The sequence below is a fragment of the Melospiza melodia genome, chromosome 1, assembly GCF_035770615.1.
Source record: "Melospiza melodia melodia isolate bMelMel2 chromosome 1, bMelMel2.pri, whole genome shotgun sequence".
In the NCBI taxonomy this organism is placed as follows: domain Eukaryota; kingdom Metazoa; phylum Chordata; class Aves; order Passeriformes; family Passerellidae; genus Melospiza; species Melospiza melodia.
The window spans coordinates 148325119-148397207 of NC_086194.1; positions in this window are offsets into that span (position 1 = coordinate 148325119).

Below are 72089 nucleotides of genomic sequence, written 5' to 3' on the forward strand. Positions count from 1 at the left end.
TCTGCTGCACATGTGCAGAAGGAACATTCTTCTTACACTGAATCGTAGGATAGAAAATCACAACAATTTTCATGCTAATATGGTTGTAGGAGTGGTCTGATATATTTTTATTAAAGCAATTCCTCTTTTTACCATAAATCATAAGCAGAGAAAATTATTTATCATAATTTTTTCAGTACCTTTATTTAAAAGATTAGTTAAAATATTTTAGTTACTTGTATTAAACCCTAATAAGAGCCTATAGAAATTAAAAACAGGGGTTGTAAGTGAGATATCAATTAACATAAGAATCAATTTAATGGTAATTTAAATAGCTAACTTATAATTTTTGCATAATGAAGTGGCCTGTGGGCTTGAAGTTCAAATCACGACTAATTAATTTAAAGGATGTTACTTTTTATTATCATTGAAATGTCTGACAGGTGATAAAACATTTAGGGTTTCAGCCACAAACTTTTTACATCAGCTATAATAAAAGGTGACAGGTTATATAAACCCTTCCCCCTGAAAAGTGAATATTTAAGGAAAATAGCATTAAGCAATTTGGATCAAATTCAGCTGTGGTAGAAATAGGTGAGAGTTCCATAAAGAAATTATGTTTGCCTGTGTGAAAGTTCAGTTTTATCTGTGTTTCAGCAGGACCAAGATGGTGAAATTCTGGGTTTCTTTACTTTGTGTACAGATTCTTGTCGAAATGATTGTACGTATGATGCAAAGAAGTCTTCACTGGGTGACATTTTAAGTCAAATATTTATTTCATTTTGCCTTTCATGAATCAGAACGAAATTAAGAGGTGACCTAATCAGATGTTAATATGTAATATGTGGCATCTTCTTCTAAAGGAAATAATGGGTCAGAGGGAAGACAACCCTAGTTCTCTCTCCCTGAGACACAGCAGCTGCGACCCGCAGTGTTTTGCATCCTCGCCAGTCACACAAGGGTCTGTTCGTGCCCTGTGGAGGCAGCACCATGGCGCTCTGCCTGAGGGCTCTGCTGGAGCCTGCTCTCTCCTCCACCTCACACGGCCCTCCTGCCCTGATGGCCCTGGGGTTAAAAAGGATCTTCACATCCTTCAGTTCCTTCACTTGTAGGTAATCCAGGCTGTGGGAATCTCCAATAGCAGGGAAAGAGGGCAGGCCACAGAGTCAGTGAGGATAACACAACTCAGAGGCCTGTAGTCAGTGTCGGATGGGAAATGGAGTGAGCCTTCAAAGGGCTGCCTAAGATGTGCCACCAGAGGTGAATCCAGAGCCCTCCCTGTGGTCAGGAGCTTGTTCTTGTGGCCTTTTGAACAGTCTGTGAAGGCAGCTTTCCCAAAGCAGGTATCAAGTCTCAATGCCTGGAGCAATGGAAAAATGCTGTATGGAAATTGAGACCAGGCTATCTCCAGAAGCTGCAGGAGCAGGGCTGCACTGGGCTGTAAGGACCACCTGTAATCTGAGCAACTCATGTAACCAGATAAGCTGTCAGAAAATTTTCAAGATTTGTCAGCTGTCACCCATCTCACAGACCATGGAAGCAGCTTTCAGGAGTTACAGTAATGCTTCCCTCCATTCTGTGAGTGACACCCTAGGGGGAAACCTCCCAGGAACTCACATGCAATATTTTTGTAGGCTAAAGAAGGAAAATTATTACTTTAATGAAATCCAATATTAGACCCCTGCACATAGACAAAGGAGTTAGTGTGTTGCCATGTTTCACCAGGACTAGGAAAATTAACCTAGATTTTTACCAATATCTTCCAGGGAACTGAATAAATGATTGGTTTTTCTGCCCTCCGAGAATAAATTCTTGGTGGCTAGACTGTCACTCAACAAATAATTGAAAATGCATAATTTTCATACTGATAGGAAGATAAATGTAATTAGAAATTCGATTTTTAAGATTTACTACTCACCTTTCTGTAGAACACCTTAAATTGAGCAATCCATATTAAAGTTTTTAAAAAGTTCAACAAGATGAGACACTCTTTCATTAAGAAATTATTTCATACCACAGGATCCAATAACAATAATAAAGAAGAAGTTCTTTAAATCTGTGAAAATCTGAGAAAAAAAAAAGGAAAAAAACCAGACAACAGTAAAGGTAGGATCAGTAATGAAGTGTATTATGAAATTATCAGGACTGCACAGATGAGGAGAGGAAACTTGAATAGGAACCATGTGCACAAAACTGACTATTGGTTAAGAGTGGACATATGGGTCATTGGTACATCAGAAAAAGCACAAAGAAACTGCTACACAGATGATAATGTATGGATGAGTAGGAGGCAAGATCTATATGAAAATCTTTACATCATGCCACATGATGTTACATGAAGTTACATTATATGCTGGTTTTGGCTGGGGTAAAATTGGTTTTTTTCATGGTGGCTGGTATAGGGCCGTGCTTTCTATTTGTGCTGAACATGGGGTTAATATAGAGATTTTTTTTATAGATGTTAAGCAGAGCCTACACAGAGCCAAGGCCTTTTCTGCTTTTCGTACTGCCCCACTGGTGAGAAGACTAAGTGTGCATGACAAATTGGGAGGACACCAGAAATCTGGGACAGCTGAGCCCAACTGACCAAAGGGATATTCCAGGCCACATGATGTCATGTTCAGTGCATAAAGTGGGGGTAAGAAGTAGGAAGGGTGGGGGGGAATTTTTGAAGTGATGGCATTTTTCTACTCTTGTAACACTGCATGTGATGGGGCCCTACTCTCCTGGAGGTGGCTGAACACCTGCCTGCCCATGGGAAGAGGTGAATCAACTCTTTGTTTTACTTTGCTTGTCTGCATGTTTTTTGCTTTCTCTGTTTAACAGTCTTTATCTCAATCCACAAGTTTTCTAGCTTTTATCCTTTGATTCTCTCTCCAGTCTTGCTGGAGTGAGTGAGCAGCTGTGAGATACTTGGTGGCTGGCTGGGGTTAAATCATGACAATGTAAATAAACACTTTTAGCTTAGTAGATTCCAAAATATAAAATGCCATACAACCCCCACAGTAAAGAGGGAGCATTGCCAGGCACTTTTCATTGCCCTAAATGAAACTAATACATAGGAAGATTCCAAATGAAAACCACATTTTGTTTATACAAAGATATTCAGCTAATTGTGTTCAGTTATTATCATAGAAATTACATGTTTTCTGCTTTAGCTACATTCTGCCACTGTTAATAATTAAAACATAAACACGTGAAACACTAATTTAATGGCAGACTTTGTAATTACTCAAGTACTGTAAATGTTTGTTTTGTAAACATGTGAAATTCTTTTGTACATACTGTAATTAGTAGATCATAAAAATCAGAGACTATCTCAAAAGGAAAAACTGGCCTGTTTTTTCTTCTGAAACAACTGTAATTGTAAAGGAGCTGTCATCAAAACAGGTTTTTCAGAAAGCCCAAGTGCAGAAGTTAGTCAACATGTGTCTATTGACTATTCTACTGTTCTCTTCTTAGAAAATTATAGCTGTTGGTTCAACATGCTCATAGCTGTGAGAAGAAACCCTGCACAAGTGTGGCAGTGCTTGGGGGCTCCCTGAGGAAAAGGCAGGGCTGCCAAACCTGTTTTGAAGTCTGGAGAAAAGTGACAATGACTCTAAGGGCAAAGACCTTTATTTGAGCAATCACAGGGTTTGTCAGTAAAAAATGTCAGGGGTTGGAAACATTTGTTTGCAAAGAACTTGTCCAGATTGTGCTTTTTTGATGTTACCTGGCTCAGTGTCTCTTCTTCTGTGTTTATGTGATGGCAAAAAGTTGGGGGGAAAAGAAGGCAGAAGAGACATCAAAAAGGAAGTAACTTGGAGGAAGAAGTGAAGAAATAAATGGACTGTGCCGCAGGGGAGCAGGACCTAGACTAAGGAAAGCACTGAGGCCAGAATGGAGAATGATCCCCAAAGGCAGGTGGTAAGACAAAGGACAAGGCAGAAACCTCTGAAGATTTCAGATAAAAAGAAAAAGAGTGAAGGCCTTCAGTAAGACAGAAAGAAAATGAGACAGGCTTCCAGTTTCTTGCCAGTACCTCTTTGCCTTTGATGCTCTTGTCATCCTCCTCAGCTTTCTACAGAGAAGCTGGCAGCTTGGGTGACCAGACAAGCTCCCCTTCACACACCTCAGATACCTTCCTCCCAGGCAATTACTTTCATTTTCTTTTGCTGCTCAGTTGTTTGGTTTTTTGTTTGTTTGAATGTTTGTTTCTTTGTTTGTTTTTGAACCTTGGCATTCTTGCAGCTGGATTTCTTTATTTTATTTTACAATAGGGATGTTGTCTGACACCCATTTTTAAAAGGAAACACAAGATAAAAAAGCTGGAATTCCAGCCCCTGGAATTCCTATAGTCACTGGCTGTTGTCTACAACTTCTCTGTTTCTCATCATGCTCAGTATTTTCTTTTCATCTGAGAGCAAAATCTCTCTGAAGCACAGATGCTGTGCTGATTTTTCCCTCTCACCTATTACACACCTCCCCAGAGGATGTTACTGCTAACTCTTTTCTTGCTATCAGGACTCTCTGGACTCCAGAAACAGCCTTCTCTAGGTGAGGAAGCAGAATATCCACCCAGGCCTCCAGAGCTCAACCATCGCCCACCCTCTGGTTATTTTAAAACATTAACCTAGTTTGCTATTCAGAAGGGACAACTTTTGGACACTGTTCTAATACATAATTAGGCTTGAGTGAACAATTTTAGGTATTTTTCATGGGTTTTTTTTTTCTTTCAGGTCACCCTGCCTTCAACTAGAACCATCACCTCCCCTTCAAAGACTGTTTGAAAGCCAACTCTGTCAACACACTTCTCAAATCAGCATCCGAACAACCAGACAAGCTGCTGCTATTGACTTCTGCTGCTGTTTCAGCACATAAAACATCTTCTCATTTTGTGTCCCGTCTTCACCTGCCCTTGCAGTCATGTCGCCTCATTTCAATGTTTCCTTTGAAATCCACTCAATCATCAGCAGCTGAAATCTTTTCTGAAATCCATCCATGCACAGTTCATGTATCCTGGTGAGCCTGCTCATTGATGCTTATCTTCGCACCGCTTTCATTGAACCGGCTTTTACATTCACACCAAGGCTGCTCTGAAGGGTTACATATGTACATGCAAGCAGTCCTGCACAGTGAAAAAAATTCAAAAGGAAGTATTGCAAAAACACCCACTTGTGATTCTCTAAGGTCCAGACGCTGGAACAGAGGATATGTGTACAGATTTACCTAGATAAAAGGAGAACATCAAATGCATGCAAATTCCTCAATTCTTATTGAGATGAGCATCAAAACCATACAGAGGACACTTGGATTTACTATTTCATTTTGTTTGTGCTCTGGTCTTTTCCTAATAATTCCTTGCTTTCTGTTTTGGTTTTGTTAATTTGTTTGTTTTCAACAGCTACTGTGTGTTATGCTAATGTTTTCTTAGAATTACCTATTATGACTTTGGGATTTCTTTACTGTGTGGTAACAGCTCAGAGCCTAATATCATGTTTGTAAAATTAAGCTTGTTTTTCTCCAACTGCATTACTCTGCATTTATTAGCACTGAATTTCATCTCCCATTTTACTGCCCAATTACTCAACACTGTGAGATCCTTCCACAGCTCTTCAGAACCAGCTTTCATTTTTACTACACTGAATAATTTAACATCATCAAGCTTTATCAGTCTCTACCACCTTTTCTAGATCCTGTACAAATGTGCTGAATAGAACAAGCCTTAGCACAGGTCTCTGTAGGGTGCACTATTTTCCCTCTCTTAACCACCATTTACTCCTATCTTTCTTTTTCTATCTTTTAAGAAGACCTTTATCTATGCTAGATATTTATCTGTTCTTGCTGAACTGATCACAGGTAAGGTGAAGACTGGTGAAGCCTCTGAAATGTCAGAGCACTTTATCTGTAGTCTCATCCTTGTGCACATGCTCAATGAGTCTTTCAAATAGATTGCCTGAAACAACAGCTCCCTGTGCAAAACCCATATTAACACTTCTCTCCATTCTGGTCAAATTGTTTGTTGATTAATTTATTTTATGGTAATTTTCACAAAGCTTCCCAACCAGGACATCAGACTCACAGAGCATTCAGAAGACTGTTATAAAACCAGCATCTTATTTGCAACCTTTTATTTCAAAGACATGGATGAAGATCCATGTGATAAGTCATGGTCTGTAAACAGAAGATCAAAACTTCTGTGGTGCAGTTTCATTATAATATGTACCCATATACATACAATCCCCATCTGAACATTTATTATTATAGAATATATGTGTTAGAGAATATTAGAGAATTTAGAGAATATTAGAGAATATTAGAATTAGAGAATACCAATACATATATAATATCAACACATCAACTCATTTTCTGACATATTGGGTTCAAGCAGACTCTCTAAGGCATTCTCCACAAAGGTTCCAGTGTTGAAGCCTCTTTACAGTGAACATAAATGCAAAGAAATTCTTCAGCTTCCAGCTACAGACAGATTTCTTGTAAGTTTTTGCCACATATTCTGATCAACTATTGTTCCCTAAGATCCCTGAGAACATCAGAAAGCTTTTTGGTCCTGAAACACTAGTAAAAATTACTGGTGGTTAAAATTAATAGGTTTAGCAAATGTCCCATACATGATGTTTTACATTCCCGGCTCTTCCTTTATATCTCTGGTTGTTTTGTTATATATTATGTGCCCCAGACAGTGATAATCTGTGACACTTGTAACAATTACCTTTTGATTATCTTTGTGACTTTACCATTGGAACCAAAGGCATTGAAGCATCCAGAAGAGTTAAGAGCTAAGAATGGATCTAAGATCTCCTCTGGCAGGTTTCAGGATCTGCTGGATGACTAAGGCTGTCCTCTGGGTCAGTCTGCAGAAGGTTCCACATGCTTAGCTGATGATGTGCTTCCCTCTCATCCCCTTTTCTTTCCTAAGATGTGCCCCTGCTAATCCTTTACTGTTTTTTCAATGGGTGGTTTTAAGAGAGGAGCCAATAAAAATAAAGGGGTTCTCCCAACATAGAGAGGAAATAAAGCAGAAAGTTTTACCTTTACAAAAATAAGCTAAAGAGAGCTTATGGCTTAGGCCACCTCTGCCTCACCATGTCCTGCAGGCTGAGAGCACACAGGGCAGACCCCACATGTGCACATATACTCTGCTGACATCCTCTTTTTGTTTACACCATACACTATGGTCAGACCAAGTCCCACTTGCTGAACAGTCAAAACATTATGTCAAACCACCATGGGTTTAAATTCTTACCTTTGTTACAATATCCACTATTATATTTCTTTAAGTATGAACTTGAGGAACTCTCTAAAGTCTATTTGAGACACTGTGGGGAAACTGTTGCTAACCACTATTCCGGGTATTTGTCTTTCCAGTGTAAGGTAAAATAGCAACAATTGTATTAAAATTCTACTGATATTAGTAAGCTCCACACCACCATTTTGGTAAGTTTTTTTAATGCATTTATCAGAGAATCAGCAAAGGACAAAAAGAAAAAAACTCCTGGTGTGAATATTATTAGAAAGACCTGTTCCAATATGTTTTTCATTCTTATTTTTTGCCCCTAAGAACTTGGAAGTAAAAAAGGAAAATTTAATAAGGGTTAAAAAATATCTGCCTGCAGAAGAAGAAGGAAATGAAATAAAGAATAACAATTTGCCACCTACATTGTCTGCCTTTGATGAAAAGAAAAGGTCCTCCTGTGGATATCTGGTATAAGGTTAAAGAAGCCAGTAAAAATTCAACCAGAGTCAGTAAGGTTTGAGCTATTTGAAAAGAACACACAAAACTAGGAAGGATTGTTTGCTCTCTGCATATCACCTATTTTTTCACTGGGCCTGCTTGTATCCTTTCTGCATCTTTTACCCAGATACCTTTCCTTCTGCTGTATACTGTTTTTGCCTTTCCATCTTCTCAGAAACCGGGATCACTGTCCAAGTTTCAAGGCACCAGACATGAGTTTCTCTTTCACTGAATATTTTGTCTCACGTTCCTCACTCCATTTTTGTGCAAGGTGAGTTGGTTCAACGCTGTCCTATTTTCAGAAGCAATACTCTAGGAAATAAAAGTATTTTTTTTACTAACAGGTGACTTTTTAATCTGTACTATATTAATGGAAATCTTCATGGGAAAAAGCCTCACAGTAATGTTAATAGAATGCCTTTTAACTGAATATGCCAGGCTTCTCTGCTGGGGATTTGTTTAGCAATCAGAGCTGTCTATAGCCCTTCATGTCAGATGATACTCAGCTAAGGTGCACCACATGAAACAGGAGTTCACTTTTTCTCTCATCAGCAACATAGACAGGAATTGATAGCTGAGGCAGTTTGTGAACATAATAGAGCCCCAAGAGTGATTTTAAGCTTGTATTCACTACATGGCCATCTGCTGTTATTTCGAATACAAGTTCTATTAACTTTTCCATTTTAACCATAGTATTTCTACAAAGGTCACAATTAAATATTAACACTTCAACTTGCAAAAAAATTAATCATTCCTTTTCTACTAATAACACTTGGGTCTTTGCTTCTGAACATGTCATAAATGTGATAAAGAAAGTGCTAGAGTGCAAGGGAGGTTTCATCAGCAATCTGGTCAGTGAGGTTAGAAAATTTGTGTGTCATTTCTTTCTCTCAAGTGAAGAGTTATTAGGTTGTTTTGTGATGAGAAGAAAAATCATGCACATTTTAATCTTCATGTGCATATTCTATTTTGGAAATACAGAGCAGGTTTCTTTATGAGCCTATTGCAAACTAGAATTTAGAGGACGGGACTACTAAAGTTGACATATCCACAAATGGCTTGCTTTAAGCTAAAATGCTAAATAGGATAGTTTTTAATAAAACCTGATAGTTTTTGTTTGAATCCGTTTTGAAGCACTGATCACATCTGCAGCCTTTATTAGCTAATGTAATTTGAAGTATGCAATGTTTGGGAATGTAGGAGGATCCAGAAAGGAGCACTCAAAACTTCGAAGATACCAGTCTTGAATACCCAGTTTAAGTTTTCTTGTATATGATATAAATGTCTGAAATTACTAAAATGACTAGGATTTTTTTCTTTTTTTGGCCTTTTAGATAGAAACCATGAAACATAAAAAGTTACAATTCTGAAAAGGCTGAGATGAGGATATTATGAAACCATGGATTTTATTCCTTCTTGAACTATTCTTGAAATAACTTCTGATTCAAAAAACTAATTCAAACTTTGGATTTAAAGGTTAAGAGAGTCCATGATATAGAGAAGATATTTTTAAAAACTGAAGGCAATGAAACAGTGTTGGGCCACGGCAATGACTCTTTATATCAGAAGATAACTTAATCAGCATAAGTCATCTGCAAACACAAGCAAAAGGCAGAATTTACAGTAATCATGTCACCAGGAAGGCAACATCTCTGATGTCCTGCAGCACTAACGTATCTTTCAGCATTGAAGAGAACAACAAACTGGCAAGAACCCATAATCAGTTTCCCAAAGGCAAACTAAGTGTAAGGAGAAATAAAGTGCATAATATTGAGTGGAAACATGAGTATTGCAGTGCATCTTAGATTCACTACATAATACATGGAACTGTGAAAAATGTTTGGAACCCTTTCAGTATTATCCTTACCAAAGAGAGCTAAACCAGTAAAGAGTTTTTAGAAATCCATCTTCACATGCTTGCCTTACTTAAAAAAAAAAAAAAAAGGAAAAAAACCCAACAAACAAAACAAAAAACATTGTGGCCATCTTTGAGACATTTAGAAAATGTGGAGCTGGTAGTATGACAATTAAACAAAACCAAACACTACATTTACTATAGCATGATGCAAGAGATATGTCTTGGCATGGAAGTAATTTCCAGGAAAAATAATCCACTGAGGATTGTTTTGTATATTGTAACCACCTGGACTGTCAGATGTAATGATGCACCACAGAACCGTATACTGAGTTCAGATAAATCCTGGTAGGGACCTGGAAAACACAGGAAAACCCTGTGGTACCGTATGAAACCTCCTGTTTACCAGAGCAGATTATTTTACTACCAATGGAAAATCTATAAACTCCAGATATTGTCTGTGGAGTGTTTCCTTAATGGTAAAATCTTTTGCTTTCTGAAACAAAAATATCTTGTCAGGAAGATTTCGAACATCTAAAGTTTGAAAATGTAACCCACTACCTCTCATTATTTCATCATAACTTGGTCATACTTCCAAGATATTACTTTTCTGAAGAGGAATTGAATCATATCAATATGCCAGGGAAAAGAAAAAAGGGGATTGTACTGCTCTGCCGCTGTAAACGCTACATAGCTGTAGCTCTTGGCAAGCGAACACCAAAGCCAGGGCAATGAATGCACTAACTAAGCTTATTTCCTGTTAGCTGTCAGCAGCACACAAGTTTGTACAAACAAACACTGCCCTGAAGTACTGAGCTGGTGTCCCCACACAGGGCAGCCATGATCCCAACGTGGACCTGGCTGCATTGTGGCACGTGCCTTCCCACATTAATTGTCTCCTTGATTTGATGTTTTGAACAGACACAGCACTGCCAAAATGCTTTTGCTTCCAATTCTGTAGTTAATTCATCTGATGCTGTCTCAGATAAATATGAAGATAGGGAAGAGATCTCTCCTTTGCTCTTAAATTTCAAATTAAAATAACAGCAAAACGCAAAGGGTTTTCAGGCAACACCAAAATGTACAGAAAAGCACACCTTCATGGCGAATGCATTTTGAAATCTTTTGTCTCCTGCTGAGATGAATAGTAAAAAACCATTTTTTACGGAAAAGCGATACTAGGAAAATAATGAAACAGACTCCAAAATGAGGACTCTGACACAGGTTTTAACCATTATCATTGGATACTCTGTGAGATCTACAGAAAGGCAAATACGAGTGACATCCATCCTTATTACTATATTTTATAGCAACTCATGTAGAGTTTCACTAACACTGCAGAAACTAGAATCAATCTAATGTTTCTTTGCATTCACTGGAGAAATGCAGTCCTAGGTGATCCTCTGGAAATATCTGAACTTATTCTCTGACTTCACAAAAAGTAGAAGCCCTAATTTAGACAACAAAGTCAGGTACCTAACATCAGATAACTGAGTATGAGTCTGTGTTTGAAGTTAGGAAACCATAGATTAGGTGAACCATAAGTTTAATAAAAGTACTGGGAAAAACACATGGAGCATTTAAACATAAGAAGCCAGATTGATGAAAACATTATTTTGCTTTATAAAGAAAATATTCAACTAATGTAAAGACATTCTGCTCTACACATAACATCTTTGAGTCCCATATGCAAAACATCATTGTTTAACACACACACCCTCAAGCATGTGGGTGTATCACCATATCACTGCTTCTGCACCCTTCCTGCATGGGGGCCTGGTTTTGTTGTCCCAGTGTTCAATAGCATATGGTCCCTAAATCCAGGTTCTTCTGAATGATCACACTTGAAATTTTCATATATTGTAGTAAATTAAGCACATTTTTTCACATTTTAAAGAGACTTTGAAGAATTTTCTCTACAAGGCTTCTAACATATAAATGACCATGATAGAGGGACTTTTGTTGGCAGACTACTTTGCAGTTTTACACTTTTTCAATTCCCCAGGCTCTTCGATCAGCTTTGCACAGTGGTTCCATTGATCTTGACTACAGATTTTTCCTTGGGGACCACCAGTAATCTGCCTAAAAAGATAGGGCCTTCAGGCTACACTATTGCTATCATTGAAATCCTGAGTATACTGTAGCTTTGGGATTTGGGAGCATTTGGAAAAGTCTAAAAGGTCTGGTTTTGTCAGGTTTTTTTTTCTCTCTGACCATAACTTCATAGTTGTTATAGTCTGATCTAAATTTGTGTTGCCATAAATTCATGCTGTCCTTCATTCTATCCTCAGCCATTTCTTTCTGCCAGCTCCACAGCGCTGGCTACAGCCTTTACTCAGCTCTTCAGGGAGCTGGGTCCTGCTGAGAGCCCTTTCACAGAGGGCACACATTTATGGCAGATATAAGTAATATAACTACAACCTCTACAAACTTATACTTCAACTAAAATGCGCTTTAAAATATCATTGCACAAAGAGTTAGGGAATTGTGGTGGAGGAGGGAAAGGAGCCTTAACATCACCATTTAAATTCTTCCCTTCTCTAATCCTTTTGCATTCCATTTGGAAAACATCACCAGTGTTTAAATACAAATTACAAAAATTGGATAGGGTCTTATAGTTGTTGTCAGAACTATTATAGACACTAACCTGAACCACTAAATAAGCTTCACCTTTGGATTCACACACAATTGTTGACAGCATGTAAATACAAAGGCAAAAAAGACATAAAATGCAAGGGGTTTCCTTTTGTTTACTAATTCCTGCCTTCACAACACAGGCATGCATTTCCTTCACTGTTAGACATGCAGCATTCATTCTATTCCTGAATTGTGGATTTGAATGGTGCAGCCTTTTATAATTGGGATTTCCTTAAAAATATTGAACATTTTTACTATTAACTGCTATCTTCAAAATCCTAGGGCAACGTTCCAAGAGCTTTGATTTTCCCCCAAATGATTTGGTTCCCAGAATGTTTCAATTTCTGGATTTAGCAACTCTGAGCTGTGGTGCAGAAAAATATGTTTTAAAAAATCTTTGAAGCTAAGTGCAAGGAAGAGCCCAGTAGCTAGCTAGAAAATGCAGCACGCATTATTTTATTTTTTCCAGCATCAGGATTCCAGCCCAGCAGGCATACAAACATAGAGTGTGTGCCAGAAAACACAACGAATGAACTCGATATCAGGACTTAACTTTTTCTAATAATAAAAAGGCAGAAAAAATGTGGCTGCTGATGTTAGTTTGGTAATTATCTGACATTTTTTCTTTCACTGATGATGGACACAGCCTACAGAATTCTACTTTCAAGTTTATACTCCTAGCCATAGGTAAACCTGTGCTAGTACCAGAATGACTTAAATGAAAATAATTGTCTTTCTATCCCCATCTCCTCATCTTCAGCAAAGGAGGTAAGCCCTTAAACTAACAGTAGCTGTGTGCCAAGGATCTCAGTTTTCAAGCCTGCCTTTGCTAGTTTATGAGCTGGCAAGGAACTCAAGGCAACGAGAGAGATTATACTCAGTCCTGGAGGAATCTGGATGACTATCCAGATACTCCCACCAAGTAAGTAAAGAAGTGATGTCAATATTTTCTGAAAAGTCTTTCTGGGAAGATAGTGACCATATTCTAGAAATTGGAAACATTATCTGGTGGATTTCTAAGAAGGTACTTTAGGTCCAGTCTTATTTAACATTTTCATTAATGAGTTGGAAATGAAAGTAACTAGCCTGTAATTACATTTGCTGATAGAAAATGGAAAGGAGTTTCAAACTTCACTAGGGACAGAGAAATAATGCAGGGGGACTTATGTTATAGATATAGGCAGAAAGATCACAAAATGAATGGGAAGGATGGGAGTAAAGGAAACAGAATACCATTTTAATTATTTTTTAATTGATTTGTGTTTCTATCCATTAATTTGCTTTGTATCACATACAGACAAACACTAGTTCCAGGTATTGAGTAGTCACTCAAATACTATAATTAGGTATTTGGAAGACATCTAATAGGAATATGAAGCAGTTGCAGGGTGGGAATCAGGGGTCTGTGACTACGAGGACAGCTGTGGGATCACTGTATCTGGGAGGCAGCTTCACAAAGCAGCTGATGTGATTTGCTCTTGATATGGTTTGAGAAGCCCTTGCCTTCTGTCTCTATAGAAAGAGGTGCTTTCATAAAAGTGCATGAACCTGTGCTAGTAAATCTGGGGACTAAGAAATAACTGATTGTCTCTTACAGGGAAGTGAACCCATTTTATTCATTTGATTAATGCAGAAATTGAAGCAGGGTTTTTTACTGCTCCCTTAGTCTTTTCATAAAATGACTTTTGTTCAATGGTGAGATGATTTGTTTTCTTTTATTAATTAGGAATATTTGGTGGTGGTGTCACTTAAGTGACAGAAAAGTATACACTTGTGAATACACATTCATTCACACATAAAGAAGTGCACAGTTAAAAATAATGAAAACTAAAAAAAGGCTCTTTGGCAGAAAGCAAAAGCTGCAGAGAGCCTTCACCATGTTACTGATAAAGGCACAAGACGTCAGAAGGCAGAGCGAGTACTGTATGTTAAAATATTAATGTTAGTAAACATCGATTTGTTTAGATTTAATATAGAGGATTAAGGAACAAGGAATGAAGAAATGGGCATCAGGTTGTGCCCCAAGGTAAAATGCATCTTCGTAGTTATGAAAATTTAATTGGACTGCATTGGGAATAATTGCTCCTATTTGATAGCAGGCCTATGCCAGCAAGATAACAGCCACTCAAGTGGACATCACCCTGTGTACACTCCTAAGCAACTGCATAATATTCTCAATTGGAGAATGATGTGGCATCCCATTGTTACAGGAGAACCATGCACCTGAAAAAGACACTAAATCAGACTGAACAATACTCTAGTGAAATATTGTTTCTGTAATGAACCTTCCTTTTGTTGTCAAGTAGAAGCCTTCTTAAAAGCCCAAACCAACTTCTTCTGAAAGTGGAAAATCCATTGCAACATTAAAAACCCAAACACTTTCCAGTTAACTTTCAGTGAGGTTCTCCTTTTTCCTCTCCTCTCCTCTCCTCTCCTCTCCTCTCCTCTCCTCTCCTCTCCTCTCCTCTCCTCTCCTCTCCTCTCCTCTCCTCTCCTCTCCTCTCCTCTCCTCTCCTCTCCTCTCCTCTCCTCTCCTCTCCTCTCCTCTCCTCTCCTCTCCTCTCCTCTCCTCTCCTCTCCTCTCCTCTCCTCTTCTCTCCAATAAAGTAAAAGCTCTTTAAAAGTGTGCTGATTGTATCCACATATTAAACAAATAAATTCTATTTATGTTTAATGTAGAATATTTTGACATTTCCAGGACAGGATAGAAGTGCCTTGTAAAGTAAGCCCTTATGCTTCATCTGCCAGATTCTGTTTTTTAAATGTGCTGCTAGATGCCCAAAGAAGAAAGGGGGGGTGGGAAGAAAAGCACAATCTTGTATTTCTTTCAGACTACTCTGAGTAGAACAGAGAATAAGTGAGCAAGGAATCAGCACCCCAGCTGAGAATTTACAGTAGCAAATATACTCATTCCCTGTCTGAATTTCCTATAACACTTTTTCCATTCATCCTTTTCCTCTTCTGTTTTCCACAACACTTCATGAGTACTGAGAAAATGTCATTAATAACTGATACAAAGAATCACACATGAGCATATAGATAAACTGGGGATGACAAAATATCAACTTGCAGCTGCTCAATTGGAAGCCGTATCTACACAACGGGTAATTGCTTTTAATTTAATTAGGACTCCTGGTATTGTTTCTATCTCATAGATTACATTATAACATGCAATGTGTTAAAGCAGGAAGACGAACTGTGAGAAGACTCTGAAAATATTACCTATTTTGTCTAGAAGTACCATAATTCAATGCCTCTGAGCAATTCCTGCTCATGGCCAATGATCAGTTCTTTCTTGCTGCTCTGTTTTAGCACTTTGGGATATTCAAAATACTCAATTAATATGATTTGGAAATAGTTCAGCTTTGTAGAAGTAACACAAATTGACATATATATATATTTATGGCAAAATTTTCGCCAATTTTATCCTCTAAAAAATGCAAATTATTCAAAATAAACTTCAGCTAATCAGCTGTAAAGTATAATCATCAAGTGCAAAACCCAAAATCTATTACTTACAGAAATCAGTTCCGACATTAAAATCATGTTATGTAAAATCTGATGGGGCAAACTTCCTACTGGTGTAAATGGGAATAGCTCCTTTTTCTTCACTCATACCACCAGAAAATATATCAGCTCTTAGGAGGGCAGTAAAGTGAATGAAAAAAAAATAGCCCCTAAAACCCAATAAAATCTTGAATTATTCATGTAAATACACAAATTTCAGTGCTTTAACAAGCATTATGCAGTATGATGGTCCTTCAATCTATTAGGATGCACAATTTTTTGATAAAGCTGACTCTGTTCTCAGAATGCAGCCTTTCATTTTAGCATATACCAGAGTCCATAACTTTTATTGATGATTCCCCTTTATGTTGCCATTTTCTTTCTATTTATCAGCAAATCCCAATAAACATACTCAGCCAAAAGTGAAAATATTTTTGCTTTATTATTTTATTGAGTTGCTGAAACAAATCTATTGAAATAACTCCTGAAGGTTCAAGCTAGCATCTGGCCCATCTCTTTCTCCTCCTCGCCCCACTCCTATCCACCACCATTTAAAATCCTCCTGCATTGTCAGTGCAGGACAAACAGGGGAGGAGAAGATATGTACACGGTAGATTGTCATACCAGAGTAATGTCCACTTTGTGTTATATCTCATTTCCACTCTCCCTAAGAGCATGCAACAGAAAATCCTCTCTTTTTATATTGCTCAATATTGGTGGCATTGGCTTCCAAAGTCCCTTTGTCTTTATTGCTAATGCTAGAAATTACTTTGGGGCTGATTTTAGCAATATAACAACCTGAAATTTCCTCACTTTGTGCAATTAAATAAAAGTGAGCCTCAGGGCAGTGTTCTAGTTGCACAACAAGTAATAAACATATTTCCTATAATAAGGTCAAATTCTGACCTTGAAAAAATAGTTTTTGATATGACTTCGACTGAAAAAGAGGGTAACCTGCAATTTAGACATGAAGAACCAGAGCCAAACCACCAGGGTTTCACTGATGGCTCTTTCAGTAAATTGTTCTGTGTATTGAGCAAGTTCAGTTCTCCAAGGCTAGTGCATATGACTAATGCTAAATAAAAACCTTCGTAGCATATACAGCAAATATTACATGCAACCTGAATAATGAAAGTATGAAAACATCAGTTTTTCACACTGAAGTGAATAACACTCATAAATCCTCACTGCCCCTGACCAAAAAATAAAGAAAATTACATGGGAAACCAACTACACAAACCAAATACCCCAGCTGTCAACTGCTGCATTTTGTATACTTTCTACAAAAATGATTAATCCTCTGAGAATTCCTTTGTGAATTTTCTCTGAACTTAAGTGTATGATTCATGCACCTTGGCAATCCTATCCTGAATCTGACATTTTGTTCCTGGAGTCACTCATACTACTTGCAGCATAATACCTAATTATCTTCCTGGTAAAGGAGCAGTATTTTTTATACACTTGTAAAAATATAAGTGATTAATTCTTTCCATTTGGACACTTTAAAAATAACCAAATAGCAGGACACTGAGGGACATGGATTCCAGAAGAGCCTGATGAAGGATGCTATCCTTCCCTGAGATGAGTGTGTTGGAGGACTGATAAACTCCCTGCAAACAGGAGATAACTGACAAACTTAGACCTTTCAGAGCTGTGCTGGCATCACAAGACATCATAATTCTTCAGAGAATAAGACTAATTAACAGAAAGAGATGAAGACCCAGGGCCCAGGTTTAATAGAAAGTTCAGAGCCACTTCGCTGAGTCTGAACCCAAATGTCATCAGTGAAAGTCTTAAAAGCTGGTCTTGGCAAGAGTTATGGCATACAGTTTTGAAGATATTTTCCTTCCCTTATAGTTTAATTTCTGTTTAAATCCTGGCTAGCTAAGGTATTCTAGAAGGTGACAATAGGTCTGACTCTTTAGCCTGACTGTTTTTTGCCAAAACCAAGATTAACTTGAAGACAACATTGACATTTTATGAAAATCATTACTACTTTGCTTAAGAGAAGGAAAGCAGGCAAGATTTGAAAGGACTGATAAGGATACCTCTTGGTAATCCCCTTGATGGAAAACCTTCATTTCTGTCAAGGGAGAACATCACATATGTAATAACTGTAAAAAATTCATCTCAGTATGAGCAAACTGAAACAATTTGCATAGAATCACAGAATATCTTGAGTTGAAGGGATCTATAAGTACCACTGAGTCCAACTGCCTGCTCTTCAGAGGGCTACCTAAAACTAAACTATATATGTTCCATAGCCAGCAACATTTGCTATCTTGGTAGAAACTACATACTCTCCTCTTGGGGAGTCGTCTGATCTTCAGCAGAAGGTGGATCTGCTTCTCTCAACTCATCTGTTTCTCTCAGGTCCAAACTACGTGCACTCTGAACTGCTATTTGGCGCTTTCCTGATAATTATTTCCCTCTGGGGTGAAACTCAGATGTGACCTTGTGTGTTTTTGCTCTAAGATGAAAGGAAACTGTGTTGGAGTCCTGTGACTGTGAACGTCATACCTGCAAGTATATACACACCTTCATGTCTTGTCATTCCCCATAGCATGCATCACATTTGCAGCATGACACTATAAACCACCATGTCATAGGCCATGGCAGAACTGTCACATCTGAGTCACTTCAAACTGAAAATAAAATTATATTTTAAAGTGCATTTCAGAGGGTGCCCATGACCTGAAAATATCTGGAGCAAGCATTGCATATCACATCTGGGACAATGGACCTAGGTCAGTGGGGGATATATTTTTTTCCTTTTCTTCTGTAGGTCAGGGACTGTTTCTACAGCACTGTAGATACAGCCAGAAATTATGAAACACCAAAACAAATCCATCTTGTCTTTTATTTAAAATGGCTATGTTCTTTAGCTTTAATGCATGTAATCTTCAAGGAGGCCATTGGTATCGTCTACATTACCAGGGAACACTAGAGGACTGGAACTACATAGCCAGAAGGGCTTTTGTCAGGCTCAGTGTCCATGTTGTGTTTCAGGATGAGCCAGCTCCAGCCTCCCCTGGCCAGAATATCCCTTAGTGGCTGGGTCAGACCAAGAGCAGTCCTTTTAGAACTTTGCCTAGATGGTTTCGTCCAAAGGAAATCCAGCCTTTGTGTGTTGAGACCTCCCTGAAACGTCAACCCTGGGCCTGGTCAGGGGATTCTCTTAAAAACCACACTCAACAAATATGAATGGAAAAATACACCTATGGCAGGATCCTCAGTAAAAAGGAAAAGAAACCAGACTATGATGAAATGTGGTCACTTAACCTTGGCTAACAGTTAGGACACAGTGTGTCATGGGAAGAAAATAGCATGAAAAAGAGTGTGGGATGAGTAAAGACAAGAAGATCATTTACCACTTATTGTTATGAGCAAAATGGGACTGGACTTGGTGAAAGTAAATTTAGTTTACTGCCAATTAAAAATATTTGGCAAATAATCACTGCAGCTTTTACCTTTGCTACTTGGCCATGCTCATTTTGAAAGGTAATGGTGATCCCTTTCCTCTGACATATAATTTCTTCCCATCCATATTTAAAGTCTTTCCAAGCAGAGTATTGAAATGAATGAGGAAGAGATGTATCTAGTTGTAATGATAGCTAATCTTATAGATGTGATCCAGATGTCACAAACATTACTGATCAAAGCAGACATTAATACCATCTTTTTTGTCACTTCCTTTTTGCTACCAAGAATCACAAAGTTCTGAGGCTTCTCTCTCTGAATAAATGAACGCTATACTGTCTTTACCCCAGCTGTCTGAAAGACTCCAGAGATATCAATAAGTATTTGTTCTTCATATCTGAAGTTTTAATCCTTTAACCTTTCTTATTCAATTCCTGTGTAAAACGGGTGAGATGGCCAAACTTGCAGGCTGTGGATTACACCCAAGAGCACATCTTGTTCAACAAATGGAGTCCAGGAAATAGTATTTCTACACAATAGTATCTGAAGAAGAATGAAGAAACAAACAAACACCAAAATAAAATCACTCAGAGGTAAGTTTAGGTAAGACGAAGGAAATATCTGGAGAAAGAGGAAAACCACTAACAAAAAATTACACATTTCCAGTGAACAAGGTCAGTCACAGTTTCAGAAGCCATGCTATTTATAAATGCTCAAGTACATCAAAAAAATTCCCTGTATTAACTTGCTATACACAGTTTGTTATTAATATTTACCAATTGTCCAGCACTGAGCAAGTGAACCATGCCCTCCTCACCTGCAGACTAAAAGACACAAAAATATAAGTCATGTAGAATGAAAGACCTTTCAACTTAAAACAAAAAACTTTATTAGGAGGAATCTCTAGAAACTTTCCAAAGTCCATAATGTTGTGCAACAAAATTCCAACCAACCTTAATAAACAGAAAAGGAGGATCAGGTGGATTAAAGGTCCAGGAACAGAGATTTGACAAAAAATTAAACTAAAATCAGCAGCAGAAGCAGTCAAAAGATCCCTCAAGAAAAAATATGGCAGGACCAGGTATTGTCCATACTTTTGGCTTCAATATCTTGTATTTTTGCACCATGACCAACTCAAAATTCCAGTGAGTTGTCTCAGGAATAATCATTATACACATCAGAGTAGTGTTAATTATGGAAAACAAAAGCATTGGCCATCAAGGAGTTCCCAACTCCTAAATAATCACATCTCTCAACTATTTGCAAACTGTTAATATTCATCGTATCAGAAAAAAATCTACTCCAGTGTGGTCACCGATGCATATTTCACATGGGAATGAAAAGGATGCAAACAGAAATACTAGTACTTTTAGGGAGTGGCTTCTGATTGACATGTAGAGTATAAAGTCTGCCAAAACCAGAAAATCTCAGGACAACATACGAAGACTGTGAGGTCTTTGATTTTGCCCCTCATATATGAATAAAGAAAACATTAAGAATGTATAGCACTACAATAACATGATTCTTGAAAATTTGCATAAAACTCTCTTGCAGACAGAGATCTACCCCTCCAAGATTGCAGCTTATACCCAGTCCATAACCCCTTGGGAAGTTTCTGGGGGAACTTATTATCTCAATTTTCATAACTTACACCTTGTCATTATTCAGCCTTCAAAGGAAAACTTGAATGGAAATTCAATGCATCTTGCAAAACATTACTAATAACCACCCCACATATAAATAATCTTAGATGATTACTAAGTCAGGTAAAATTATCTTAACCTCATGAAGATCATTGAGTCTTTCCAGAAATGACAAAGCTCAGACAAGTTGCAACAAATTTTTTACTTTTAATTACAGAAGAAGCCATTGAACCATTATGCCTCAGAGAAAACTCCCTCCTTAAACACAAAATTAGCAGAAACAGCCTCTCTTCAAGGCAACTAGTGCCATGCCCTATTTTGAATATATGTTGAAGGTACTTACAGTAGAACTGAGGCTATTGGAACAATAACCAAAAAAATTACTTACTCCATAAAGAGTATTACATCTAAAACCAGACACCGAGACATCAAATATACCTAGAAGGAAAGCTGGAAGAAGTCTTAAAAACTTCTGTCTAGAGAGTTGTTTCTTAGACAAGCTTTAAAGTTATCAGCTAAGGGAGTAATTGTGGAAACACAGGGAAGAAATTCAATCGTGGAAAGAAAATCAGTTTTCGTGGAAAGAAAATCAGTTTTAGAGGCAGAAGGCCCTGATATAGGACATGTGTGAAGAGACATTAAAATGTCAATAAAGGCTCTTCTGGGTAAGATAGCTCAGCTAAAATCATTCACTGCAGTCCTGGCTGCAGTTGCACACTGCCTCTTGACACACAAAAGGAGGAGGGATAACACACGTGAAAGGCTATAAAACATAATGCCATAATACATTTGGCACAATGTGTAAACCACAGATAGCATCAACATTGCCCTTCACTATGATCTGTGTGGCCAATATTCCTCTCCTAGACATCACAAACAATGAAATCAGAAGCCTGATCTACTGGCAGATGAAAGAAAAAAAGGAAGAACCTTTGGGATCTTGTATCTGGATGGATCAGTAAAAGGCAGAAAAACAGATTCCAGAGACTTCAAGATCATCATCACTATTAACAACACTGCCTACCCATCAGCTTAACATATGACAGAAAGGGAAGTATAATTCCAATATTTCATCACTACCACTTTGAATATAAGCCTTCAGGAGAGCACTGAAAAGGACAGGAAGGAGAATGATCAGAGGAGTAATGATTTTTTACAACTTCTATGGCTCAGCCTAAAATCCCTGGGCAACCTCTTAACAACTTGAACAATATATAACAATATATGAACAATTTCCATCAGATACTAGAGTTCCTGGAAATGTGGCTGTTTCTTTCCCTGACATCTCTGACATTTTTCCCTAAAGATCTTGGGGTTTACCCGGAGGTGAAACTGATTGCCAATTTATAAACAATTACATCAGCACATTAGAATGTGATATGAAAAATAATAACAAAAAAAAAGTTGGCCATTTTATTTTTCCAGGAAGCTAGAGAATAAACAAAACAGTATTACAAGGATAAAGTAATCACATAATCCCAGAGCAGTAATTGCAAATTCTGCAGCATAGTGTTCAAAGGTAAGAACTTCTTCCTTACAAAAAAAAGCAAAAAAAGCAAAAATTGATATCTGTTCTCTGTTGGCAAAATCTACTGCCCTGAAACATGATCTGTGAGTCAAGAAGGGTGTGAAGCTGAATGCAACTTCATGCAGTACAAGAATAGCTACCATCATGTGATAGAAGAGGGTGGAGTAAGCCAGGACAAGGTGGAATGAGTTGCTCTGAATATTCGTAACTTAAAATCTAAAAAAATTTCTGATTTTAGAGCTGCTAAGAATAGTTTAAAAAAAAGTCTATGAAAAAGACTGTAAATGGTCAATAATAATCACTAACAAACTGCTGCCTAATCCTTTGGGCTTGACTGCTGTGCTCTGTTGCTGTCACAGTGGTGAAACTCATTTGCCCACTGGGTATATGTTGTCACATGCCACAATTCTAGTAAACAACTAATAAAGAGCTTTCAAAGAAAAGCAATTTTAATCTTTGTTTCACAGGGGGGACAATATGCTTCTTTATAGACAGAAAAATGGGATGGACTTCAGCAGTTGGTCTGGCCTTGCACAGACAGGATCTGGCACACAGAGCAGGGATGTGGCAATGTTAGTGTGGAGCACAGCATGGGAAATCAAATGTGACCTCTTCTCCCTGTTCCTGCTTTTTCAAATTTTGTCTCATAGCACTCAGATCCTTCAGTTTGTATCTTCTAGAGCTGTTTCAGTGCCAGCACATAGCCTATGCCATTGCCAGAGTGAATTCTGTATAACACAAGCAGTGATCTCAACAGTACACTGTATTTGATCAATTGCGGCTACTGTTCTCATTTCTCCTCTTCAGCATCATTATCAGATGGTTCTGTCTCTTATACCACTTGACAAGAAATTATTTCATCTAGAAAAAAATTATACAGTTGGTCATGGTTCTGCATCTTCCTACCTGCTCTTTAGCTACTGCAGACAGGGTTAAAGCTGTTCACATCCACTGAGGCACAAACACACCTGGGGGAGGGCATAGGATGGCATAAAGCAGCTGACTCTGAGCCTTCTGTGAGACAAATGAACCAGTAGAGTAGCATAAAATGGTATAAGCTGCAGACATCCTTTCTGGGCCCTGCAGTGAGGAATCAATATGGATCCAACACTCACTGAATCATTATTTTATGGTTGACAAAACTTGCAGCAAAAAAGCAGTTATTTTATAACCATTGATATGTATGAGCTGTAATTAAAAAAACTTTCTATCATCTTTTTCAATTTAAGTAATATGTAGAAGTGAGGTGCTGCAGTAAAATTTCCTTTTATTAAAACTTCATTATTTTTTCCTGAACATATTCCATGCAGTGTTATTATAAATAATTAAAATTAAGTGAGAAAAAACCCCAAACCAACACATTTGGAACACAGCTTTTTGGTCTTCAAGTTGTGATTTTTTTTCTTTTGCCTTTTTACTCACATTCAAAACTCACCAAGTTATAATGAGTCTCCAATGTCCATGGTGCAAATCAAAACACTTTCTCTATATTGCTGAACATTAATTCTTTTTCAATCTAACGAGTTTTACACATAATAAGTAATGGTTTATGCTTAGCATAGTAAGTAGGATATAGCAATATCAAGCAGGATGTTATTGACATTATTAACTTCAGTTGTCTGAAAACTGTTGTCTACCTTGAGGGCTCTGATAGAAGCGAAACAATGTTTAAAAACTCAATAGCAGAAGGAAAATCTGCTTTCCATCTATGCCATGAACAGCCAACCTAAGGCCAGCCAGAACCCCTGATCCACACACAAATATACTACTGATCCTCTACTGAGTCCTGCACAGGTTTAAAGGCTGCAGCACTTCAGGAGCTGGTTAATATCAAGATGAGATGTTCCTTAAGGACAGAAATATTTTGCAGAAATTTGGGCAGATGGCTGGGGGGCAGAAACAAACTCAGTCAAACATTTTATTGTTCTAGAGAATTTTATCAGGGTTTATGCTTGTCGTCTAGGCTCCCTCTGTAGACTGTGGACTCATCATAGTGAGATGAATCTCTCTCTGGAATTTCCTCTCTCCTTACTGACCACAGAAATCTGCCTGAATAGCTTAGTTTATATTTCTAACTCTTATATAGTCAATTTTGAGTACAATGAATCCCAACCCAAGTTCTTTATAGCTGTCATCACATTGACCTTCTTTGATTTGATACATCACCACGTTTATTTTCTAGGTGCTTAATGTTAGCTGTGTTTTAACTTGTACCTTTCACCATTTTAAAATTTGGGTAAACTTGATTAGGGACATAAAAATCTTAGAAGTCTGGCTGCAATGCAATTTTAATTGTTTAATTGTTAGAATTCATTAAAAGCTCTGTGCCTGTCAGATTTTCTTGACTCCATTTTGAGCAGAGTTGAACGAAGGGTAAAAAAATCCTTTTTTTTTTTTTTTTTTTATTTCAAAGGAGGAAACACTTCTATAAATAAAAACTAAAAAGCAAGAAAATGAAGACATGCAGTTTCATAGTCTAAACAGTACATCTAATGGAACATATTTTATTTTCTGGAAAGGACTTCATCTTGGGTTTGTCTCCCATTTATATTTGGTGGGTATTTTCTTGTTGCTAAGTGCTAGATAGAGCTTTTCTAAAATACCTTGTATTTTCTATTTTCTTTTTATTTGAAAGTCCTGGATTTGAGAAGGGTTTTTTTCATTTGTTTTTCATTTAAGACAATAGAATATTCCAAAGATTCTTTAAGGCTGAATCCTACAGATAAACAGATAAACACAGTGAGATTTTTTACTAATATTACATGCCTAGCTAATTCTGCACTCAAGTAGTAACTGGATTGCAGTTTCAAGTGTTTGCCACAATAGTGTGGGTTTTGGGATTTTAGTAAGTTAGTTAGTTAGTTAGCTAGTTAGTTTGTTTGTCTGTTGGAGGTTTTTGTCATTTGGTGTTCTGTTTTATTTTGTTTTTAAACAATGCAAAAGCTTCTTGTGTCTCTCTAAGGATTTATTGGCAACTTGATTTTCTATAATATTTGCTGACCATTTACAGTACACTTAAATATGTTTATAGTCAATTGTAGAGACTGTGTGTGACTTCATTGCACCTGTGACAGACAGGGTTTTTAGAATACTTTACTCACTCTCCTTTTAGTCTTGGTAGCTTTAAGGCTTCTGCTATTAGAACAGAACTTCAGTTTTTCTGAAGAATTCAGCATCCTGGATGTTGACTTTTAAAAACATCATCTCTCTGGAAGGCAGCAGAAGCATCTGTCATTTACATGGTAATACTTTCACTCTGGTTTTTCTTCCTTTCTTCTGTGTGTTGGAGTCAGATTTGAACAGTTTTGATTCAAAGGATCTGCTTAACCATCTTGTGACTCTCTCAATTCTGGTCTTAATACTGGCATTCACAACACTTTAGAGCAAGAATTTGCTTGAAGTTCCCTTCATTAACATCTGATTAGTTTCAGGTACAATAAAATGCTGCTGGCTCATGTTTAAAACTTCTAATAAAACAAATTTCTTACTCCCTTTCCCCTAATTCTAACGCACTATTCTATCTTTATTTTCCTTCTTCTCTTCCCCCCAGTCCCCAATTATTTACTGCTGAATGAACATGTGCAGTCTCTCCATAAATAATACTCTACCCCCATTTTGGGTTTTGACAGATTTCTGCCTGTTTGGTGGCTCTGTCAGCATTGCAGCTCCAGTCAAACCTTCTCTTCCCTGGAATCCTAATGGGCAATTTTAGGTTCATGATGAAGAGTAAGACAAACAGGCAAATGGCTGTAAGCACGCAGGCTTGAAGGGGTTTCATTGCCAGCTCATTATAGCTCCACTAATGAGATTTTCATCCAATTTGTGGGATAGCAGAGCTCAACTCAAAAGAGGGACAGAGCTACCAATACAGTAGGATTAGTATGCCTTATTAAAAAAAAAATAACCTTTGTTAAATCAGGACTCAGTGTTTAGGGCAGTGACCTTATACACTGGCACAATACAAAAACAATTGCTGGATTATTTACATTAAACTCATCAGCTTGGCATAATTGCTGGAGTGATGTAAAACTCATACAATCACTTAGGCAATAACAAATAAATACTTTATGTGCAATGTGGAGTAAGGTACAGTTAGGAAGATTTTTGCTAGCAAGTAAAAATAAATGCTCTTTGTGAAACTGCTTTTACAATGAATCTTGGGATGCATAAAGGAAATGGTAAAAAGAAACAGAGGTCCTGTGACACTAAAATAGAAAACTATAAGGAAATATAAAGGCATACCCCAATTCTGTGAAGGAAGTGAAATTCAAAAAGAAGTGAGCAGGTTCTAGAAATTTAGCAGAAGTTTCTTTTTACTTTACCCAGAGATCTGCCATTTGCCCTCCATGGTTACTAACCTTCAAGTCTCAAATGAATTGGTATTTGTTACTTGTTTAGGTATAATGATTTCTTTTGATTAACCCAATCCCTATGTATACCCCTTGAAACACAGACCCGCCTCTTTAAATTCTAAACTCAGTAACAAAAGGTGATCACTTTGTTATTCAAGTAGGCAGTTATACATTTCAATAGGCCTTTTATAAGTATGCCATGTAGCCTTGCTGAAAATAGTTATAGATTTGTTTCATATCTACCTGAACGAAGATCTTAGTTCCCTGAACTGTATTGCCTTTGCCAGTACCACAAAGGATGTGATGTAGGTCTCTGTGGTCTGAGGGCCTCTCTATCCTGGACTTCAGGAAGTAGCAAGAAATATTCAAACTAAAACTAACATTTGTCCTCTCTGAACATTGCTCTGTCTCCATGGAGGCAGATATTTCTGTCTAATCCACGTGATTTTTTTTAACTGCAAAGCACTGTAACAGGATTTTTTTTCACAGTAGCAAAACCTCAGTTGTGTAACCAAATGGAGTCAGTCTGGTTTAATCAGGCTATCAATCACCCTGCAGAAACTAGAGGGGAGGCAAATAAATTTTTCCCATCTCCTGCAAGGCACAGAATACACCAGTCAAAATGTCTCAGTGTTGCAGTGGATCAAATTTGGCACGGGACTTATACCAGAAGGTAGAAATATCAGGCTCTGCTAACTTAGAACACTGCAAGTAATTTTAAAGCCATACTGGGAAAAGGTAAAGCTATATTTAGGGACCTTCTTAAAAATACTAGAGGTAGAAAGTACATTAGAAGATGCTATCAGACAGCTAATCAATCAGTTATCAGGCAATATTTATTGCTACAGGCTGGAGGTTCAAAGCATCTGCTGGTCTTGTAAGCAGGTTCTCAAGTGGCACACACATGCATCAGTCTGTCAGCTTTCACTCCGCACACCACCAAGACCAGCTGCCAGCTGAAAAGTCCTGGTAAGCACCAGACTCAGCAAGGAACCTCCATGCTATGGACTCCAGGGCAAAGAAAGAGCTGAGCAGAGCTGCCTTGAGCTGTGTTCCCATGTGCAAATCCCCATGGTCTGCTCTGCAATGACAGCTTCATCTTGGGAGGCTTTAGAGTTGAGCATGCCACACCAGAGATCTCATAGCCCTCATAAACAGCAGAAATTGAAGACTTTATTAAAATGTCAGTATTTTCAAGTGCTCTATTGACATAAAATGAAACAATTCAACATTGGTGTCTAAAATAAAATAGTTTAACTGCAGACAAATCTTGCAGGAGCTGCTTGTGCCATTAGCCTTTTCCTCAGGGCAAGGCACTACCTTGTTGTTTAACCCACAGAAATAATGGGAGATATACTGAATACCAGAACTTGTCTGTTTTAAAGCCTCATTAGCTGTATTTCTACCCGGGTGTGGGGGGTGTCAGCTTGCCCAAGTCAGATATTGATATGTTCTGGCATAATGATGCTCAAAGAAATTGGAGGAATGTGCTGTTTCTTCAGGAGTCTGCGAGTAGCTCTAACATTTTTGTACAGATAAATGCAACAGTTTTATAGTTTGATGAGGAAAGAAACCACCACAATCTGCTTTGGCAGCATGTTCACTGTGATTTCTGCAGTGTGTGAACGCAGCAAGGAGAGTGACAGAGTTTGGGAATTTCTCAGCCAAGTAGCATAAGTCAGAAACAAGTTTGGCTCTTGGGAAAATCTTTAATTATCATTTCCTTGTATTTTGTAAAATCTACTTGCTTTAGGACAAGTGTTCATATATTCCTGGAGTTTTTTAAAGTTTGTTCTTTCTCATGTATTTATTAATTGCTTTTCATCTCAACATAAATGGGATGAGAGCTCTGGCATGTTCCTTGTCTAAAGAGAAGCGAGTGATTTACAATGGCTTTGTGTACATGTTGCTTTGGAATTGAAGTCTAAGTATTCTCATGATAAAAAAAATTCAGATCTGGAAATCCTCCTGATTCTACAGCATTTCAGAATATTTTCCACCAAGTACTTATGCCAGTAGATACTTCAGGAGTAAAATTGGATTAATAGTTCCAAAATGATTTTGGATCAATGCACATCAAACGCCACTGCTATTCTGTTTTTCAATATACGCTATGGAAGAAGCCTTACAGAACAGTAGGCATAGAAATTAAGAAAATCTTTGAGGGAATTCACGCTTTCTCCAGCAAATACATTAATATCCATGCGCATTCCAGAAAACTTAGTTCAATAACTCTCTCTAAAAATGTCCTGTTCTTCACAGAACCTTGTGGTAGCAGACGTAGCCATAGCTGGTAAATATGAAGAAATTTCAGACCATAGCTTTTCTAAAGGAGTCCAAAGAAAGACACTCTGTTGCAAGGCACCCCTTAAGGAAAAGGTTGCAGTGACTAACTCTATTTCACCTGAAATAATTTGTTTATATCTTTTCTGGTCTCAAACCAGAGGCAGTGCAGAATTTAGAGCACTAATTGCTTCTGTGAGCTACTATTGTTACATTGCTTGATTCACATGAAAATTAAAGGACAAACATAGCAGAGGAAATATCTTCTTCTGAGGACATTCTCCTTTATTTTTCATATGATTGTTCCTGAAGAAACAATCATATGGAAACTATGATAAATAAGTAAGTAAAAATATAATACATAAATAAATAAATGATAAATAAGTAAACAAGTAAAAATATAATAAATAAATACATTTTCCAGTGAATGAATGTAAAGTATAGGAATTAGCTTTAAATCAAGTGTCTTCCTGCAAACAAAAAATTTTCTCCATGACTACAAAATTAAGGACAAAAGTTCTTATCAGTTCTAGCTCACATTCATATGGTAAAATAAACTCTAAACTGCTTGTCAACTTGTCAACAGACTATGAAAAAAGCCTTTAAAATAAGTACAGTTTCCTTATTTTCCCTACACCTGCTTTATGAATAGTTTTCACATTCAGATTTTGCACATAAATATCTTACTTGCACATAAATATCTTACTTTTAGCTCAAAGAGCAGGGTCCCTGCCTCTTTGATGCATTACTCCTTCAACTCAGGGTAGCAAATCACTCTCATGAGGCACAGAGCCCCAGTAGAGAGCAGTGGAAGTGAGCTGAGGAACTTTGTCTGCTGCTCAGGAGGGGCTGGGGAACTCGGAAGGGAAGGGAAGGGAAGGGAAGGGAAGGAAGGGAAGGGAAGGGAAGGAAGGAAGGGAAGGGAAGGAAGGGAAGGAAGGGAAGGGAAGGGAAGGGAAGGAAGGGAGGAAGGGAAGGGAAGGGAAGGGAAGGGAAGGGAAGGGAAGGGAAGGGAGGGAAGGGAAGGGAAGGGAAGGGAAGGGAAGGGAAGGGAAGGGAAGGGAAGGGAAGGGAAGGGAAGGGAAGGGAAGGGAAGGGAAGGAAGGAGCCTTGGCTGCACCCAGGCACCAGGCAGCAGCCTGGATAGGGGCTGCCAAACTGGTATGGTCACTATCAAAGGCTTCCTAAAGAGCACACAGCAGTCTGCTCTCTTAATTAAACACCAGAGTCTAAGAGTTAAGGAGTCAGTTCCTTATTCTACCACAGGGTTTCTGTGTGACCATGCTAATAATACTCACTTTTTCCTGGAATAAGAACTGCTTCACACTGCAGAGAGCAATACATTGGAGAGATAACTGAGCTGGCTTTAACCAGGAAGAATAAGGACTGCCTATCATACCATGAGCCTATATACAAATATCTGTATTGTTTCTGGAAGCCAGGCTACCTTGGATATCTTTGCACTGTGCTTGGTTTACACTAAAACCCTGTCCTTAGTATGGCAACATCCACCACAGATAAATCCCAACCCAAGATGGGGCTGGCAGTTGTGAACACTGAACAACTGCTGAGATGTACAATGGCAATTCCTGAGCGTACTTCTAATTTAGGCATCATGGTCTGGACCAGGCAGTGACACTTCTACTTAGGCAGAGTCATACTTTTTCTCTCTGGTTTCAGTGATCCAATTTGTTTTAGACTGAGCTACTGCTCAGTAGTTATGATGGTCACAGTTTGGCCAATTAAGGGAAACAGACAGACATTCTTGGAAATGTAAATGAAATTTTTTATTTCCAGCTCTTTTCTTCATTTGCTGTTGGGGTATCTCATTTATCAGTCTCTAACACATCTTCAGTGTGCTATAGTTTTTGGGAGGTGTGCACAGAAGTATTTTAGAAGTTGTCTTGCTCTGACATAGGGACAGATGATGGAATTTTGAGACCTCTAAAAAACAAGCAACACAGATAAAATATAGTAGAGGGCTGGATTTGTGGAACAGTCACAAAAATATCCTTCCACTTAATCAGCACTTAAATAGTTAAAAATTGTTGCACTCCTATTGCCTTTAAGTTTCATAATGGACAATCAAACTGAATGAAGCAGTTTGGTTACATCTCTGTTACAGATAAAATTTCAGGCTCCCTGAAGATTCAGAAAAGAGTGGTTTTTATCATCTCGTACCTGGTGCACATTTTAAAAGATCACAGTGATGAGCATATGGTAACTGTTTTCATTTTTTTATAGTTTTTTGATTCAACATCAAGGAGATGATTGTGCAGCCAGTGATAACTATGAAGAGAAAATCCTGGGGGTTTAGTTTTAAACATAAAACAATGCAATAATCCCTATTAGCTGAGTGACTGCAAAATCTAGGTTAACCAGACCCACTCATCCCAACCAGTACTAATTCTGTGGTCTTAATTTGTAGGCTTTCATGGGCTTTATTTTCCAAAACCTGACATTTCTGCCTGTAGCTATCTCAAGTAGCTGACTCCTTTCAAGTGAATGACATGGACAAAGCTTTACTGCTCTATACCACGGTTGAATCATAGCTGCAATTTTGTCTCTTTCATTACTGACTTTCCGGGAATGAGCAAGCCCAGAAGCAGATCATCTTTCTTTTCATTTGTGAGATTCTTGACAGTATTGGAGGTGGTAAAGAAATCTAGAGACAAGGGTGGTCATGATGGAGCTAAAGGACTTATTCTAGTAACACTACACATGTGTTGTCAATCTACTTGTGTCCTGTCTCTTTTTAACCTCCTCATGCAGTCATACATAAAGAAGTTACGTCGGGGAAGTCAAGAGGATTTTTGCAGATCTTTACCTATTTCAGCTAACAAAACACGCTTCATCCTTGCTCTTGCCATGTAGCAGCAAATCTGCTCAGTCATATAGTCAAGACTGACATCCTGGCTCATTTGTAAAGGAAATGTCATTTCTTCTAAGCTCCTTCTCCAGCAAAAGTCTGGACCAGATGGTTTTTGAGGTCTATTCAAACCTGGGCTATTCTGTGTTTCTGTACCATTAAACTTCACCTACAGAGTATAATTTCCCAGGTTTTGCTTTAGTTTTCACTAAACTAAAGTTAGTTAGTTAGTTTTCACACTCAATTTGTAGAGAATTCAGAGTCCTCACAGAGAATGCTCAGTGTAGGCCACTTCAGCTTTTACCTCAGAAAGCTTCCTTCTTTATGTAGCATCCACTCCCTATTGACTGACAATAATCTTTCTGGACTCAAGAAATAGTTATCAAGCCTTTTTTGACATGGTGTTTCAGCTAGGAATGTCCTGGCATTTAAACACTACTTTGCAGAAAGTTGTAGTTTCAGCTTTTCTCTGGAGTTGTGCCTTCATGCAGGGCACCACCTCAGAGCTTACACAGGACTGATGCTCACTCTACTCTTGGTGTCACCGTGGTTTTGATGCTCCATCCCCCCTTGTGCATCATGCACTGAGGAAGTCCATGCTCTGTCACAGACATAAGGAGGCTCTTGTAATCCTCTAGTGGATTCCACCACAAACAAGTTTCTGATATTTATTTTGTATTTTTGATATTCTAGGTTCTGATATTTATTTGGTATTCTACAATGATGAAGAATGTGTGAAACAGTGACTAGATGTAATTTCTGCCTCTGAAGTCTTAGCAGCTATTGTTTTCCAAAACTGTCTTCTCAGCCACTATGAGAAATCACAATTATTCAAATATCCCCTTACACTTTCAGGATAATTCACCTGGCCGACATATTTAACTTCACGTCTGAGCCAGTCAGACTATCTTTAGATCCAGTGGAGTGTAACTGGCAACTAGTTCATGTCATCTAAAATAGACATATAAAATAGTATTCCTAAGATCCTCTTCTTTTCCACTAAATGAAAGACATTCAACTGTGGACAAGTCAGTTGTCCATCCCACAATATAAGGTGCTAAGGCAAAATAAAAGCTGTGAAGTGACTTTATAAGCATTTGTTGTGAGGAACATAAAAAAAGGCAGAAGATATTAATGGGATAGTTTTATCCTAGCAATAGATTAAGATAAGAGAATATAAAGAATGTAAACTTGAACTGTTAATATATAACAATGATGGGCAGGAAGGGTGAAAAACAATACAACAAAATGTTTGGCGACATAACATCATTCAGAATAGCCAGCACACACAAAGATAAGGAGGGGCACCATGCAAGTCTGTGTGAACATCTGGGCATCCAAAACCAGTCAGGTCATTGTCAACAATGGCCAGAGACAGACATAATGTATAAGATTCAATAAAGACTAGGATAGACAATTATCCTGACAAGTTATATCAGGTCATAAACAAGCATCTGATTCTCAACTGGAACACTATGATCAGCTGTGGTTCTATCTTAAAGACAGTAGGTAGAGAAGAGATTTATTGACAGCTGATTACTATTGTTAGAGTCATGAGAGAACTAGTTTAAAATTATTCTGAAAAAAATGTGTTTGGCTGTTTGAATAAACAAAAAAATTAGTGTCAAGTCATAAAAAGTGTGTAGTCAGGGACAATGGGTTTTGCTAGTTTGTTCGCATTTTCTTCATGCTTCTAGGTAACAAATACAAAATATTCTGACTAAGGAAATGTGCATGATGGGAAAATAGGGTTGTGAGGAGGCCATCTAATATTCCTCCTGCTCTGAGAGAGGATCTAACGCACACTTCATTAGTGTTTCGTTTACTTGATATGGAAAAACATCAACTGAGATGGCGCAAATTTCTTCATGTGGGTGTTCCATTGCTTAAATATCTCATTTACAAAGTCATGTCTAATATATAACTCAAATTTTTACAGAAAAGAGTTCCAATTATTACTGAACCTACTCATAGTCAAGAAGTAATTTCAGTCCTTTTGTAACAAATTTTACATATTGAAAGGCTGCTACCATGTCTGTCTCCCAGTCTGTTTTCTCCTAGACTAAACAAACCAAATTCTTTCGACCCTTCTTCATAGACCATGCTTTCTAAACCTCTAATCACTCTTGTCACTCTGTCCTGGACTCTTGCCAAACACAGTTTTTCATAAAGCATGGTGCCCAAATCTGGATAAAATATTCCACCAGTAGTAGATAGACCAGAATAATTACCTCCCAAATCTCACATCCTTCTTCTGCATCTTTGACCAAGATTTTATTTTTGAAACAACATCACATTTCTGTCTCACACTCAGTCTGATGTGCTGAAGATATTTTCTGCAGTACATCATTCTTTCTAGTTACTGTCCACTTTGTGGTTTTGTGTTTGACTTCTCCTTTCTGCATGTATCACTTTATACTCTTTCCCCCCTAGTGTTTAATCTCATTAATTGTAGATTTCAAATTTTTATTTTATTTTATTCTATTCTTCAAAGTGTGTGTAATTCTCTCTCCTAGTTTTGACATTCATCAATTATGCTTTCCAATTCTAAATCAAAGTCACAAAAAATATTGTGTGTGGTTCAAGTAGAAGTTTTATAGAGTGCTATGATGCATTCTCTTTGAGAATTGTTTTCCAAACAGTTGTTCATCTAAAATGAAATTATTTAATTGAGTTCATATATTATCTTCTTGGGAATGTAATATGAGAGCAAAAAATCTTTACCAATAGAAAGATATATCATCATTATATTTTTCCAGTGTATTCCAGTCACCTTGACAAAGAAAGAAAATAGATAGGGTTGAGATAATTTTGTCTGGACAAAACCACTTTTATCTTCTATGTTCTTCATATTACTGGCTAATAATTAGATCCAAGGTTTTTTAAAAAACAAAAATACAGTGCCCTATATAATTTTTTGTAGAGTTATTTCTTTCCATTTTTATGAGTTGAGTGGGGGGTTTTCCCATTCCTTGGTCTTGTGAATCTCCTCCACATTGTAGGAGTTCCTAAACATAATAATTTACTGGATTGTTTTAACTGGTGGAAATACATCTCATTGGTCAAAATATTATCAGGTCCCCTTCCCTTCCCTTCCCTTCCCTTCCCTTCCCTTCCCTTCCCTTCCCTTCCCTTCCCTTCCCTTCCCTTCCCTTCCCTTCCCTTCCCTTCCCTTCCCTTCCCTTCCCTTCCCTTCCCTTCCCTTCCCTTCCCTTCCCTTCCCTTCCCTTCCCTTCCCTTCCGTTTATTTTTTGACAGCATTAAAGATTGCAAGATTGGTTATGTGCTGCTTATGTTTCACAACTATTTACTACTGTGACTTTAATCTTGTCTGTCTTATGAATGGCCAGTTCTGAACTTCATTTTTCTTCACAGAATTATTTCCCAAGGAATTTACCTAACCATAGTTTACCAACATTCTCTTTTTCAAAGTTTATTGTGACTACTTTCATATTCTTCTTAATTTCACTAGAATCAGTGAATCACCTTTTCATTTCATAAATTTTCTGCCCCCAAATTTGCCAAAGTTCCTTTCCAAGTAAATCAATATATATTGACTGTATCCAATTTATTCTCTTTTTCTTCCAAAATAAAAGCTCTTTTCCCCAAAACGGTCCAAAATAGAGAGATTTACATGAATAATAGGAATTGACTGCTTTTTTTTTTTTTCCATAGTACAAAAGAAAGAAAAAATTAGTGGTATTGAAATTTGTTAAACTTCAAGGTAAAAAAAAACGTGTTTTTTTCCCCACAATAAACACATTGCAGAACTCACTCCTGCTACATATTGTCAAAGCAAGGAGTCAAGTTCACAGAAGCATTAGATTTAAAAAATATGAATGATATAAAATACTGGGCTTCAGGGAAAAATTTAGCCACTGTCAGGTCTTAGAGTAGGCAATTTGAAAACACTCTGTTCATTTCTTTCCCTTTCTCCCTTCTTTCTTTCCAGAAGTATCTGGGGTTAGCCACTGTCAAGATAAGAAAAGTGAACTCCTAAGCTGATCCAGTTCTTCTACTTTCATGGATAACTTTGGCATTTAGCTTGTCTGCAAATTCTTTCTAGTCTAAACACCAGTAAGTAAATTCAAACCATAAATAATAAAAACATTGGCAGGCCAAAAAAGAATTTGAGGAACAACTTTCTAACAGCAAAAAAAGCTAACAATAAAACCGTCTTCAGACCATAAAAAAACCCAGAAGTCTGCCAGGGAATCTATGGAGCTGATAGATGGTAAAGGTGCAAGAGGGAAACTCAATGAAAATAAAACTTTAGCAGTTAGAAAACCTCTGAGAATTCCTTGTGCTAAGGTTCACTCTTGGGGAGCATAAAGCGAGTCCAATACTTCCCTCTTTCAATGAAAAGGAGAAGATAGAAGAACTGTGTCAAACAAGAGCATAAATTAAAGATGTTTTAGAGCCTATGGCTGAAATTAGGAAGAATTAATCTCTAGAACCATTCACTCAAGAGCTCAGAAAGATCTCAACATGTTGCTGGACTCTGGTCTGATACTCACAGCTGTGCTCCAGCTCAGTCCCAGCACAGCAGCATGAGAAGAGGCAAATGTGGCTTCAGTTTCTGAAGAGCCCCAGGAGACAGTCTTGACACCATGGGTCAGCTCATTTCTGTACCAGAAAAGGTGGTAGCAGCAGACATGAGTTATCCTCTGAGTGTAAAGGAGAGGAAACAAAGCATGGGGTTACCTTGACAGTGGACAAAGACTACAAGAAGGTACTCAAGCATCTTCGTGCTGATGCAATTGAGTTTCAATGAATCTAAAGGAAGATACATTGGGAAATAATCCTAAAGGTAAATGAAATAGCAGTAATAGAATAACAGATAGCTGTTACTCTTCAAAAGGAGATTCTGGAGATGGTCTGGCTTTTTTTTTTTGCAAATCTCATGCCAGTGCTTTACTACAAACACTTAAGTGCTGACAGCATATTAAGGAGCTGTTACATGGGCAGCCTCTGTCTCCGGAAATCCCTAATCCATGATGAGAGTAACATGATATTCCAGGAAAAACACTGTTCTCTTCTTGCCCTGGGTTTATTTGCTTGGTTTGGGGCTTTTTTTTTTTTTTTTTTGAATCTACTACTGGCAACTATTGGACAGAGGACAACAGTCTAGATGGATGTTTCATCATCTCCAGTACAAACATTCTAATGTTCACATGAATTATCACTGGATTTGCAAGCTCACCCCAAATTTACACTAAGAAGCAGCCATCAAATTCCCCACATCATATAGTGATGTATTCCCCCCGGAACCTTTTCTGTCTTTGGTTGAATATTTCTTGAGTTACCTGAAAATTTATGGCCAGATTTTTAAAACTGCACATAAACACATTTTTTTAATCAGCTAATGCAGCAGATAAATTCATGTTTAGGCACCTAAAACTAGAGATAAAAACATGCTTAGGTGCCTAAATACCTTTAAAATATGGCCCTACACATCTTTGAAGATGATGCCAAGACTTCTGTGGACATCGTTAACATAGGGCTGAACTTCAAACATATTCAGCAGGATTCAGATAATGCACAGAGCCCATCTTGGCACGAGCTCCTCTTAAAGGTTAAGAACTAAAAAAGGAAATTCTCCTACAGAGATTATGCAAAGAAACTTTTGGGAAATAGACAGTTTTGGGGCCCTCCTTTATCTTGATGAATAAGAGCAATGAAAAACAAGGAAAGACAGATAAGGAAACAGAGATAAGAAAATAGATAAGAAAAGAATGCCGAAGCTTTTAATATTTACTGCCATTAGAAAGCAATATGCCACTGGGAAAGTGAAAATATTATCTTTCAAAAACAACGCCTTGCACTTTTTGGTTTTTTTCTGACATGATAGAAGCACCTGAAGAAATACTCACTTATATGAAAGAGCATTAACCTACACAGGATGGACTCTACAGAAGAAAACTTGGAAGTTTATTCCTTTTTAGGAAAAAATAAAATGGCAGATAAGGAAAAAAATGTAATTAACACTTTCTTGCAGATCTGAATTGAAGCAATCTTTGACAAAAAAAGTTATCATGACCAAATTCTATCCTTTTTTTTTTCCCTAGATACATACCTTTTTGGAACAGAACATCAATAATAAGCCATATTTCATTTAATTTGTATGCAGTGAATACTAATTTATTTTTTAAAATTCATGGTTTTCCCAGGATCCAGTCTCATTCTGCATTATGAAAAGGGATTACATCCCTCACTGAAGACTGTGGTCTTCTGGCACTAATTTTACTAATTAGTCTGACTTCAGTCTTGAGTCAAGATGATCTGTGACCAAATGACTTTTAGGAACGCTTCTGCTCCCTGAGTCTTGCAGGGAAAGTGCCATGACGAATACCTCCATGCCTATGGCCCTAAAATCTGCCACAAATTTACTTTTTAAAGATTTCAGTAATAGCTTTTTACAAATATTGCTATTTTTCTGGTGGACTAAGTCTGGTCTGTGATTGTGCTCTTTCACTTTTGACTTCCACATTTTGTTGCTATTTATAACTGAGAAAAGCATATTCTATTGTCCTGACATAGAAACATTCTTCATGTAAACTATGGAGATGTAAATGAATTCACATGGGGTTTAGCCAGTAAAATACATTGAACATGTATTGTGCAAGATGATGGGCATTTTTCTTACATTAAAAGTCAGCAAATATACTCCTCCAGAGATCACTCTGCTGATGGAGAATATGCTGATAAAATGGACTAAAATAGCACCAGGAGGAACAAAGGTATCTCTCTGTAAATCAGAATCTGCTAATAAACCTGAAAAACTTGAAAGATTTGTACAAGTGAAATCAAGAGCAATAGCAATGTGCAGTGGTACTTAATGTGGTCAATCACTTCCACAGCTAGACCTTTGTATGTATTTGACTGACTAACTGCAATTCTCTGGCTACGACTTTCTTGATATTGAAACTGGGTTTTATTTTGCATTTTATTAGTCTTAAAGCAGCTACATAGTTGCAGCTAAATAATTATTATGGGTTCCATGTTATTATACTGAGGAAAATATATTCTGATAATTGTAATGGACTTTTGATGTTATTTTGCTTATCAGCTGCACCATTTTAGTAGTTTTCCACATCTGTATATGTGACACTAGTTATGCTCAGGAAATGTTAATTAAAGAGAGTTTAAAATAATATACATCTCCATAGCATTTGCAACAACAAAATATGTGAACGATCTTCATTTCACATTTCTTTACATAGTGATGACCTCAGTTATATATTCAAACAAAATTTTGTTCATATTATTTTAAATTTCTAATAAAAGACTTAATTCTTTTGTCTTTTTGTCAATGTTGGTTTTATTAACCTCAATTTTCAAACATGCTTGTTAAATAGCAGTTATCATGAGGTTATGTTAATGAAAAACAAACACAATGCTTCTGTATATTCCTGACTGGAAAATAGTACAGTATCTCACCACTGGTAAATGCTTTCCCTGAGTTCCTTACTCATGTTTTTCCCCCAATTTTTTATATAATGTAATTAAAATGAGTCCTGAACTTAAAATATAGTGCTTCTTTAATAAGGTTGATTGACCTCAGGAGAGTATCTAAACAGATTTGGCACTTTAACACTTGGGGGAAACTCATTCTTGGCTTAACTCTTGATAGATACACCCAAAGATGTGTTTTGTCCTTTTATTTTGCAGAAATAAGTTGCACTGATTTATCCCTTTATTCAGTTTGGAATCATCCAAGACTTAGAAAGATGTAGGAATATTATGGACTATCACTTTAAATCCCATTCCACTCAAAAATCCTTTGAGTAAAGTAAGGCAACTAAATTTAAAGTTTAAAATAAGACAATCCTTGCAGTAAAAATCAGCCACTTATCAGTATACTTCCATGCAGCTCATTTGGAATTCAGAATTTGGAACACAAATTTAGAATATTGAACATGGCATTATTCATTACCTGGCACACAGTCATTCAAGGCAGTTAGCCAAACAAGCTATCTCTCTACTTACAGGTGAAACAACATTTTTGAGAATCTTAAAAATTTGAAAACATTCATAAATCAAAATGTGAGCATTTCTAAGAGGGAAGCTAACATCATGCCAATTTAAAGTATACTGGATATGGAAACAAGTCAGCAGTTTAAAAGGATTCTCTGACAGGCACTTCCACTTATTCAGACAATATCAATTAGTGTCTGCAGAGCGGACTTACCCACAGTGATATTTCAATCGGTGTGTTTTCCAGATGCAAAGACATTCTATTAAGAGACTCTGTTTTTCCTCTCTTTGTTTTATACTGCTTCAAAAGGAACAATTAATAGTGAAGGTTAGGACATGAATGGGAGTATAGAATTGGTGTTTAAACAGAAGTTAGAAAACCTGTCAGGTCTAGAAACTTTTCCAGTGATCATCACCACTCTTCCCAGGGATTTTTCTCTAACAGCAAGCTATTTTCCTCTTTTTTCCATGGCTGTACACAGTGAAGTGTGGGACAGGATTGCAGTGGTGGGAAGGGGTTGTGGAAATGGGTCCAGGAGGGGACAGAGTAGCCTGTTCCCGGGGGAAGGGCTGCCTGCCTGTGCCTCAGCCTCTGCGCTGCTTCCAGCCCCTGCAACCTCGTCATCTGGGAAATGAGCAGCATTTGCCAGGATGGTAGGTGGCATGGCTTGCATGTATCCAGGAGGAGCAGTCCCACCCCAACAAGGTGCTGTACACCCAGGATCTTCTTCCCTCCCTGTCAGCTTCTCCCAGCACCACAGAGTTTCAATAAAAGGAAGGGAACTCGGGAATTTGAGGTGAACACTTAGTCACAAGACTGATGGCACTAAAGCCCAAATGGACTTACACAAAGTTGTGATTTCCAGGGTGGTCACATGCCCATGCAGACAAGGAGATCCAGAAATAAACTGGACCTGAGGCATTCTTCTGTTAAGGTGCTGATGCTCACTTGCATCCTCTTACCAGCAGCTTAGTCCTGGGTGAGAGTGAAGAGAGCCCTCTGGGACAATTTGGACAATTGCAGTGGTTGAATGAACACAAGAACTGACTAGCTTAAAAAAGTAAGCTGTTACACTGTTCAAGTCTTTATTTCTGCCACTGTATCTGTTTTGGATATGCTGAAAATTTCCACTTCACTTATACTGTCATGATTTCAAAGACTTTGAGTATTTTCAGCATTAATATTTATATGATTACAATGTTCTGGCATTCATTTTTCATCCTTTGGTATTCCATTAAATAAAGAAGGCATGGGATCTTAAAGAGTAACCATCCATCAGGAATACAGAGCAATTGCATAAGGTTTACATGATCATCTATGCCCTATGGCGAGCAATTATTAATTATGATAAACCCCCCATCAGTGCTTAAAAAATATATTGATTGTAATATCTTTATGAGAAAGTCAAAAGCTAACCCCGATGAATAAAATATACCTGCTTTAATATTATCCTTAGTGGATGATACAGTTTATGATACAACAACAAGACTCGGAAAAGTAGTCCTAAATTCAGGACTAAATGGGGAAAAAAACCATTCGCAACAAGTAATTAAATCACATCTGCAAATATTATTCTGTCTGCTTGGATCCCCATGGAATTCAGCTGGATTAGTTCTCCTTCACTTCCTGTCCTAAACATTTGTTTTGTGTTTCTGTCTCCTCTTAAATAGAAATTGCCTTTCACCTCAATGGATGCCAGCATTTCAGTGATGCAGGAAGAGTTTCACTTGTGTATCCTATAGAAAGTCAGACAGAAACATAAGGATAGATAAATGGGTGTGTGATGTGTTCATCAGGATAAAAAAAATAAAGTTAATATGTCTGTGCAATACTTCTACCCTGAGTTGGATTGATATCAGTAGAAAGGGGCATAGCTGCTGTAATTTCAATAGAGCTAGACTGGTGTAAACCCTTCTATGCCTAGAACTCAATATTTATATAGGTCCTTTGACTCAAAAGGATCCTAAAGTGCCTGGTGTTTTAGTAAAAATCTCTTATCTGTATCATAGATGGATGAATAGTACTTAAGGAATACATTACCTTAGAAATTAACAATTTTTCATCAAATATTGTCTTCAACAAGTAATTTTATGAGGTGTCAGAGTAATTCTGAGTAGTTGAATACTATACATACTTGAATAAAGAATTCAATAAACAATGGTAATATTTACCAAATATGTGTTCAACTATTATAGTCCTTTAAAATGTCAAGAAGTTTCTATATTAAGAGATACTAATACAGCTCTAATGCTGACCACCTTTATATTCTATAAGCATTTCCCTATCCCTGCCCTCCAAAGGAATAAACATCTGAACAAAGTCTTCTATTCTCATCTTACAGACCAGAGATCCAGGAATGTGAAATATAGACACAGATTTTTTTTTTTTTTTTATGTACACAAACTGAGAGTAAGTCCCTTCTAGGAAAGTCTGTTTGTTTGCAGTCAATAAATGACAGTAAATAGGATCTACATCCACCTCTTATTCACTGGTTCTGTCGAGGTCCTGACAAAAAGTGGGTGCTTCAAATCCTGCTGATTGTTCCCCACTCAGAGATCCTCTGGTGCTCCTTGTACACCCAGGGTGCACAGCCTGGCTCTGTTCCTTTCCAATAGCTCATCTCACCTTTTCTTTTAACCTCCACTGATGTAACCTACCTTTTGTAAAATACCGCGGTGATTATCCCTTCAAACAAGAAAATACCAGTCTTCTTTTAAAACCCAGCTCACTCTGAAGGGTTTAAACACTCATCCAACTGGCCAGGGGAGTAGAGTGGCTGACTTAGAAAAGGTGGGATTGAATTTTTAGACATTGCTTAAGAAAAAATTCTGTACTTAATAGTGAGCAAAATATAGAAATAGATCTCAAATCAGGTCTTGGAAGGGAGTCCTCCCACTTCTGTGCTCTCCCTCTCTTCTTGTCTTCTCCTCTTCTCTCTCTCCCTTCCCTCTCACCAGAGAAGTCATGTTTTATTTTATTAATCTTCTATACCTTCAGCAACAGACAAGATCAAATCCATGCCTACAGTTATGTACTAATTTCTGGATCAGCCTTCTTCCCTACTTACTGATACAGACAGTGCAGAATATCTAAATAAAAATGTCCCTCTGACATAGACACAGCTCTTTTCTTAAAAGCATAGTTCTTTAATGAAGAAGCAGCAAGCAAAGTTGCTAACCTCTTTGGGATCCTACACAATGAAGGGTGCCTTATAAGTTACTATGATTGGTACTATGATTGGTACAAAAGCCTTTGCAGTGTCTTATCCCGGACAGATTCTCACAGCTCAAAAGACAAGGATATATTCCCTGTTTTAAAAATTGTGATCTACCATGATCATACCTAATTTAATCTTATTGGGAGTCTTCTGCATACATTTAAATAATGATCAGATCTTCCTTCATCTTTATCTTTTCAGAGTGCTCATGCAGCCAGAATGATATCAAGGTATTAAAATTCAAGTGTTATTCTTTTAAAAACCAATTTTTCTTTCTCTGTAAGTGTATGGTTTAATTCTATGTAAATTAATTTTACTAGGGAAAGCATTTTTTTACTTCAAGTATCTTTTAAATGCTTCTTTTTACACCCAATCTGCTGGCGAAAAAATTAGAAAGCAAACAAATTAGATGATTTTCAGTGAAGAGACAGGATGCCTAAAGAGCACAGTATATAATTGGAAGAGCACAGGAGAATGTTTAAAATAAGTTCAAGAACAGTGATAAGGCTAAAGATGATGTTATCTGTTGGACAGAAGAAGCCATTAACATACACCAGAGTGTTTTCAATCACTTAATCAGAAAACCCTTTTCTTGAGCACTGTTTCTTGTCCGTGTGCCATGAACAAACATAAATATTTTGGATTTCCTGCATCCTTCACTCTGATAATGGGCTCTTAACTATAAGCCCTTCCCACCTCAAAGAAAGAGCTAAAAACAAATGATAAAACATGAACCCTTGAGATGATTTCTAGACCAGAGGAGTTACAGAATTCAACTGTATGTTTGAAATAGCCTTTTCATTGCACTGCTAGTCCTAGCTCAGTACGAATGTAATTTAATATGAGACAAAAGGAGAATGGATGGGGATGAGGATGAAAATGTTCTCAATGAGCTAAAAGGACTAAATTATCACTGACTGCAGTGGTGTATGTTCAGCAACATGGAAACAAAAGCTTAACTGTTCTACTTTTACAGAAATAGAAACAAATAAAAATTCTACTTTTCATTGAAATAACATTTAATTTCATAGAGGTAAAATTAGAGAAAGACAATCTTGTGGGTTTTTTCCTCTTCATACACATTTGATGTGTGTGGGAAATGTTCAGAAGCTCAGATATGTACTTATTGTAAAGAAGATCTTTGAGAGGGCTTGAAGATGTCATTGTTTCTGCTTCTGGAGGTTTTTCCACTAGTTTCTGATTATGCCATGGAAAAATTTAGGTGATATTAGCTCTTCTAGATAGAAACAACAACTGGATGATTTCTGTAGCTGTACAACTCCATCAAAGCTTCATTCACATATTCACTCCTCTTCTTCCTTACAGCTGCATGGCAGTCAAGTCTTTACAGCATTGCATTACCAAATACTGCACCAGGAAAGGGCAAAACAGCATTCACTCTACATCACAGTATATTATCAAAACTATCCCAAGTTTGGCAACAGCAGTAAGGCTTCAGGGGCTGTTTTCAGATAATTCTGACACCGCTGATGCAATGTTTTCCTTGGTCCAAATGAGCTGTATCAGTCATTTGAATTATAATGAACTAGAAACTCCACAGTGTGTTTCAACAAATAAATCAAAGTGGAATACTTGGGCATCAGGTGAAACTAACTTTAAGTAATCGTTACATGGAAAAAAGTAGATGTGTTTTAAAATGGTTTTGTAATGCTTCAAATGACCGGGAGACAAATTTGTTTGCTGTGTTACAACACGTAACAGGAACAACACACCATATAGTAGATTGATCACTAGTCAAGATTCAGCTTCTCAGAAGTTATGTGAAAATAAATAGTGCCAAATACTCAACTGCTGCAAGCAGCAACTGTGTACGGAAGAATACCAGTTCACATCTGGTAAGAATCTGGCTGTTGCACTAGTTCAGGAACTGAAAAGTGGTAATTTGCATGGCTTTAAAGTCAACACTTTAAAAATAAAAGAAAAGGTTTTTTAAATTCTGAATTAGATTACAGGAATATAAAATACATATAAACGTATAAACAAACAAAAAAGGGATATTCTGGCACTGAAAGTAACAGAAAATAATTGCTCAGTTCCATTAAAATATTTGGATTGCCCCTTGAATAAATATGCAAAATCTGCATTTTACAGATGGCATGTAATAGTTATCAGTTTTATACCTAAGAATAGGAGGTCATTTTTTTTTGCCATCACAGAATGTGTTTATGGGTTCACACTTGTATTCTACATAAAAACAAACAAAATTTTGCATACGTGAAGAATGCTGAAAGCAGAATTGAGTTGATTCAGTGGTTTTGGTGTATATTCCCTTTGCGTATGTGAGGAGGGAACAGGAAAATATTTATGACATTTTCCACTTGTTTTTCTTACAGGTGAAATGCATTTTTATAATAAAAAGGTGATTTTTTTTTCTGTGGTAACTGCTAAGGAAATCTGATGGCTCATTAGAGTCACTGTTTTCCCTTCATAACCATTTCTTCTCATTACTGAGAAAACTGCCACTAATCAAATGCATTTCTGAAGCACTACAAAAGGATTTGGCATTAAATTTCAAGATAATGGTTGTTAAGTGCGGCTTCTTTCCTTCTTAGGCTTCATTTTAGTCCGTTACTTCTTTATTCTTTTTCTGTACACTGGAAAATGAGCAGCGTTGTTATAGTGTGGGACACAAACACAAATCAAACCTGTTTACATATGATTCTGATTTTGGGGGGAGTTGGTTTGTTTCTCATTTTAAAAAATGTTGGTTGAATCACATCAAAATCTCAAGACAATTCCAAGATGAACTGACTCTGAGAGTAAATGACCTCTTCATCTCAGTGATAAAGTTCCAGCCAAAATATTCTCTCGGCCTGAGACGTGATTCATTAGAAATATGTGCATGGTGTGGAGCTCTACTTTCTATCTGGCAGAGTCCAGCCTGCAGACTGATAAGAAGCAAATGCAAATGTCCTGATAAGAACTGAATGCAAATATTTATGATATGATATTCCCTGGGAATTATGTGCAGATAAAACAAAGTGTATTATTTTCCCGCTTCTCTTTCAGGTTTGCCAAAATGCCCTTTTTCGCTTTCGGAATTTGCATTTCTTCAAAATTGATTCGGCTTGCGTATTATGTTAAGCTATTTGTTTGCTAAGGATGGTAATTAGTTACTGTAATTACAGCAATGACAGTTGCTAAATTGTTTTTAAAGCATTACAGTGAGCCTGTGCCAGAAGATTGCAGTATTTTTTTGGATTTAAGCAGAGGCTGGAAAAACTCCCACTCTAAGGCCAGCATGGGATTTTCAACTACAAAGCTGCTTTTCCTGATTGAAATATTTTTTTTAAGAAATCATTAATTTGCATTGATTGTAAGTACTAACTTTAAATTTTGGTTTATTCAGAGATCACAGAAATATTAGTGATAGTGGGCCCTGTGGGAAAGGAGATACAAGGGGGACTCCCATCGTAAATAAAAGTGAAAGCTGATAGCAGAGGAAAAATGGTATAACTATTACTCTGAGCCTGTTAATTAAACTCTTTAGCTTAGTTTTTAGATAAATTAAAAACAATTTAAAAATGCCTGATTGAAAGTCATTCCTGAACTTTTCTGAGGTGCTCAGAGCTAAGTAAGAAACTCAGAAACAACTATATTCACCAAGTCCTTATTGTATAGCATGCTCTGTGTCAAGACAGAGCAGAAAAGGGAAATGGACAGCTCTTGCAAATAAATTCACAGAACAACAAAGTCAAATAAAGGTTTTTTTCTTGTGGTGTCTTGACATTTTAGTTATTGCTTTTCATTTTTATTTACAGGCTAACACTGGACACTTGTATCCTGAGTATGTCCAGGGTGAATATTTGATGATAATCCCAGAAAGCTCCAAGTTTCATCCTTTCCTCCTTCCCTCTAGCATTTCCTCCAAAGGAGTTATTGTCACAGCAGGAAGAGTGTGCAGCTCAGCAGTGGAAGAGCCCCAGGCATCATAGCATGAGCTCTTCCTCTTCCAAGACATGTGGTCTCGGGAGATTAGCTGCTGTGTGTGTGGGAACCCTAAGGCTTTCACCCATCTCTTCATTCTGTTCTTCCTTCCACTCCACCCCCGTATAATCTCATTCCCCACAGTTTATAGGAATAGACATAATTACTGCACTTTTCTTCCTTCAGAGAAAAGGCAGCTTCCTTTGAGGCTACAGTTCAGCTCTGTAACCGGGAAGAGCACCTGTAACCCACCTTCCATACCCTTCATCCCTCTCTCGGATGCCAATTCACCTAAAGCCCTGATGCCTGAAGTCCTGGGATTTATTCTGAGATTCCTCCCACCCTCAAAACCAGCCTCTCCTGGCTGTTTCTCACCATATCTTGATTCCTCTTCTGCCCAGCCCTGCTGTGGCTGCCCATGCGCTGCAGGCAGCAGTGTGCAGAGCTCGCAGGCAGCACACCCTGCTGCACTTGCCTGGGTGGGCTGGAGTGCACACATCCACCGAGCCTGCTGACGCTGGGTTTAGGTACACAGCCGTGTTTGCTTCATGGTTTGTAGGCCTCTGCTTTCATTTTGACATAGAATCAGTCTTTCAAAGGTGCATTGTGCTCTGCAGTATCATTTATCTAGTTACCATTTAATAGTCATTTCTAGACAATTAACTGAATATCCAGTTCTTGCCCCAGAACACCAGCTTGAATAAGATACTGTCCTCTTGCTTACACAAAATGCCATTATTCTGATGACATACAGGTTTTATACTTATTTGGAGAAAAAAAAATCTGTTCTGTATTGTCTCTATGAAGTAGCTAAAGATCCAGAGAAATGCAAGTCTCATGATATCATCAGATCATTCAACACAGGGGAATCTTGCAGTTTCTAATCATGAGGGAATAGCATGCTAACAGCTCATGAGAAACACATGGTGTGACATTCTGAGGTCACTTTTCTATCCCATATATAAACTTACAACAGTGGATTTTGACTGAGCATTATTGGATCAAAGAACAACTTCAGGAAACATAAGTTAAGATTCAAATATCAGCTAAGTGATTGCTTAGCTACAGAAAGAAAAACATTTCTCCTGAAGTGAGAGAGTTTTCTTGTCCTGAGTTTCAAAGGCTTATTGCTTACAAAGTTTATTAGCTTATATTTGGATTATACTCTTCACTTTGAAACTCCTACAAAGGATTTACTTCCAAGGCCCTCCACTAGCTGCATAGACAATATATCAGGACATCTGCTGCTAAGCAGATTTGTATCTAATTTATACTTGTATTTGGATGATAGTGTCTTAGAGATGGATGAGAGATATCTTCAAGCATTAATTTGGATCAAACTTTATATGTCATTTTCATCTTAAAATGGAAAACAAATTGATAGTGCGATCATGTATGGTATGTCATAAACTATTCTCAGAATCTTTATTAGAGGAGCTATGAGAGATGAATACAGAAAACCTTAATTATCATTAGGCTTTCCAATAACTTATAAGTACTGATAATTCAGTGAGTAACACATCTGGTAAACATTTAGTACCATTTATTGACCTTTTAAAAATCATCATATAAGATCTAATCAAGCAAATGAGAAATGTTCATACATTGTGTCTCTTATGGAAAGTGACATACTATCTACTTTGGGGCTCTGAGAGCAACCCAATGGCAGAATATATTTATATTTAGCTTACATAATAGACTAGAAAACGTGTTTGATTACTGCAAGAGTAGGCAAAACTCTTGCTTACTGTAAAATGATTATAAAATTACCTTCTACCTCTATAATGACTTTTTTTTGTTTTGTGTATATATACATACATATGCAATGCTATCATTTGCATTATACATTCAGAGCCTTAAACTGTACTTGTGAGTTCAGCAGATATCATAGTGCTAGATGCACAGTGAGATGCATAGTGAGATGCAATGTAAAGCACAGAACACTGATATACATATTTGCATAGACACACAAAACATAGCAATCTACTTCTTGAAATCAGGACCAAGGCTGTGGAAACGGGCATTGGTCCAACTCAGAGGTTAGCACAGCAGGTTATAAAGGACAAATGCAGAGTATATATTGCCAGCTTGATTTTAGAGCAAAATCAGCCTTGCAAGACACAGATTTGATTTTTCCTGAATTTCAAGAGAGTCACTTGGTCAGAGGAGAGTCCTGGAGGAAGGGGAATGTTGCACTGTCTCAGTAGCTGAGGCTCTCATGGAGAAACTGCATCTGAAATTCATCCTGAGTGGGAATGAGAAATAAAGGGACTCATAAGAGATGGTTTGGGATTTTCAGGAAGGAATACTGGGGAGAGAAGGAGAGAAATGCACAGCTAGTTGTTTGAGGGGATGGACAAAGCAAAGGCTGAAGGACAAAAGAGGAGTGTGCAGAGTGGGTGTGATCCAGCTGACAGTTTCTGAGTGGCCTGAACCAAGCAGGGAAGCAGAAGCAGACCTAGGAGGACTCACATGGTTGTAGCAAAGTGCTTTCTTCCTTGCTTGTGACTTCTCTGCACTTTGACCCAAAAATTTTTTTTCTCTGTATAAGATTTTATTAATTACCCTAGTTTGGAATACACCAAAACTAAAATACAACATTTTAAATTAAAAGCCCTTTTTGAGTGGGGCTTTTCACTTGCAGTGAATAAAATCTAGGCAGAATACCTGATTACATTAGGATTCTGTTATACTCCTTTCTTGGATTTCTGTTTCGTTTTGTTTGGTGTGTTTTGGGTTTGGTTTGGATTTTTGTTTTGAGATTTGCTTTGTTAGTTTTTTTCCTGGAAATTCTCATCTCCTGGAATCAAGAAATAACAGGAATATACTCATTAAAACAGAGTCCCAGACCATGCAGAGACTAAGGAAATCTTGAAATTCACCCAAATGAAAACCAACAAGCTCAGAACACAAAAAAATTCACAATAAGGGGAAAAAGTCCTTAATGGTACCCTTTGAAAAATCTTGTTCTTTTTAAACTTGTCTCAGGCTTTTTGCAAACTTGAGGTTGCTAATGCTTTACCTGTTTTATTCTGTACTGTCTAGGGACTGTGAATACAGAGTATCATAATACCATGAGAGGAATTTTTACATTCTCAGAATAATAAAGCAAATTTTTAAATAGATTTCACTGATGTGATGCATTGTATTGGGTGCTGTCTTCCTGTGTGAATCCTAGCAATGCTGGAGATTGAAATCCCACACAGCATCTAATTAACACCAGTGCTCTGGCTATAATAAAAGTTCAACAGATAGATACAATGCCTAGAAATGAGTGTTTGTTGCCTAGCTTAAAATACATAAAAGGATGAAGTTAATAAATGATTGCAACTCTCTCACTTGACCAAGGCCAATAGGCCCTGATTATTATAACTGTTGATTTTATTCTAAATCAAAGATAGAAAAATATTATATCAACACTTAAGGGTGAATTTCTGTGCTGTTATTATATTCTAACATGAGAAAATACAGATGCCTTGACTCTGCCCAGGTGTCTGAAGTTGACTGTGCTTTTGCTAATAACATCTCTTCCTGCAGTTCTTCCTGCAGTGCATTGCACAGGTTTGCTGGAACTGATGACCGATCAGGGACGACTGAAAAAAAAGAGTGTGGGTCATTATGAGTGAACAACCTGTCGTCAGCCCCATGGTGAGCCAGTGACTGGATTCAGCTGTGATGGGGACAGGGCGAGGAGCAGACTGTAGAGTCACTATGGGATCATTTCCCCAACTCGAGTAGGTCACACTAATGGGATTTGAATGGGGAGGAAGGAGTACATGCCCCTTTTCATGCATCCACTGTAAATCCACCACTGACCCTGCTATAACTCTTTGTTGCTACATTATTGCCTGTGATCTTAACTCCTCGACTCTTGAAATCCATCCTGTGTGCTGCATGCTGTCTGCTTCAGCCTTCTGCACAAAATTTGAACTACAAAAAATTTGGCAGGAATTTTCCACTTGAAGTCTTTTTTTTCCTATCGTAGAATCTTCCAAATGATTAATTTAGGTGCTTTTCTCATGTACACCACAAAGTGAAACTCAGCTTTATTATGATTTTACTGCCATTCCTCATCCTGTGATATGGAGCAAGAAAGAGATGCCTAGGTAAGAGGGAAGAGCTATATCTTCTCTAACCTAAGAAATTCTTATTATATTTTTCTTATGCTAAATGCTTTGAAGGAATATGTTGAATTTTATGAGTTCTCATCAATATACAAAAAGAATTTCAGTGGCAGGCTGTTAGAACACACAGGTGTGTGAGATTCACTGACTGGGACAGAACTGCCTTAGACTGCCTTGGCCAGAGGAGTGGAGAGTTTCAGGTTCCCTGCCAGTTGACCACAACTTAGAGCTGCCTACACAACTTGTTTCTGCTGAATCTTGGATCCCTGTCAAAGGCAGGAAAATGGAAGTTCTGCAGTACACAGTATGAATTGTGACTTTCTAGACTTCTATCCTTCCAGCTTTGAGACAGAGGATTTTCCCAAATCAGGAGACTTCCCCAGAATAATAAAGACCTTTCAGACAAGTCAGGTTTCCCCAGCTAAGTCCCTTTAGAGAGAGACAGCTGCTGTGTCTTTGGACTGAGGACAGTGTGGTGAGTTTCCAGGAACTAGGATACCTGCCGTCTGTTGTTTTTTCCCCTTGAGAAATATAATAAAACATAACATCTTACAAAAAACCCAAGTGGCCATTTTCTAAACACATGGTAGATCTCTGCTTAAGATGAGCATAGTCACTCTTCTGCCTCTATTAATTAGATTCTGCATTAACTATAAGAGAAGCTTAGGCACATTAAGGTCCATGTGTACATCTGCTTGTAGAGTCCTGAATTTAGGTGGTATATCTTAACATATAGATGACACCTCAATAATAAGTTATATCAGCAATGTGTAGATATTTGCCACCAGTTCCCTTAGCACAACACTATTTCAAATCACATAAAGGAGAATTGACATTTAAGACACACTTCACAGCTTCATGTAACAATTTGATAGAAGATGTCCATTTTGCTTATTTGAGAGATTTTCAATTGTTAATGTAAAGAAAAAAGTGGTAAAATAGAGTAACTTACGAATGAAGTGTCTAAAGAAAACTCATGAGAGATTTTTTGCATACAGGTATAAGGAAAGTACACCTAAAACTTTAAGAAAGTTAATTGCACATTGTGCATTTTTGTAATGTGCAATGAAGACATATCTACATATGATAAATCAAATAAATTTCGGTATGCATAACAATTCATCATCGGAAGAGTAGGGATCAGAATTATCTGAGATATTTCTACAGTCTGTTGGGTGACTGTATCCTTACAGTTTAATAATGACTTATGATTAGGATTGTGCTACAAATACAAATAACATTTGTATGTGAGTAAAACACATCACAGTTTAGGAAGGAAAATAACCTTTCTGATCAAATGACTAGCAAATGAGTGTATCCAAATCCAATATTTGAGGAACTCTGAAATATGTATGATGTGTTGACACAAACCAAGTGCTTGCTAGCACCAATTAGAAGATGGCTCTGTTGTGTTCCATTAAGATGAACATGTCCTAACCACAAGTCCTAAAATAGTCTCAAACTCCATCAAAAGAAATTAATTCAGTCCAGGTGCACCTCTTTTCCAATAAAGTTTTGATGGTAGATGATAGCTGGTAAATATAAATTAGCTGTACTGGATCAAAGACCAGCTGTAATGATGGGGAGAGAAGAATGGCTGCATTCATCACGCCATGAAGTGGAGAGAGACATGAAATGGTGCTAGTTAAGCTGAGCTGAGCAAATATGAAGAGGAGAAAAATGAAAGGAAAACTAAGATAGAGAAGAGAGCTTATGAACCATCATGTACAATCAGTATCCATATCTTGTTAAAAATATTTTAGAAAAGTGAAAAAGCTGGTATTTCCCAAAGCACTCTGCAGGTCATTTTAGATCAATTTTGTTTCTTTGTGCTGAAGCCTCTCAAAACATTGTGAAAAGAGATTGTAATCCTAGTTTGGTTTTGAATTCTTGGATGTTTTAATGTAATACTAACTTTTTATCAAAATATGAAATCCATGTAGAAGTTATTGATAATCTTAAAGGCTTTGCTAAGTTTAAAAAAAAACCTTATTGTATTGCTTTCATCCACTTGTAGATGAAAGCAATACAATTTTTACAGAATAAGGAAAACACATGGACTCTGGAAATTTAAGCATTCTGTATTTTCCCAGATGAAATGCATGTGATTTGTGTGATTTTATACTGGAAGGCAAAAATATCAAATGGAGGCTTTTCTAATGTAACAATTATTTAGCACAACTAAACAACCCCTTTCCCACAAAGCTCAAGATGCTGTTGTAAATAGAACTTGATTTTTTTCTGGCTCTTTTCACAAACTTCATTAATCTTATGTCAGTAATTCACTTTTTTCAAGAACCTCTCCCTCTGGACAGAAGTTTACTTCCTCCTGAAGTGCCTGATGACTCAAATGTATTGTTTAGGACTACAAGCATTAAGATCCAGTCTCTGAGTTCCATTAAGTCTACAGCCACAGGCATCAGAACTTGAAGAACATTGAGCACGTAAGGGGAATCAAAATTGCTCCAGGCAAATGCTTGGCCCCTTGTTGGATATCAAAGGCTGAAAAGAACCTGATGTTTTTCTGTAATGGTTAGAACTAAGCAGAGAAGGTGCTTTCTGTGGTAAGGACTTGCCCATATTTGCACTGTCTAGTCACTAAATATGCACTAAATGTATCTTATCCTTACTACAGTAAATATATATACTAGGCATTGCTGATTAATGTAGAAAGTCACGATCTCCTTTCTCCCTTTTCTGCACACCTGACTGCTGCTAGGATTCCTGTGTTGACTGAGGCAGAGCTAGGGAAGGTTTTACTAAGTTTGTGCTTCATCAACCTTTGCAGAAGGGACCATCTGAGTTTATATACTGCTTACAGAAGTGAGGTCCTCTCTTATCCTAAAATTGGATCAAATAATTAAAATAACAATAATACTCATTACTCAGTCCATCAAGCTCGCCTGAAAGATATATTTTAGCATACCTGATGATATTTCAATTACTGTTTCAAATGCTCTTTGAAAACTTCAAAGTTTATGGTTTTATGCAGTAATTTATTTGGCTTTTCTTTAAGAGCTATGTTGAATAAGGACACAATGAATCTAAAACTAATAGATAATACATTTTCACACTTAGGCAAAGCAGTTTAACTTCAACACACATGTGAAGTCATTGAAGGTTTTACTTGTAGATTTCTTTGTGTTTATGCCTACATTGTGAAAATGCTCTGCTGATGACTACCAGTACTGAAGAACAGACTGGTTCTACCCAGGACCTTGGACCTGTAAGCTGCCTCATAGAATATCCAATAATAATTTTCATGTTAAATAAGCCAGAAGTGATTTACATTCCTTAATATGAGCAAGTGTTGAAAAAGACAAAATAGAGCTGTTAACTAGAAACCTCCTTTGTTGACAGCAGAGAAGTACTTAAAGGGGCTAACTCTGCCTCTGATTACCTATTAAATAAAGAACTGTATTGCTTCTTCTGATGAACTATTCAAATCTACCTGGAAACAGTGCAGAACTATGTTCATGGTATACCATATTTATAAAGTGACCGTGTTTTCCAGTTTTACGAAAGATTTCTACTATTCAATAGATATTGCAAGACTTGAGTTTCCTTTAAAAATTATGGTGTAAAATTTGCTGCATACCAAGTTTGCTGCATACTAAGTATTTTGTTATATTAATATGTTTCACTGTAGTATGGCTGAGGTAGCGAAACATAAAGACAAATTTTTTTTATAGCTATAAATAATTTCCCAGTACCTACATGCTAGAGTATTACATATGCTCTAACACAACAGAGATAAACTTCATCTGCATAATATGATGCGAATTATTTTTTCTGTCAAGTAGTTTTTGATCAAAGTTAAATCAGTAACAACATCATTTTGATGGGTGCAGACTCAAACAGAAGAGCAATAGCACGCCTAGACTTCATGAGGCTTATGCTCTACATACCCTAGAAGACAATTTCCATTGTTCTTGTCCTGCCTCCTCATAAAATGAATCAAGCTATACCTATCTGGTGGTATTTAATTTCCTTTAACCATTGCTTTTAACAACACTGATGAAACTGCCTCCTTTGAAAATAAATGTTCATAACTGTCTTGGCACTTGGATATTTCAATTGCCATTACAGTCATAATGGTCTAAAAGTGTAACTGAAACAAAATTTGTGAATTACTCAAAGAAAGGTTGTGCAACTGGAAGTATGCCTGTTTTTTTCAGCTACATATTAACTTTTATTAAAAGTTCTCTCTCTCAAAGGGTGCTTTTATGCACATGGACATTGATTCTGCTCTCTGGTATCTTCCTCTCAGGGGCTCTGACTGTATTTTCCCATCAACTTTCATACTGATATAAGATCTTCATTCTAATTGTCTCTTTCACAGCTTTTCTCATAGAACCATGGATGAGAAATCAGTACATTTTTTTCTCTCTGTTTGGCAGTGCTTTGCTTATAAGGAAGTATCTTGGAAGTCCAGGTAATTGGATGAAATTTAGAGCTAGCTCAAGGCAATCCTAAATTATGCTATCAGGGCTTCCATAGGGCCAAGGTGTGGTTAAGAATTTTTCCACTGCTTCTAGGCCATATGAGACCTCACTTCATCACCTACTTACATTCTAAGCAATGAAAACCCCCACCTTTTTATCTGAGAAAATACTAAACCAAGTACATGTAAGTGAGAGATGTGATTTTCACATAATGACTAGCTTATAAAGGCTCAATGAACAAATTATTCTAAAAATCACTTAATCACTGGTAATGATCACCTCAAATGTGATCAAATATATATTTAAAATGTTATGGCATCTATTGAGAACATCTTAACTGACTTGGATAAAACAGGTAGTTCAAAAGAGGGAAATCTGCATATACTTCTTTCTTAAACTGGCCAACATTTGCACTGTCAGCTTACCAAGTTACCATCTTTCTATTGAAGTGAAATGCACAGCTTGAAAAACCTACTTCTCTTTTTTGCTGAGAAAAAGATCATTCTGTTGGTTAATAGTAATCAGAAGTCATTGAAGTGTTTACTAGATGGCTAAGCAATGAGACTTACTAATAGCTCTTCCTCCAGAAAGGGTTATCAGCCTCTGCTTCACTTTCATGTTTTGTGTCTTTTATCTGAAAAGCACTTTTTAGGCCTACAACTCATGACAAACATAATGAAGGTCCATGCAGATTTCAGATTTCTAATCAACTCACTTAATTTGTCAATGAATGCCAACCTATCATATCTACTTAATGTATAGCATGCTTAAAATAAGCAGAACTGCAGTGTATATTAACACAAAGGGGGTATTTCACTGCCAAAAAAAGACTGCTGTACACAAGTTTTTAACAACGTGTTACTGATTCCCAAATGGTGTGTTACTGATAGGAAAACTGGCTTGTATAATGGCCCCTAGAATGTGCAATGCAAAGCTCTCTTGCATTTGTGGAGCATTACTTAACTGTTTGTCTTATAGAAAACAAAGAATTCCAGACTAGGATTCAAAATATTTGGTATCTAAAACCTTTTATTGCTGAGTTAGTAGGAGCTAAATCATTTGCCAAAGGATGCACAACTAAAGAAGGAATTGCAGACCTTCCAGTGCTGTAAAGACCTGCAGTTATCATAAATGAGGTTGAAGCTGTGCCTTTCATATCAAAAAGATTTGGGGTACATGAAAATGTCCTGGTTTTGTTTTGGAACTTCCACATTGCTATAACTAAGAATCAAGTTTTAGCAATGTTTCTAAAGCATAGGAAGGGCTGTTACCAAGTTGATTATATGCTTCTAAATTTCAAAATGCTTCTATCTGAGCTGCTGACTGAATATTTGCGTCAAAGACACAGTTAAAATTTTAAAACACATACTGGACATTCATGTGATCTCTTTGAACATTTGTGAAATTAAACAGAATTACTGCAGGATTATATTGGTAAAGAAAGTACAGAAAATCTCCATATGGCATTTTCTGCATGTTTTAAATGTAAGCACTGCTTTTTACATATGCCGTTCTTGTCAAATTGCTACGTAGTTCTGCAGTTAGTTTGAATTTCTGCAATACCATTGTGTATTGACAAATCCATATATCCTGTGTATCTGGCCATAAGTATTGAAATGGAAACATAGGTTATACTTCAAGAACACTTTTCAGGTAACTAATTGTCACTCGTGTGCAGGGCAGGAACAGGTGAGAGGCAGGATCATAGGAAAGGCAAAGAAGGCTTTATTCAAAAGAACTACACCGTTTTTATAGAGTGGTATGATAGATTCTATTCTATTGGCTAACTAACAGAAATAGCTTTCTCACGCACTGTCCTTGAGAGGAACAGAAAAATAAAGTAGAAAAACAGCACTTGCAAATTGTTTATAGTCAACAAGTTATCACATCTTTCCAGCTCCCTAAAACTTCTCACAAGCCACTGTGAGAAACGCTTGCCGTTTCTCTCTCTCTGTCCATGGCATCCACAACCAATTGCTATAATTCTTGCCTTGGAAATGAAAGTTTGAAAATCAAAATGGTTTAGACACAAGCTTAAAAGTATGGTTCCAAACTTATTTACCAAAGTAATGCAAATCCTTTGTTAATTTAGGAAATTTCTTACTACATGAACTGCCTTACTGATTTGGACAGACATGGTCACGTAAGAAAAGCCAGTCAAAAACAGTAGGACACAGGTCTGATTAAACACTCAGGATCATTGTGGATAAGCAAAAAGCTTACAGCAGACTCTTTCTACTCCAGGCAATTTTGCCAAGGAGCTAAACTGTCCTCTTTCAAAACACAAGAGCCACAAAAAGGCACAAGGATGTGAACGATCACATCAGTGCAAGGCTCTATCTGAAGTCCATGCATTTTGGCATTAAACTTCGCTTTTCTATTGTCTGTGACTTGGAAAAAATTGTGTAGTGCCTTAGTGTCTGGCTTCGCGTTCTGTAGATGAAAAAATAACTCTTTTTCTGCTATGTATTGAGATGCACGATACTAATCCTTGTAGAACAATGCCAAAGTCTTAGACAAAAACAAATTTGAAAGTGCAAAATATTATTTCAAGGACAAAAGCTTTCAATAAATTATTCAACACATATCTTATATTCACACCACCCACCAACACAAATAATTAATGTATTAATTATTATGTACTTATCATAACCACTTTTTTTGTCATAGTTTAATACCCAAAATGAGTTGAATATGGAGATTTTTAGGAAGCTATGGTAAGCCCCATCATGCAATAAAACTTCTATTCCCAACACCTGCCCTTTTGCAGCAAGTGCTCTTCTTGGGGTTTATGGCTGGCCAATAAATAAATTAAAAAAAAAAAAAAAAAAAAAAGAACAAAAGATAGGAAAACTGTGAAAATTAACAGAAATGCAAACCAAGAATATTAAGCCGATATTAGAATTATCTTCAAAGCTTGCCTGTTGGTATTACTGGCCTTTAAGCATACATTTGCAAGTTACATAAAGAAAAAAACCTCTCAAATGGCTGTTCCAAACCCTAATTGTTGTAACTTATCCATGCATTCCAGCAAAAATTTTCAGTGCTCTGCAGAAATGTTTGTTCACTTGCTGCAAACCATGTCACAAATCTTCACTGCAACAGCTAATATTTTACAATTGATCAAATAAACTGGGATATGTATTCTAAATATGTGACTTAATGAAAACAACTAAAAGATTTATGCTCCATTTAATGTACTTAGCTCAAGTCTCATGGGATTGCCAAAGAAGATAAAAACTGCAACATGGGTTAATGCTTAGTTATCTTTGGTTAACTTATATAGCTTAGTAATCAAAGGACATGAAAGGAGAACCTTTGATAAAAAATAGCCTATTTTAAAATTCCACAAAAGACAGCTGCCTTTAAATATAATACAATTTAAACTTCTATACTTCCAAACAAGAGCTCATAGCTAAACTTAATTTGCAATTTATAGACAAGAACAGTATTCTTAGTTGTTTGGTATCCTATTAAATGTAAAAATCAGTTTGGGGAGAAAAATTAAGAATGTGAAATTATAAGTAGTGGTAAGAAATATACATATTTTCTCCTTGTCTTTCACTGGTTTTTACAAGACAACAGTGGAAAGCAAGAATCTGCAATGTAGAATGTAACTAAAGAAAGATAAATAAATAAATTATAAGTAAATAGCCATCTAGGTCTCTGTCAAATTCCCAATATTTTGCAAACTCAAAAAGAACTAAAAAAAAAGTCTTTGTTTAATCCACTGAAGAAAAGTGTTATTGATTTTTATAATTATATCCCCCTTGGGGGTGAATATGGCTGTTGATGTAAAATGGTCAAGTTGTATAACACTGCTGTTACAAATGTTAAAACAAAAAGTATTTAGTAAATAAGAATTACACCAGGCTGCTCCTGTGCTTGAAAGCAAGGTGCAAACCCTCTCAGGGTCCAAGGAAGACAATCTATTCTAAATCTGATTTCAGTATCCTTAAAGGCAGTGTTTGTGCTCAAACAAGACATCCAAATGCATGTTACTAAGTACCAGTGACTGAAAGACTGCCTGGGACTGGAAATTTCAGATACTAAGCAACAGAGAATGTCATATTGCAAGAAGAAAATAACTAATTGGAACAAGATACTTAAGGTCAGAAAAATAAAAGGAAACAATTTCTTTAAGGGTATTTTGCTCTTCTGGAGAAGGGATGGGCAGGTTGGTGTAGATACACCTGTATCTATTTGATGTCTCTTTACTGCTTGTTCCTGCATACCTATGGATCCTACCCCACCTTCATTTTTGCATCTCACTTTCCCAGAGATGATATGAAATTATTATTCTGCTATTACTCCACAGTTTATTTGCCCTGCTTAATAGTAATATGTTACTCCAAATCACATTAGTGACTGCTGAAATTTGGTGCTTCCTGTCTAATACAATTTTTGTAATTGAGAGATTTGGGAAATCCAAAAGGAAAAAAAATCTTTGTAAAAGCTCTAGGGCAGTGCATCTTGCAGTACTTGCTACAGAACTCCATAGCTGTGATTATAAAAGGATGGAGTGGAGGAAAAAATGCTTTCTGTGTGTCCAAGCAGACAAGGAGAGACGAGAGGGCATGCTGAGAGGCTGTATGAGTAACACTAGGCTTCCCCCTTGATAGCTTAATGTCAGCAGGGCTGGTCTTGTTGAAATTAATCCAGTCACAATAATGGCATAAAGACATGCATTTATACCTCTATTGACTTTTCACGTTCACAGGATAATTGTTGTAACATTTTCTTAAAGGCCAAAGACCTTTTGATGATAAATATATCTCATTACATGGAATTTTATATGTAATCATCATATGAATCTCAGTGAAATTCAATGGATGCATTTACCATATGTTAATCCTAGCATAACAAGCCTTTAACCTATGTGACTTAATTATAGGCATATCATGAGATTTACTGTAAAAAAAAGTTGGGATTTTTTCACTCACATTTGCTTTTAAAAATCCTTCCACTTCTTTAACTCTTTTGTGAATTTCCTATCAAAGAGTTCATCTTCTCTGCTCCTGACCTTGCTTGAAGGTAAATCCAGGGATGTGTGATACCACTATTTGCTCAAATGTTGTGCAGATAGGCACGGCTAGAGAAGCTTCTTATTGGAACTTTTGAATAAGCCTAGGCCTGCCAAAGACTCTGTGTTTCATTTGAAATACCCCTCAATTTGTATAACTGATCACTTCTGATGAGATTTTTCAGCCAGCAGTGAGCAACAGGTACATTTTCACTGTATATGAACATGACATATAGAACAATGCTTAAGCATTCCTGAAAAGGAGAAATATTGATACCAAGCTCTCTTAGTAGTCCAAATATACATCCAGTTAGAAATGAGTAGCAGATGCAAGGAAAAAGTGAAGAAAATGGGTTTATTTAGATTACAAAAACTCAATTTCAGGAGCCTATGCTGTGGATACATGTGAAAATATTCAAATGTATTCCCTGACTTCTGGAAGAGGGATGGGATCACAGAATCACAGAATGGTTCAGCTAGGAAGGGAAGTGTGGAGGTCATCTGGTTCAACCAAGCTTGTCAAGTAGGGACACCTCAAGCCAGTTGTACAGGACCATGGGACCATGTCTAGGTGATTTTTTAATATCTCTGAGGAGGGAGACTCCACAATCTCCCTGCACAATCTCTAAAGGTGCTCAGACATCCTCACAGAAAAGTGTTTTCTTATGTTCAGGCAGACACTGCTGCATTTCAGTTTGTGTCCATTACCTCTTGTCCTTGTCACTGGGCATTATTGAAAAGAGCCTGGTTCCATCTTTGCACCCTCCTTTCATGATGCATGATGAAATTGCCTTAACTTGCATAGGGAAAAACAGTGTTGCTAGCAAAATCATTCGATAATCAGAATTCTGTGGTTTTGATGGGAATTACACAACTAGAGATATTGAAAGCTAGGTATAAACTTTCAGCTAGAGCTTGTCTATGTGACCTTCATTCTGTGAAAGTTGTTGTACTGCACAGTCTCTTGAGATGTCTTTCGACCTTGCAATTCAGTAATTCCATTACTCTTTTTAGTTTCCCCATCCTATTTCTTTTGACCAGCCTCAGTTCGCTACTGTCACTTGATTATAGACAAACTCCTGGGAGCCAAAACTTTTTACAACTAATTCTTGTACCATATGGATTCTTAAAAATATAAAGACATTTTATTATTCTTTCAAACATATACTTCAGTATGGCAGAAAATAAACCCCATAAAAACAATGCTTCTTTCATGAAAATTCATATGATAGTTGGAGCCATATATTTAGAATAGATCCCAAAAAGTCTTAATGAAATCAGGATAAAGTCCTGGTATGTACAGAATTTACATGAATTCAAGTTTATAGTGTAAAGTGGTATTTAGTCACTGGGCTGTAATGGTCTACATAAAGTAATTTCTGGACTATTCAGGGACAATCACTCATTGTGTCCAAAATTTTGTACAGTATGGGAGAGGTTCCAAAGGACTGAGAATGGTAAATACAGTAACTGTTTGGTTTTGTTTTTTGGTTGTTTGTTTTTTTTTAAGCAGAAGAAGAGAATCTTTGAATTATAGTCTAGTTAAAGACAGCCAGAAAGACACACCAACAAATCATTAAACAATCCAGCTGAAAGCACCAAGAAGATAGCAAGGTGAAAAGAAACAGCCAGCATAGATTTGTCAATAACAGATCACATGAATCTAATTTCTGTCTTTGACAGGATGACTGGATAACAGTGTAGCAGAAGGCAGATTTGATAAATCCTGACTTCAGCAGGTCTTTCAACACAACTCTGCATATTGTTCTCATAAGCAAGAGAAATGTGGTCTGGATGATTTAGTGAAAAGAGTGTGATGAAGTGTTTGGAAAATAGCACCCACCACAATGATTAGTACAGATTCCCTGTCAAACTGGAGGATATTTCAAACAGAATCCGCTAAGAATCCCTACCGGTGCCTCTGTTCTACTATGATTTTCACTGACAATCTCAGTGGTGGGATGGAGGATACAGCTACATTTTTTATACTTGGCATTTGTCCCAAAAATACGTGGAACAAGACAAGAACAACAAAGCATTTTGGCAGTTCAGTCAGAATACAAGCCATTTGTCAAATCCTGGAGAAAGCACTCACAAGTGAACATGAAATGCAGTCAATATGCATGCAGAACACGAAACTTAGAGAAGTTATATGAGCAACTGTTAAAAGAAGAATAAATAATGTAAAACAAACAAACACAGGAGGCCATAAACTAAATTGTTTCTTGCTATTGCAAAGACCTCTTTAACTGAAGGAGAGGTCAGCAGTGTTGTGTATAAGCTATTGGAGGTGTTGTTCTTGATGTTCTGTTCTCCTTGGGTATTGCTCAGACCTCAGCTGGAGTAATGTTTCCCATTTTGGTCACCACACTTCAGAACAGATACAGACAATTTAGAGAGAATCCACAGGAAAGCAAAAAGAATGATAAGAGCTTTGGAAAACGTGACCTACAAGGAAAGGTTGAAAGAGTTGGATTTGTTTAGTCTGGAAAAGGAAAGACTGAAGGCAGGCATGATAATGTCTTCAAATATATAGAGCTTGTTAGAAAGAGTGCGGCGATCAATTATTCTTAGGGCCTGAGTGGGATTTGTAGGAGAAGAAAGCCAAATAATTTGAAGCAAAGGAGATTCAGGTTACAAGATTTCCAATTGGAAGGGCAGTTAGGGGTTGAAACAGTTCACTGAGGAAGGTTTCAGAATCTCTTTCACTGAAGGTTTTTAAGAGCAAGTGAGATATGTCATGTTTGTTTTATGTACAGTGAGGATAGGGGATGAATTATCCTATGTCTGTAGATACCTTCCAGCCCTATATATCTGAGATTCCCATGACAATGAAGCATTGATTCCACAGACACAAAAAGGGATATTGTGGGATGTATCTATAGACTGCTTCTTGACAGTAATTTGTATGACTGCGTTGTAGACTGTACTGTGTGTTCCAGAAATTAAAGAGCTAAAATGTCCCTAGTAAAGATCTCTACTAAGCTGGTTCTTTAAATAATAAATAATGTGGATTTATACACATGGATAAAGTGAGCAAGATGTCCTATTTACTCTTCACACAAATAAAATAAACACATTTCTCTTGGAAATACAAAAATATGGAAATATTTTGTTTCTTAGAAGAAAAATTACTATTTGTCAAACCATGAAGCAGTAAGTGGCTAAAATGAACATAAAGACAATGCCCACTGGGTTGGTAGCCTCCTATCTCATTACAGTGGATGAGATACCCATAAAATTCTGTGATTTTCTAGCTGATAACAAACACCACATAAACTGAGACCATTATCACGGTATTTCATCAATGGCAGGAATTCACTGCAGCATCTGAACCTCGGAGACTAGCAAAGCTGTGCTGCCCATGTCCAGATGAGTATCTAAGCATAAACAAAGTCAGGGTGATGTAAGCCAGAATATGAACTAAGTACTGCATTGCTCCAAGTATGCAAGAGTAGGTTTTTTTCATTATCACATGAAATTTGTTAATGGCAATGAGAGCTAAACAGCTCCCATGAGGATTGCAGTGGAAGAATAGCCCTACTTTGGTAAATCAGCACACAGGGATGTCAAATTCTTTACACTTATAAGTCAGGGCCCTCAAACCTGGCTTTAAAATATGCCTTTACAGTCTCTTACAATGTTTGTTTCATTTGCCTTCTAGATTTTAAGCCTGCAGTGTGGACCCAGACCACATTTTCAGCCTTTTATCAACAACAAAAGTCATTGGCTTTTTAACTTTTGTAGGGAGGAAAATAAGTAACGAAAAAAAAATACATTTGCAATCAAATCTCTAGCCCGTACTAGTCTCTGTTATGATTTACTTTTTTTCCAGATATAGGTGAATGGCTTAGGCCAGCATGGCAATGCTGGTGAGCCTGGATCTGAGCACTAGAACACTGCAACTACATTGCTTTATTGTTACTGCACTGCCTCACAAAATTTTCACTCATGCTGTGTAGTTTTCTTTGTGACAACACCTGCGCATGACTTACATTACAGCACAAGTCAAGGACCAGCCTCAGCAATAAGCAAAAGAGAAGCCAGATTCCTATGTATGACCAATTGTGCACTTTTCCCCTAAGTTTCACTTCCATTTGCCAAAGAGAGAGAAAAGCACACAATATGTGTTCATCTCCAGCTAAAATTAAGTGACCAGAACCCTTCATAATCCAGGTGCCCTCTGCTTCATTTAAACTGCATGTAAATAAACAAGAAGGAAATTCTGCTGCCACTAAACTCCTGACAGTATTTCACCTATGGATTTTCACACAAAGCTTTACTGAACAGGAGGACTGCTACTGGGAGAAAGAATAGCAGTTAGTCCAAAAAGGAAGGAAAAAGTCACTTTTGACTTCTTGCATGCTATGCCATGCTACATCCATCTGTGATGGAAAACAGGGCAAACTGGATGCAACAGCCTTCACACAGAAAATAAGAAAATACAGTGAATAAATAGAGGAAGATATTTACATCACATATAACTATATAAACATATCAGTAAGCAGTATTTACATGTGTAGATCTAGATAGGCATCCCATTTAGACATATATTCTAATATAGATAGATATATAGGTAGAGATACAGATACACACACGCGCAAACACAAATAATGGGTTATATTTATACTCCTTCCTAATATCCAGGACACCTCTCTCATCAATGGCAGAGTGGAAGCCTTTCTTGAAACCTGTTTGAATTTTCCCCTTATTGTAAGGACAATAAATTAACTTTAAACTAACCTCTAATTTGGGATTTCATCTCGTACAAAGTAAAGTCAAAAGCCAGCAGGTTACCAGTGGAGCATTAGAGAACATGGTATCTGCGCTGATACAGTGGGTGGGGAGAGGAAGCTATTAACATGTCTGTAACACTTCGCTTTATACACAACTACCCTGCTTTTAACTCCAGCCTTGGTCGCTGAGGTCAGGCAAGACAGAGCTGACTAATAGTGTCGCTTTCCTCCTGCCTTGAGTGCTCACCCTGCCGCAGCACGACAGCCAGTGCTGGAGGGGGTGGTGTAACACCTCGGCGGGAGAATCGCTCGTTGCAGCTTTTCATTAATGGTGGATGCTAGGGAAAGAAGTGTCACACTGCCGCAGCTAAAAGCTGCTGAAAAGAGAGCTGCTTAGCCATTCATGAAACACTGTTATGTTCACACAATAATGAATAGGACAAGGTCCCTCATTGTCAAGCAGGTGGTGGACTTTTACTCAGCATGAAGGGACCTGAGTGCCCAAATTGCTCTAACCGAGTGTAAAGAAGCTCACAAAACATAGCTGTCAACTCATTATTTCAAGTTTAAAATATAAGTATATGTGATGAAATGCTCCAACAGAAATTGAATCTTCAGAAGTTTCAGTTCATAAATGCGTCCTCCAGACTGATGTATGCAGAGGGGCATTCATATAAAGTTATAAGCTAGTGGAGCATGAAGCATTCATTCAATCATGTCATTTTTGAATACGAAATAACAGCAGATTTTTTTCAGAAAAAATCTGAAAATCAGTTTAACCTTTCCCCATCACTATGGCTGTATTTGTACCTGTCATTCAATAGAAAAATGAACACCAGGGTAAGGGGCTTTTCTCAAGACCCGTCAGTCCACAGCTCACCAGCAAAGAACAGTGCAGTGGAGTGAGGGCTCTAGGCAATGCCTACCACTGCTACTTTTCTCCAGCTTCATAACTTTCATGCTCAGCACATTAGCATGGTTAAGAATCCAGGACTTCCTACAGAAAATTTCCAACAGGGAGACAATGGGAATTTTGCCCCTAAAGTTGAGTATTTTGGCCATAGGTACTGCAGTAACTGGAATACATGACTTAGAGAAATCTGGCCCAATATAGCACCACAAAATTGAGTCCATCTCTTAGCCTCAGGAAAATTCCTAGACCTAGAAGAAGGCTATCCTTCTTCCCCAGCAGAAGAGCTTGAATCCTGAGTTCATGATGCTTTTTCCTTGCATCCTGAATCCAAAATGTTTTTCCATCACTTTTCTAGGGTAATTCAGATTTCCAGAATTGGAAGGTAAGTGGTGTTAATTTTATAGGTGATCCTTCTGATTCATCCTATTGTAAATCCTTTCAAGATTTCAAGCAATTCAAGATCCAATTTTCTCTTCCTAATATAGTTTTTTTTAAATCAAATATAACATTGGGTCATTTTCATTCATAGACATCTGAATACACCACCCTTAACTAAAGGGATAGAATACTTGATGCTAAATGCACTTGATATAACTAAATTTATTAATCCTGCTTACAATGTAATTATTAATGTAATGGATAAAAAAAATAAAACCACAAGAAATTTTGTAGAAAATATATCTAGGACTTCAGTGGCATTCTGAAATGGGAGAATTGATGCGTACTTGCATAAAATATAACAATTAATGCAGAACCTCAATATCTCTTTTAATTAATGCTTTTTACTGGAAAATGAAGCATAAATTTGCTTTTGGTATTTGTGGGATCACTGCTTTATAGAGAAATTTAAGACAATAGAATTATAGAATCAAACTATTAAAAACATGACAAACATTTCTAAAATGCAAAAAAGAAAAAAAACCTATAAAATAAATTAATAGAATAGCTCAAATATAATCTATCAAATTCAAAATGTTTCACTCAGTCATTCTTCCTGAAGACAGAACTTTTCCTTTCATCATTCCTGCTATTTTATTTTCTCTACCAAAATAATGCAGCATATAATGGAAATGGTAAAAAATATCACAATGACAATAAAATAATTTCAGGGGTGTTACAGGTCGTCCTGTGCAAAGAACTGCCTATAAAAAACAGGAAGGAATATTAAACCAGAGGATTGAACCTCCAAACAAAACAGATTCTTTCCTGTAGACAGGAACAGGTAATTCCTCTAATGTACCCATGTGGAGCAGATTTTCCAGTTCCTTACTCCTGCAGTTTCCTAGCAATTCTGTTCAGTTTGGTGAACTCACAAATAAACTGGAAAAGGATGTAACAACTGGAGTGTTTGCTTAGCCTTTTTTAATTAGAAATTTATTTTGAACAATGATTCCCAGATTTAAAATCAGGCAAGAGACTTGTCCATAATACCAGACAATTCATTTTACTTTCTCTAAAGAGACTATGGGTTGAGACAGACATTTGTCAAAGAGGATACGCTGAGAAGCAATTGCACATTCAGTAAGGACTTCATTCAAAACACACAGGCAGAGCTGATGCTTAGTGAGACATCCGAAATACTGCGCCTGCTTTTGATAACCCAGTGTAAGGACACTTATAAACTTGGGCTAGCTCAATTTAGAACCTCCAGCTGGACAGGGTGGAGAATTTGCTCTATAAGCAAGCTCTGAGCAGCTCCAACCTGAAGGGGCAATTCCAGGCACCTAAGAGCCTCCTGCCAGCACCTGCTGGGAGGCCAAGCAGTTTCCATCTCTTTGTTTTTCAAGAACAGGCCAGATAGAGCCCTATGCCCTAACATGAGACAGACAATATCATAATTGTGTACTCCAAATATTATTGTTTATACTGATGATCATATATTCTTGGTTGAATTAATAGGAATCTTGAATCAGTGTGAGCCTAAGGAAATGCTAAAAAGTTTGTCCCCACTTCATCCACAATCAACAGAGTTGCAGGCTGTGTTAGAGAGTGATGCAGTGCATCCCTGGCTGATTTGACCCCTGTTTCTCTCTGTGGCTAGACAGAAGACAATATAACAGGAAGACTGATTTAATCATGAATACTGATCTTCCTTTCATATTCCTTCCTTTCTCATATTCCTTCTTCTATATCTCACATAGTTACCCAAGAACAGGAGGATTCTGAGTTTGTTGAACATGAATTTCACTATGATACTTCCTTTTGTTTAACCAGCAGCATTCCTAAAGCACAGCACACAGATTCTTGGGAGATGCTTCACTACTTCAGTGTAGCAGTGGGATCTGAGAAGCTTGGAAGGTCCTGCATAATGTCTTGTTATGTTAGTAAAAGAAAACACACTTTTCCTTCACAAACAAGAACTATTGAATTAGGTCCAAAGACTCCTGTTTGTTCTGTGGGTCAATTCTCTATATTCAATGTGTCTGGAGTTCTCAGCAAGGGAGAGGAATCAGTCCTGAGTTTGAATGTATGAAGAATTTAATAATTTGTATAAATGTTTAAAAATTAAATTTTCATTTTCTTTGTGAACATTTCATTTTCAGAGTTGTCTTTAATAGTTACACTTCAGAAATCAATTAATGGGAAGAGTGTCAGTTAATGGGAACTAGAGAATCAGTGCAATGCACATCTGAATTCTCTCAAATTGAGTCAGTCACAGTTTACAGCTATGAAGATTAGTACACAATCTGGCCATATTTTCTTTTTCACAGTCTTCAGCTAAAGAATGACAGCATGGCCATCTTCATGATTTTAATTGAAGTTGTTTTTTTCTTGGATCTCACCTCTGTACACAGTATTGGAGTATTGAGTATCAGGTGGGTTCTTGCAAGACTTCAAAGCAGTACTTCTCACTACAGACCTGGGCCACGAATGTGAAGTGCAGAAATACAGACCACACACATTTATAAACACCTGGGCTACAAACAGCCTCCCATCAGGGCATTTATCTTTCTAATAAGCACTCTTTAAATGCCAGTTATTAAAAAGAAAGAAATAAAAGACCTTTTGTTCCTTCATTGAAAATACTGTTTGTTGATACTGGTAAATCCGTTCTGTGGTGGAACAATTACTTAGAAAGCAATTGTATTTGGTTACTGTTTCAGAATGCAAAAATATTACATTTTTTTCAACTCCAAGGCTGTTTTTAATGTGGAAAAAAAAGCCAAAACCATAATTTTTTTAATATATTTTTGAACATGCCAGCAACATGAACTTGTTCTTTTTTTCCTACTGGTAACAAAACAAGGAATTTCTACAATATGGATAAAGTAAATGCTAACTATCAATAAGATATAGGCCTCACATAGTGACATGACAAGATGAATATTTTTACAAGGCTAAGGTGTGATGCACCTTAAATATTGCAAGCACTGTAAAAGAAAAGTCATTATAAAGATGGATGAAGAGTTCTCCACACAGAAATGTTCTAAAAAGCTTGAAACACATTTCAGAGCAGCTTGCATCAGCAATGCACCCTCACTTAACTTCATAAATGGCTATGTGTACTTGAGAATTCCTGGACATATTCTGCTGGGTCGTCAATCTATTTAGGTTTTCTGTTGGATTGTGTGGTCAGAACTTTGTGGCAGGCATCGTATTGAGCTGGAGAAGAATCTTACATACAGACTGGCCTAGGTAACATTATTTTCATTTCAGGTCACTCTTCCACCCCTTGCTTCTCAGGCCAGCATGGTTTTTCATGACTTAGATGTCAATAAGCATTCCACTGGGGCTTGCTTTGCTGAGAAATCAGAATTCAAAGCAGGAACAAAACTGGAAGCCGTGTAGTGGTGGAAGATATTGTAGTATAAGAAAGCAATTCCTTTTCCTCTTTGCCTCATGCATTTTAGTGGGTTCCATAGCGCCTCAGCACTACTTGATGGTCACAGGTTAGCAAGGTGCATGTGGCTGAAGTGGAGGAAAACTGGGCAGGCAGGGAAATGATAGTATAGAAGGAAGAGTTTTGGTGCTGATGGTTTCCCTTGACTAGCTGAAATGGGCAATAATGGAAAAGACGTATGGGATAATCTACTGCCACACAGTCTCACACACATTAGTACAATTATGACCAAGTTACAGCACACCTGTCATGCCTAGTCCTTTCTTTTCATGATAATGTATTACAAGACTTTGTGGTAATAGCTAAAAAATAGAAAGTAATTTTCTAAACCATTATGATTTTGAATACATTACCCCATCTCAAACTCATTCCAATATCACTACAGATTTAAAGGAAAATAGGAATTTTAACTGCACACTGAATACAGGAATGTAGAAAAATAAAAATAAGGCAACTGACCACTGTCATAGTGGCACAGATAGAAACCCTGCCCCTTAACTTTTGTTATGTAAATTTCCTGCAATAGATCATGGCTTAAATTTCTTGCTCAATTACTCACAGTAAATCAGGGACATTCAGGCATCATTTGGGCATATACATATTGGATACAGACTTGTGTCCCAGATTTTTCTAGAATGACAGTAGACACTTTCTGGGCATGAGATTTAAAAAATAATTAGAGGATATGTGAACCCATGCCTTACAAGTAGGAAAGTATATCATACAAAATATATGTGAATCAGGATAAAAGGTCCTGTGAAATAGATTGCATTCTGGTATAGCAGTTCAGTGAAAAACTATTTTGAAAGTTAGTTTAGAAAATAATTAAATGTAAAGTCATTTTAATATACAAATGTCTGACAGGAACTTGAAGTCCAACCTTTAACCCTGAAAAAAAAAGATAAAATATATTTAGATTAAAAAAGGATTTGAATTTCTCTAAAATCCACAGAAAATGTTACCATTTAGTAATGACATTCCCTTTCCATTTGACCCCAGCTTGACATGCTGAATTGCTCTGAACATCCGCCACCATATACAGAAAGTCTTACTTCTTAACTCTTGCCATTCTAATTTGCACACAAAAGTACATTAAAAGGGATGTTAAGGCTGTGACATAGAACAATAAAAGCAGAAAATTCATAAGTAATTAGGAAATATACTATACAAAATGTTCTCCAGTGCAAAAGGGCTGCTAATACATCACAGGCAATAGAGTTCTATGAGAAAACAATGGAGTTTTCTGATACATAATGCCATGTTTCCATTTCACAGGGAAAAAAAGAGTAACTGCAGCTAGTAAAGAGCGACTAGAATAGCTATGTATGCTTATAAAATATTATGGCTGATTCAGAGACAAAGTCAGCACCATTCTTTCAGAGTTGTAGATATCCAAAGGAGTGCCTAAAAAATGCTTTAGACCTCTAATCTCCTATGCAAACTATGTCTCTGAAAGCATCAAAGGCACCTTCAATACTTTCCTTCATCTTTCTTCTTTTTTTGCTCCAAATCCCACTGAAATCAGGTGGAGAGAAACAGCGATCAAACAGTGCAAAGGTGAAAGCTCTTGATTCTTCCTGAGGATGGGCAACTGTCTGCTCTCCTCCAAAGGCTGAATGCACTAGACTGATGTGAACAAAGACTTAGACCTACTTCACTAAGCTGAACAATTGCAGCTTCCCACAGGTTTCAGGCAAGGACAGAGGTAAGCACCAAAATGTTGGCAGAAGGATGCTCTGGAAGTAGAATGGGATTTGTTATTGACCCACTGATACCAGTGAGAGATAGAGCTACATCATGCACCTCTGAAAAATAGCATTGCAAGCTCTTTGGGAATCTGCTCTGAAGAAGGGGAGAAGGAATTGTTTTACATATCTGGAACACCCAGAACAATTGTAAGTGCTAAATAATGTAGCAGCATGTTTTGGGGCATATAAACTCTGCTGAAAGGGGAATAAGTTGATAATAGCATTAGGTACTTCTGGGATTATCTATCAAGGTATGAGTCAAATTTCCCTGAAAATTTTAAATACCTTAAGGCAGTGTTTTTTTTGTT